This window comes from Ixodes scapularis, unplaced genomic scaffold (assembly GCF_016920785.2).
Source record: "Ixodes scapularis isolate PalLabHiFi unplaced genomic scaffold, ASM1692078v2 PGA_scaffold5__190_contigs__length_132052651, whole genome shotgun sequence".
NCBI lineage: Eukaryota > Metazoa > Arthropoda > Arachnida > Ixodida > Ixodidae > Ixodes > Ixodes scapularis.
Window position 1 is genome coordinate 61,107,058 of NW_024609880.1, and position 72,089 is coordinate 61,179,146.

Sequence of the window (72,089 nt, forward strand, 5' to 3'; positions counted from 1 at the left end):
CGACTTCGTGGGATTGGGGGGGGGGGGGGGGGGGAGAGAAAGGTCTTGTCTTGTAATTAGAATATACCTAATTCATTCTTGCCGCCATCTCTTGGCGGCCACGGGTACTATCAGAGGCTCGGCGCCATCTTTGAGGCTTCACCTCCTACCCCGTCGCCCGCCCGCCCGCCGCAGTACGAACCCCTCTCCTCACGTTGCGTTCGTGAACGTTCCTGGCTTTTTTTTTTTCTTTTTTTTTTCTAAATTGGTGGTGTTAGCCGTTTGAGAATAAGTTACAAATATTAAGCTAAAGTTTTTTGTTTTTTTTAGTGGTTTCACTAAGCATTCCTTTTTATAAAAATTTGCTTCATTCAAGTACCAGAGCAGACCAACTCATGCACTTGTTTTAGAATCGTGCGTTCACCATGACCAGCTGATCATGCCTATTCGCACAAGGACAATTTGTATGATATATTTAGCAGGGCCGTCAGCTACTGTGTGACAGTTTATTTTTATTTGGCATTCGCGGCGGCAGGTCTGCAGAATGCGAGCAGTTCTTAACCTGCCTTGAGCCAGCGTGTGCAGACCCGAATGGCAGAGTCGTATGATGGCGGCGTTGAACGTTTAATCTTCGTCCCCGTTGTCTTAACCTTAGAAATATTGCAGATATGATTACAAAACCAGACACACACACACAAACACACAACATAAAATTAAATTTATTACATAAATTTTTATTTTGTTCCTTGGGGAGATTACCGAATGGTAGCTCAAAACATCATTATAGACCAACACGCGGCCCTGACGTCACGCAGCTGCGGTGGCGCTGTTGACGGTACTGCCCATTCGCAGACGCTTCAGTTCACGCGAACCTGGTTTCTGCGCATGCGCAGTGCCCACACCAGGTGTGGGCAAACGCCGGCTTGTTTGTAAACAGCGTGCCGGTATATAAGGAGTGCGTGTGATACAGCACGAATTTACGATAGTAGCATTTTTTATTGCAGGTAAAAAATAAAAACTACGCTGAAGACCTACATTAGCACACACACTACAGCGTATGCGAGGCACAAAACCGTAAAAGGAAATGACCGGCGTGTCGCCGCGGTGTAAGTACGCGTATAACATATTAAAAAAAAAAACTACTTTACGGAAAGCCGGAAAATTTTTTTTATAATCCTAATAATAATACTAACAAATAAATTCAGTACTTGCGCATATATACTCCTTGGCAACTTGAGAGAAAATTCATTAATAAATGTCAACGACATTTTTATGTGCTCCTCCTGGCTGTGCGGTCGCATTGAGTTAAATGTCATGCTTACTCGCAATAGAATATGACCAGTGTTCATAAAAGTGGTTGCTGGCAGTATTGGCTACAAATAAAAAAGATTCTCCCGCACCGCGAACGCGATCTGTTCGGAAGCGAGCAAGCGCGACTGTTAAACTCGCCAACAGGTCCAGGTAGAAGTCAAGAGCACTCTTTTGTGCTTTTGTCTATATCCCGAAAATGTTTCTCGAAATGTGAGAGTCGCGTGATAATAATGATACAGCGTAAAGTAAGCGAGCGTTCATCATTGCTTTTTAGCATCGCTGTCTTTATCATTCATGTGCGAAACGAAGTTGCTGCGTTGCCTAGTTCTTCTGCACTTTGCATCAGCCTTCAATCCGATGTAAAAAACTTACTTGAGCGAGAAAAAAAAATAAACAAGCGCTAAACAGTGTTTTTGGGTGATGTTGACTGAACCTCGCCGTTCCTCTCCGCGAGCGAAGCTACGATGCAAGCCGACATCGAGCTCCCAAAAAATCACATAAAATAATAGATGCTCTCGGTGTTACATGCCAATCTCATGAGCCCTTCATGCCATTGTGGAAAGTGTCGTATATTAAGATAGGTTTAAGAGGCCTGTAATGCACACAACACTAACACGCGAATGGGCGTACCAAACGGGGGGGGGGGAGGGGGGCGCTTGTTCCCCCCCCCCAGCTCTCAGAGGGGGGGGGGGGGGCAAGGGATGTGTTTGCCCCCCTTCCCTCCTAAAACAGCCGCCACTGGGCAGGGCAAACACAGGCCGGCGGCGCCCAAGGGATACCAAGGGCACCGCCCCCCCCAAGTCAAAAGCAAGTTGATACGCCACTGATTACGCGCCGGTGCTCTTTTTCGGAGCATGAATAGTACAGGAAAGCGCTACGGCTATTCAAACGTTGGCTATAATACCTTTAACTTGAGAAGAAACCAAAACGTTCCGAATTTTCGCATTCGTTGTTTTTCATTTTATTTCCTCGTTGAATACGATAGTGGAACAGAGCAGTCGTGCGGTCGCTGCGCGTCGCTTTCACAGGCCGCAAACGGACGCGGCGCTTCGCCAGTCCCGTCAAAGATGGCGTCGGAAGGAAGGTTGGCGCCACGTCCGATAGATGGCGGGCGAATCTGAATAAAGTCTATTAGAGACGCAGCAAAGTTGGAGGCGTCTGGCGAGGTGGCCGAGAGGTTAAGGCGATGGACTGCTAATCCATTGGGCTCTGCCCGCGTGGGTTCGAATCCCATCCTCGTCGATTTTATTTTTTTTTTTTTTTTTTCGTTTGCTGTAAATTTTACGCAAGAAATGTACATACGATGATTATACTTTCCTGTTTCATTTATTTGCCAGCAGACTATCTTCTGCCCTCTTATAACCTTCCCAGTAGTAGTTTCGTGGTCGGTTCTTGTTGTAGTTGTTGTTGTTGTTGTTTTTTGTTTGTTTTTACGGGTTTTGTTATTGCTCTGTTATTTCTCAAGCTCAGAGCCGTGCAGCTTTTGCTATATTTTTACCAGCTGCTTGGCAGTTACAACTAACCATTCGGTTCAAAGGGGTACAGAAATGAAAATCAAAATGCACGGAAACCTTTCCGAAATGGGTAGAATATGACCTATGATATCTGGAAATGACAATCGCTCGTTCTTATCTTCAGCGGATGGCTCTATATATTCCTCGTTTCAAGCATCCGATTCTAGCGAGCGCTTCGAAGTCGGCCATCGAGGCGTGCGATGCGTCATGTGAACTCCGTCGCCATCGTGACGTCAGCCTCCTCAGCACAGCCAAAGGCTGGCGTGATTGTGAGCGCCGCCACGCGGTGTATTTTGCGTGTTACAATCTCGCGTTTCGGAGTGACGGAGGACTGCAGAGCTGCATGACGACCGTCGTGACGTATTTATTTCGGCCCCTGTAATTCTCGGTGTGTTACGCCATGATCTATGAGCCCGAGAGCGACCAGGATTTCGCCCAAGGGGACTCGGAAGATATCAGCGAGGACGAATATAGTCACTCTCGCACATGGTGGCGGACAGGCGATTATGGCTAGAATTGTTCGAAACATCCTACAGACCGACCATCCTCCCGAAAAAATCTGAAGGGGGTCGGGGTCGCCAAGAGATGCCTCGCATTCAATAATGATCGACCGAATAGGAGGTGTGCGCTATTAGGTGTTTTAAAAGGAGCGTGCTCACTTACCAGTTGGCTTCCCTTTTCGTGCGGTTCGCTGAGCTCTTCTAATTTTTTTTTTTTTTTCTTGGAAAAAATACTCGGCACAACCCCTGGTAGAAACCGAATATTCTTGGAAGGAAGACCCAGACTCCTGAAGACAGTGGGTCACCTTTCATAGTCCTCGTCGCAAAAATGGGCGCCGTACAGGCGATCGGCTTTCACCGGCGCCCGAGAGACGACGGACGCGCGAGACGGATCAACACGTTTCGGAATTTCTCATTTTCGGGAAACCCGTGGGTGGGCGTTTCGCAGTTCAGCGCGCTGTTGCCGCAGCCCTCTACCGCGCAATAGCGCGGCATTCTGAAGGCAAACGTAACGTATAAACACAGTAACTACTTGGCGGTACCAAAACAAAACGCGCGCCGCGCGAAGTATCGCGATTGCGTCATTTCGTTCACGGCTAGGGTATCTATATGATTACGGTGTAATGTCGAGAGTGTCGGCACTGCGGGAGGAGCTACACGTTACGATGCACCATCAAAGCTTCGGCCCCCAATTACCAAGTGCAAGTGGGAAATCGCTTTTTTTTTATTTAATTTTTTTGCTTTTACAAACGAGAAATTGATGTTGTTCGGGTGCTGCTGCAACGTGGTATATACCCGAGCAACAAAATGAGTCCTAAAATTTCGTTTCCGTACACCTTTAATATTGCATAAGTAGATATCTGCTTCATGCTCCATACATAATCTCCAAAAAACGGTACCCCCAAAAAAAAAAATGTGGAGCTACTCCTAGATTGTGACCTTTTAAGTCAGCGTTTCTTGCTTCGTGATTGGATCTTCGGAGTTCTTATGGGCTAAAGCCACAACCTTACTGGCTACTGAGTGGTAAAATCAACCGTGCAAGCCAGCAAACTCTAGTATATGCATTTATATCTACGTGAACGCCAGAACCTCCCCCTGAGCGGTCGGACCTTTGAGCAGTCGGAAAGCAAAAATATCATTGGGTAAACAAGATTCGTTAGGTACGCTGCTTCACGAACCCTGTACTGCGATAAGCAATCTCAAGGACCTCCTTTTCTTTTTTTTTTCTTGTCCCGAAGAAAACAACCATAGAACGCAGACCTTATGTGATGGAGTTCTAAGACGCAAAAACGACGTTTTACTAACTAATTAATACCATAAATGTTATTAATGGAAGAAAAAGCACAAAAGAAGCACACCTCATTATTAGCTAATTTTTTACAATGGTGTGTGGTCAATGCCCATTTCCAGAAATAAATTTGAAATTATCTTAAGGAACACTTTTGAGCTACTGTGAATTCCAAGGATATTGCAGTTTAACGCAAAAAAACTACTTTGTTTATTTTTGTAATTTTAAAGAAAAAAAATGTTAAGCTACTGAAAGTCGATATAAAATGCATTTCCAAAGCCTTGATCTTTTTTACCTGAAATTTATAAGCTATGGATATGCCTGCCGGGAGATCAAATAGCTTAAGTAAAATATTTTGTTCTTCAACTAATGCACACTTTTTTTTTTCTTATTTGGACCTGGCAACACTTAGAATCCTTTAAAATATCAACACCAGCCCAACTCGTTTTTTTGCGTCTAATTAGTTGGATTATTAGAGAGATCGGCAACGCCAAGATGCCGGCGTCTACAGTTTTCTATCCTTATCTATTTGAGCTACCGCTTACGGCAAAGTATCGTCTAAGCCCCTTTCCTGAAATAGTACTTGCTCAGCTGCACAGATTTTTTACAGAAGGTTTACACAGTACATCTATAAAAAACATTAATGAGGTAGCCGAGAAATTAGCAGGGACCGACGTGTTGGGCGAGGAGTTATCACTCGGCCTTCGAACAGTATGGACGTTCGATGGCTCCTCCCGCCGAGAAACAATAACGGTCGCCACCGACCCTGGTGATTCAGCTTTTTGTATTCCTTCGGATTACCAGATCTGTTCCCGACGTTGCCGGCGGAAGACAAGGAGGTGTGCCAGGTCCGTCTTCACTGCGACGTTAATGCCAGGTCTCTGCGGATGAGTGACTTCAAGGACCCCTTGAAAAAGGTTGGCGTACTCAGGTATCTTGCAGGGCTGCGCGTGTGCCAGATGGGCCATGTGTGGGTCTGCAACTGGAAGAGCGCTGCTGCTTAAAAAAAAAAAATTGCTAAAATTAGGCCGGCTGACCATGAGGGGAAACTGTGCATTTCTCTGGACTCACCGCAGGCAGGAAGTGCGCGTCAAGTTTCATACGGTACCATTCGACGGTCCCCAAAGAAGCTCTTCGAAAAGCTTTAGAAGGTTTCGAGAGCTTCAGCGAAATTACCAGGAAAAAAATTGAAAGACGTTTACAAATCTCTGTAATGCCGAATCGGAGCGCAGCTCCAATTCGGCTTTACACCCGTTTGCATTATTCCCAAAATACAACGCGCGCAGTTACGCCGACGCCGACGGCGACGCCGCTCAAGCTGGAAACGGGCACCTAAGAGCTGCGCTCCAAAATGGCGTGTGGGAGGGTTCGAGAACGTCGAGTCCACAACGAAAGTTGCCCAGCTAGCTCTCAAAAAAGAAAAAGTGACGCCGGATTATCCACCTCATCAGATGCGGCGGAACAGGGCACGCTCCTGGTTTGTTTTACCCGGGCAGGCACCCCTTTGCCTGCGGTGTCATCGGCCAGGCCACATTAGGCAATAATGTCGTGTGCCCAAGTGTGGACAGTTTGGTGGTTTCCGTCACGTGGCACGGGAGCGTGCGCGCTCGTACGCTAATAGTGTGATCAGCCGAGTCAATGATGAGAGTCACGACTTCGTCATGGATGAGGCGGAAGCGAAGGCTGGGACTTTGACGCCGGAGCAGCCCAGGACAGTCACAAGTACGGAGGCGAACACGGATCTGCTGGCGCCAGCGTTGAGGCCGCGCCGGCCAAAGAACCGGAGCCTACCGGTGTGTCCCCCGAGTCCTCAACAAGAACAAGCAGGCGGTGGTGTCGACCACACCCTCGTTAGAGGCGACAACCTTGATGGCGGGCGACGTCGACACTGTAGCTGGGACAGAGAAAGCTAGCCAGGTTATGGGACAAGACTCCTCAAGCGCCAGAAGAACGCTAGCGGAGGTGAACTAGGCCTCAGAAGCACCGAAGCTACTGCGCGCAGAGATCGGGAAAATGTTAAAGGAAAAGGGCTTCTTCGCCAGCAGACCGCGGTCCTCCTCGTTGACACGCGACGGACAACCCTCGCAGTAAGCACTCGGCCCGTGCGGTGTGCTTAGGTGCCATAGTGCGACAAATAAGCACTTTGAGGCAGCACTGATAACACAATTGATGGTACTCCTTATGTCCGGCCTTCGAGTAGGAACTTTGATTGTTAAGGCCCGTTCACACTCTTGCGACCGAGTACGACTGAGAGAGACGAGATCTCTTACAACTTCTTAAATGTTTCTAGAATGAGGGAACACACTGACATTGTGGCGCCATCTATGCGGTGACCCTAGAACTGCATTTCACAAAAGCGAAAGTTTTGCGGGATTTCCGAGGTCAAATGTGCGTAATACCCATAGAAAGGCTCGTTTATAACATTGACAAAAGCTTTTCGAGCCAAAAAAGAAAGGATATTGCGCGAGAAATAAAAACAAAAATATGCCGGACCGCCGAGTTTACACTGCTTCCCAATAGATGGCGCCAGTGTGTTCTCTGGTCTAAGAAGTTTTAAGGAACCCAGGTTTAAGAGGTCGCAAGCAGTCGCAAGAGTGTGAACGGGCCTTTATGGGGATAGCTGCTCGCCGCAGGCAGTAACAACTCAGCCGGCTACTAACTGAAGACGGCCTGGACGCTTTAACGGTTCAGGAAACCAAACTAGAAAGTCCGACCGACCTCATGGTGCAACTTTTAAGTCGCGCTATATTGTGTGTTAGCCACACTCTTGGCAGGTCCTGGGGATACTGTTTATCTTTGAACAAATTGAACGGTATCACAGAGGAAAGGGTCATCTAGTGTGAATCAAAAAAGTTTGTTCTTTGTAATTTTATTTATTCAAATTTAAAGTGGAAGATAATTTTAGCATATATGTCAAATGTAAAACAAAAACGATATTTATTTTAGGAAGCTATTTTAGGCTATATTGTGGACGCTAGAGTTAGCAAGCTGCTAGGAGATTACAACTGCGCATGTACCCCTGAAGACTACTCCAGCATAAAACAAAATTAGGATAGGACCGGCGAACATTTAAATCAAATTATTAAAAACGGCAAACTTGAATATTTAGAGCAATGCTTGTCATCGGTAAACCACCCATTTTCACGTATCACCAAGGAAGTAGTCATCCAAGGCTCGATAGAGCCTATGTGTCGCTGTTGATCGTGCGTAAATGTAGCGACTATCATGTCCGCTACGTGTAGTTCAGTGACAATAGTTTAGCCAAGCTTTTGGTGAGTCTCGCGAAAACAGTGCGAAGTTGTCGTGGGAACTGTAGAAACTGAACGTTAAACTCATTTAGGATGAAGAACTATATGAAAGGGTGTGCACTGAACTAGAAAAGTTGCAACACGGGACGGAGTTAGAAAGGGTGTGTAGAGTGGGGAATATGCAAACAAAAAAAAAACGAGTTTAAAACAGACGTGTTTGAAAAGGCTTGTTAGTCAAAGCGCGATTTAAAGGAGAAGGAAACGAATTTCAGCAGTGTCTATACACAGGCTTCATGAAGAACAAACGATGCCTGGCGTTTTGAAACACGACCTAAGCAGCATTAGGGCAAAACTTAAAAAAAAAAAAAAAAACGGCGAACAACCTTATAGAGGCGCAATTGCACGAGCCCAGGCAGAGAAGTTAAATGTTCAAAAAATACCGACCAAGCGGACACGTGCTAGAAAAAAGAATACGCCAGTGTAAACCGAACCACAGAAGTAGAATACGGTGGCACAGTGACATACGAGACAATGCGATACGATACGATACTAATTTATTTTTCACCACAGATACATGCGGTGATTGGCAGACCGGAGAAAAAAGCTGCAGAAATGCAGCTTGACTAAGCTTTGGTCCCCCCATTCAGCAGCTACGACAGAGCACAGGAAAATCTATTTACAAAGTTTGCGAGTCTGACATAAAATGGACAACGTACAAGGCTAAATGAACAGTTTAGGATAATGCTTTTGGACAGATGTAAAACATCAATATTTCTATCAAAATAGCTATTCAATAAAACTGGCAAAGTGTAACTTATTCTCTGTTTACCATAATTGGTCCTACACTTCGGAATCTGCCAAGGCTGGTGATGTCTACATGAATAAAAGGCAGATTTTTCTTTTAAATCAGAAAGTTTAAGAACTACATCTGAGCGCCCAAATGCCGCATACTTATGCGCGATGGCTAATGGATAATCATAGACCTGTTGTACATTAAGAATTTCGAATGATTTAAACAATGACTATATTGGATGTATGTAGGGGACATTTGCAATTATTATAATAACCTTTTTCTGCAGTAAATGCAGTGTGTTTAAATTCGAGAAAGATGTATTTCCCCCCATTAGATTACAATACTACAGATGAGAATAAAATAAGGAAGTATATAGAACCCTCTTTTCACTTGTTGGAAGAATATGTCTGTGTTTATTCATAATTCCCACGATTTTTCCCCGTTTAGCCCAGAGATATTTAACATGAGTAGTCCCAAGCATGTTTTTCGAGAAAACAATTCCCAGCGTTTTAACACTCCTTACAATTGCAATACTTAAAAAACCAAAATTAAGAGGATCGACAAGTCCATTACTCTAACCTCGTGGGCGGAACATCACGGCTTTTCTTTTGGATACATTAATATGCAAACAGTTTATCGCTGCCCAAGTTCTCAACTTTAAAAGAAACGCATTAGCTTTATGCCTCAGACCCGCTTCGCATATGTCTAAAAATATATACTTGTATCATCTGCATAGACTATATATTTACATCCTGAGTCTATGTTCACTATGTCGTTAACACACAATAAAAAAAAAAAGTTGTCCCAGGATACTCTCTTGCGGTACTCCTGATAAAATGCTTAAAAGGGTTGAGCGTTGGTCATTGATTCGAACAGACTGAGAGCGATATTTCAGATATTATTCAATTAACGCAAGTGGGAGATCACGAATACCATAAACAAACAACTTTTCTGGTAAAATCGTGTGGTTAATACAGTAAAAAGCTTTACTAAAGTCTAAAATATTCCAAGCGTTAATTTTTTTTCATCAAAGTTTCTGAGTGTTTCTTCTTTTTGAAATAATACCGCTGTTTCTGTTGATCGTTTTCTCCTGAAGCCAAATTGACATTCTGTTATAAGGTAGTGTTTATCACAAAAATTTACTAAATTCGAGAGTGAACTATTTTTTAACACCTTTGAAAACACTCGTAGAATGGGGATAGGTCGGTAATTTCCTAATTCGTTTTTGTTTCCGCTTTTAAACAGCGCTAAAAGTTTCGCAATTTGCATCTTTTTTGGGGAATGTACCGGATGACACGGCGAAATTCTAAGTAATCGTTTGGCATAGGGCAATAATATCGATCAGATATTTTACAGGTAGAATTTGTAAATTACCCGCATCACGACAGCGACTGTTGCTAAGACTCATGGCAGAGGAATAGACCTCAGCGCCGTCAGTAGGGGAAAAAAGTGATTGTCGTGTTGATAGAACACTTTTTGACGCATTAGAGTTATAAGACCTACTACGTATGTTCACGAAGCAGATATTAAATTCGTTCGCCAGGTGCTGGCCACTAAAGACTTCTCCGTTCCGTTCTAGGCTACCAAGCTTATTTGAGGTATATGACGTATTAAAAGCACTCTTTAAACGTTTCCACAATTGATCGGCCTTTCTCAGGCACTCAGCACCGAACAAACTAAAGTAATACATCTTTTTTGCTTTTCATTCTGTGGGTAATTTATTTCTGTACTTTCTAAACTCTTCTAATACAATTTTATTTTGAGTTGTAAGAAATAAATGATAAAGCTAATATTTCTTGCGTGTTTTTTTTTTAGGAGTGTTGAAGTCCCATTTAAGGTTTTCTTCCCTTTCTTGCGAGCTTTACGGCATTGACCGGAACGTGGTCGGAATATGCCTCTTTAAACTTTTCAATAAACATGTTACACGCACAATCAACTTCAGCACTGCCGAGTATATCCTCCCAATCCGTGTTAACTAACCTCTGGCTAAACATATACAGTGTGGCTAGTGTGAGGTCCTGAAAGGTTATTGTAGTTGTTTCATGTTTGCGTGGTTCTCGTATTGTGTCAGCTAACATACATATGGGCAAATGGTTAATAATGTCTGAACTTATTACGCCAGCCTTGACCTTTTCCTTGTCATAAGGAGTAACAAATAAATCAATTAACGAAGATGTGGTCAGCGTAATGCAAGTGGAATGCGTAATATCATTGAAAAAGTTATTTACCGTTAATGATAACAACAGGTCAGTAACGCTTGTGGTATCTTCTACCAAATTTATATTGAAATCTCCGCCAAGAAAAAGAGAATATTTGCATTCGTTTGCATAACCCAGCAGTTTATCTAGAAACGTAAGGAATTGAGCTACATTGCCGCTTAGTGGGCGACATACAACTGAAAATATGTAAATGATTTGTTTTACGCATAATATTTCATAATCTTCTGTAACCGTTGTATACTATCCGGCAAGTTCAAAGTCATCAATCGCCACTAGCATGGCGACACCACCCCACACCCAGATAAACAATTTTTATGTAAATGTTAACATTGAGGTAAGATTTAAAAAAAAAAATCAGTTTCATCTCGTAACCAAGTTTCGGTAAGCATTATCACGTCGAATGAGCACTTAAATGATTGAAACCGACGCATAACATCGTCCGACTTAGATCTAGCTGATTTAACATTTAGGTGAAACAGTTTCAAAAGCTACCACATAGTTATACCTGCGTCCTTACAGACATCTTGTGGTAGAAACAAATCGGTTACTGCCATGCTTGAGTACCCCCTAATGTATAAACCAAATCAAATCTCAATCGTGCTGTTTCTACCTAGCAGATCTTAAGAAGATCGTCGCTTTGTTCGCTTGATATTAAATGCGCGTTTTCTGCTTTACGGGCTAAAAGTTTGCCATTTCGTACCCACACGAATTTCCAGCCGACATCCCGTTTCTTAGCGATAGCCTGACCAAGCAATTTCTTCAGGGTCGGGCACAGATCACAAAGACAGGCGTGTTATGGGAAAGGCCCAAATCATCATTCGTTAATCGTTTTACTTGGGCGCTTGCAAGTACCCTGTCACGCTTTTCCCTATACGAATGAACTACACAATAATGCTTTGTTTGCCGCGTTCTCAAGTGCGGACTCGATGGCAGATTTCAACGTCCGGTTTATCAACCGGTTCGCCGATTGCCTCCCCTAGCTTACACATTGTTTCAATACGATTCTCGTTTTCGCGAGGCACTTTTCTCGCAATCCTTCGTTTTCTTCCTATAGTTCCTTGTTGACTGTTATTCCGGTTTCAATCTTTTCCTTAATATCCTCGTATTGAGCATTGATGAAGTTCATGCTGGACTTAATTTCTCGTATATCAGTACGAAGCTCACGCATTTCACTGCGGAAGTCTCTCTCTAGTGCTTCTCCTATTAATTTCCATTCAGTCTTCATTTCATCCCGTAGCTCAGTAAAAAGATGCGTGAGTTCTTTTGACAGCGTGGTAAACCACACCTTATCACACACAAAAAATGCAAGTGCAATTGCAATTGGCAGCAGCGACGGCAATTTAGCAAAAAGGCTCAAATAGTTTATATAACGATAAGAAACCAACCTGCAAAGAAGCACAGTCTTAGAAAGACGAGCCCAGTGCCGTCGCGGCTGCCAAGTGATGGGTGCTGCTACAGTTCCTCTTCTTATAATGCAGAAGCCAGGAGCGGTGCCGTGAAACAGCCAATCGTAGGTGATGCGAACATCCGAGCCGAGATCAGCAGCGGTGGAGCAGCGAAGTGAATCTTGGACAGAGGCCAGTAGACGCTGATGAGTTGCAAATGGCCGTTCACCAAGCAGTCGACGATGGCAGAAGTAGGGCCTTTAGCTCGGAACTGGTGATCGAAGCGCTCTGCAAAAGAACACAGTCTTAGAAAGACGAGCCGAGTGCCGTCGCGAGGACCTCCAAAAACAGGGTTTGACGGCTTTTTTTTTTTTTTTGCCAAATTTATTTAAATCAAGCAACGATACAACTCAAGTTTAAGAATGATCATTTTACTGTAACAGGTATATAGCATGCGATAGACGAGCTTTGCCACGGCAAATCGCCGGGACCGGACGGACTAATAGCGTTTTTTTTTTTCTTTTTTTCTTTTTTTTTTACAATAAATTTAGGCCTGAACTTATGCGGGGAGCACGTCGCCTGCTTCTTGGGCCGGAGTTGCCGCGTCGTTAGAACGACGCGGAGTTCTGATTGGCCTTGATCGAAAGAATAGTGAGCAGACCTCAATGCTAAATGCCTTAAGGTAAACCCAACTTTTTTTTTTTTTCCTTTCAATCAGCCAATAAGAGCTCGGCGTTCTGACATAATCGCTACCCCTGTGCAAGAAGCGCGACGAACTTCCGCTCCGCTTACCGTTGTTTCACTGTTTTTTTTATCAATGCTTATCAGGGTCACGCATAACCCACTTCTTTTTTTGTCTGCTTGTATTGTCCTGATACCGAAGAAATATGGCGCGGCTAATCTACGCAGCACTAGCAAGCAATTATAGACACCATCACCCTAGCAAACTTAAATGATAAAATCCTTATAAAGCAACAGCCGGGCCGCGCCAGCAGAGTGAGAGCCCACGGCTAGACCCTGTCTCGTCGTAACTTGGCCAAGGGAGAACGATAAGCCCCACATTGGGTGCAGGCGGCTTCGATATGCGCTGCGTGTACGAGCGCAACGCACATATATTGGACCATGACTCAGTGAAAAGCCTGATATCTCTTCGCAGTAAAGGCATACTCAGGTAATACGTAGTCACGTTCCGATTGGCATGCCGGGGCCGTAGCTTCCAGCGTACTGGAATGTTATACGATCACGGCTTCCTGGCCTATACAGTATTTCTTGCTTCATACACTAGGCTAAGCGGCGCCACCAAAGTAATAGCTCACGTTTAAACCAACGTTACTAGATCACGTTTCAGTTGTCAAACTCCGGCGTGGCGTGTGTACCGTTCCGTGGCTCTCCGCGAGGGGCGCGCGCGACGGAGTTTGCCCAGTTTGCTCCTGTCCGCCTGATCGTCCAGCCCGACTCATCGCCCGCTGTTTGCAGGTTTCGGTCAATCTTAACTTACCCGATCTTTCATTGCGTCGTAAACTATCTCGTCTTTGTCTCTTTCAAAAGGTTTATCATTTGAATTCTCTACTCAGTGACACCCTCTTTCTGCCACCATCGTACATTTCTTCCCGCAGCGACCATCAGTTCAAGGTTGGCGTCCCAAGCAGCCGCACCAATTTGCACTTCCACTCGTTCATTCCCAAAACCTGCACAGACTGGAACCACCTCCCCGCCTCCATCGCTTCAATCACCGACAGCGACCGTTTCAAAAGCGCCATTTGCAACCATTTTTTGTAATCTCCCTGCTGTGTTTATGTTCATGTTGTATTATTATTATTTTTTTTTGCTTCACCACTCCTCTCTGTAATGCTTCGGCCTTGAGAGTAAATAAATGAAATGAAATGAAATGTGACCAAGTTCTCATCGAGAACTTCTGGAATAGGCTGATGTGCCATGTCAGTGATGTTATAAAAAAAAGGCTGCGTTGCTTTGTGCCAGGATGCAAAAGCGGTTACGATTCCGCGGGATCTGCTTCTGCGGTTGGAAAGAAGTCTTTCTTTAGACCACAGAACGACCCTGAAGGCCTTCGGAAGTGGCAGCGTGCTATTCCGACAAAAGACAAGGAGCTTTCAAGCACTTGCTTGGTTTGTGATCTGCATTTCCGTGAGGATGACATCACGAAGAACTTCGTGCACAGCATTCGTGGTTACGTGGTAGTGATTCCACGCGACATGTGAACTCTGGAAGACAGACACCGTGCCTCGTTTGTTTCCAAATTGCCCAAAGTCCTTATCAAAACCGACATGGAAACGTAAGCTACCTACTGAGCGACCTCCCCCACAAACAAAGCTCCGGAATGGACAAGGCAAACGTAACCGACCAGACACAGACCACGACCTCGACGATTTTGACGAAAGAAGCTGTTCCACGGACGGCAGCGTGTTACCCCACGGCGCCGCACCGCTAAACGGCGAGCTTTTTCTCATGGCTCAAGCGGGCCAACGTATGCAAGGTTGGTCTACGGAAGTTATGGATGCCACAATCGTCCTGCACAGACCCGAAATAAGAAATGCTGTTCCTCGAGTTAAGAAGGCTGTGACAGTCTCAAGCAGCCTTAGCTTGTCTATCGGTACTGAGGGCCGCGTTGCGCCGTCACGCGTGTACGCAAGGGACTTGCCTGTGGAGTTAAAGTAAACTAATAGCTTGAAATGTTTTCCTGTGCACATAGAAAAGCTGAAACTTTGCAAGGGTTGTCCCATGGTGCACCGAGCGGCGTGCACCGAGCGGCCGTGCCCACAGCAAGCGGCGATGAGCGTCAGATAAAACAAAGCGATAATGGGTAAACGGGCAAACCGCGACACGCGCTCTACATGGTGAGGGAAAACTGAAAGGGACCACGTCTAGCGGCGGTTCGTGGAGGAGTTTGACAACTGGAAACTGATCTAGTAATGTTGGTTGAAACAATGCAGTCGCCACTCTCAGGCTTACCCAATGTTTCTTGCTTCAGTCACTAGATAGCGCCAAATCAAAAAGCATTGCAGGTTGCCTAAAGTTGTTAGCTAAACGGCTGCAGCATAGTGTAGTATAGGGATACGTAAAGAGTGGTCACTAAAACCCTATCGCGGCTCAGCTGTTAGGAGTCCCAACACCCGTTAATTGGCACAGTGGGGCTTCAGCATATATAGATTGCTATATGTGTACCACTAATAAATAGTTTTACATCAATTTACGTATTTCTAAACCTATCAGCAGCTTCGAACGTTTTCGAAAATATTAAACGAATGCGACCGCTGCCAAGTCTTGTGCAAGACGCACGACTTGGCAGCAGTGTTGTAGGCGTTACCGATAAAAAGTAACGAAATACGGCACTCATTACTTGTAAATAAAAGGAACGCGTTACCGTTACCGATAAAAAGTAACGCGCGATACATTTCTGTCACTTTTTTAGTTGTGAAACAACACGGTTTACTTTTTGACGGCACGGGTATGAATACGCGCCATATTTCAAGAAACATTAGGTTCATGAAGAAACTGAACATAATTACTTCATATTTTTTACGGATTCACCTAAAACGGTTTTACGGTTTCACATAACTTTACGGTTTCATCTAACGCATAAATAAAATGCAAAGGAAAAACGCGAAAAACACAAATATTCACATAAATTTCACAAAACAGAATAAAAATCGAAGTTCAATTTTTTTAAGTTTTGAGAAGAAAAGGTAGCGAGTACCTGAACTATGTTACAGGTTACTCTAAGTAACTAACGTAAGTACATTACCCGTTTGTGCTTTGAGAAAGTAACAAGTACGTTTTTATGTTATCGAAAAAAGTAACGAGTACGTTTTTATGTGATCGAAAAAAGTAACGCTTTACCGGTAGCACCTCTACTTCGAACGCGTTACAGCCATCACCGCTTGGCAGCCGCTACAAAGATAGCCAAGGAGATGGGGGAGGGGGGGGGGGGGTGGAGGAGGCGTGCTGTTGCTGTCATCGTGCGGATTTCTCGGCGTTCCTTCTTCGTGACGAAAATGAGGCGTTTACAGCGCAATTACGTAGAGAGTGCTTCGAGCGTCTCTTGAGCGGCAGCTGCATTGCCGAAAAGCTCCTTTTTGTTTCCCATAAATTCAAGCGAGCTGACACTACAAACACGAACGTGTTGTCTCAAACGGCGCTTTCACTTCACGAGCGTGCGTCCCTTACAGGTTCGTTTGAACGTTTGAAGCGTCGAGCTCACTCTCGTTGCTCTTCCTTTTGTTCGCCTTTACGGCGAAATGGACTGCACATTTCTACGGACGCCTGCGGAACAGTTATTTCTGTCATGGTTGTCTTTGTGGTCACAATAAATAATTGTGCATTGCTTAATTTTCTTGTTCGGTTGTCCCCTTATTTTCTCTGGTGAGTGAAGGGGTTTTAATTTTATATTGTACATCGGGCACGATCTGCTCTGAAGTTTAGGATATTTGCGAGCATTTAAGCGATCCATTCCCACCTAGATTCTAAATTCGAGTTAGTCAAGGCAGACTAGGTGGTGCAAGCTACCGCCTGATACGAACGGAATCATTATTAGTTATCCGCCCATTCAGATAGCAACCATCCATGTCTCAAGCCATGTAATGAATGGAAGGGCCTAAACAGGAAGCCGAGACCAACTTCACAACTGCCGCTTGGTGCGCTCACAGACAAGTTAGCCTAAAGCACTACTGAGCCCACTCTTTCCTTTATGGATAGACCAGAAAACCGTGGGCGTATAACGTATAACATGCCAGTAGGCGGAAGCTATGGCCCCTGCGGGCTAATCGAAACAATGGAGTGAGGAACGTGACTACGTGTCGCCGGGGTGTCCTTTTACTGCGAAGATGTGTCAGGCTTTTTGATGCGTCATGCTCCAGTATGCCTGTGTTGCGCTAGTGTACGTAGCGCATATCGAAGCCGTCGGAACGCAATGCAGCGCGTAGCTTTCAGCCTTTGCCAAGCTACAATGAGACAGGCTATAACCCTGGACTCTTACTCTGCTGGCGCCGCTTGGCGGTTGCCGGCTGGCTATACACGAACTCATCTCTGTTACGTCACGCCGCGGTGGTGGCGCGTCGGACGCACTTCCGGTCCGGGGCTGTGGGCGGAAGTGCCCATGTGAGACGTGTATTCCTGCGTTGTTTTGAAAGGAACCAGAAAAAAAGCCTGCCTTCTCGTCAAAATGCTGCGACTGGGGCTGTACCAAAAGTGTCGAGAAAGATTTGAAGGTCCGTTTTCATGCGCTAGGTTCGTCTGAGAACGCGGATATGTGCCGGGAAAAGGGAAAACCAGACGCCGTCGGACCACAATTGCTTGGGCGGGAAGCATTTTGGGCTGAATTCACGGATACTTCTGGTCATCGAATTTCTTTGTTTTGTTCAAAACTGAGCGCCGGAAAATCGTCAAGTTGTACGGACCACCTGCGGACTACGTTCAGTGCGTCTTCAAGCTCAAACGGCTGCCTGGTCGTCCGAACTGTCGTCTGCTCTTTTAAACGTTTCTGCTTGTCGTCTGCTCTTTTAGAGGACACCGGCCCGTAGCCCAAACGTGGGCCTGGTACTTGCGATAAGAAATTAGCGCAGGCCTCAAAAGACTTAAGTTTGAAGGTTGGTAAGCAGGCTGGACGTAAACAGTAGATACAACGAGATGTTGATCATTGTTACCAGTGGCCATCACCGACTTGGTATGCCTGATTCACTTGGTTAGATTCTGCTTGCGATTTTCAGTATCGACGTCGACATCTCAGCTACGGTTCACGCTTTTGCAGTCCGAGTGACGTCGCTACTGAAAATTGCGAGCGAAATCTCATCATGTGAATCAGGCTTTAGCGTACATTGTGCGGCGTCCACGCGGAATGAATCGCCGCATGTCAGATGATTCACGCGAAGTTTTGCGGTGTGACGAGCCTCGGTAATTTCGCTGACGCCGCTCAAGTAGTCAGACATCGTTAGGAGGACGTAGAATCAACAATTTCAACGCCAAAAAGAGCGCGGGGACTCACACCGACGCCGACAACATCGCATTTCAATGGTTTGTTTATGGGCAACGGCGAGCTTCTTGCCCACACCCGCATCGCGCATGCGCGGGGCCGGTGGCGTCAGCTAGGGGCGCTCCGGGCGCTCCGGTTTGTTTGTAAACATGAGTTGGTGTATAGGCCTTTTCACCCTCCGTCGCATGGGCGCTGCCATCTTGGAATCACGTGGCGCGGCCGCCATAAGGGGGCTTCAAATTGTCGCTGGCGTTTTGTTGCTTTAAATGTTTTGGTTCGTTATTGAGTGTACAACGAAATTTCAATGCCATGTGGTTGAAGTTTTTTGTATAGTATGTTGCGGTCTGGCAACAAATAAAAGAAGTAAGACGAGGTCGCCGAGAGGTTAAGGCGATGGACTGCTAATCCATTGGGCTCTGCCCGCGTGGGTTCGAATCCCATCCTTGTCGTATATTTTCCTTCTTTTTAGTTGTAGCGCTTCCACCGCACTTTAGGCCTAAGTGTTAACGGAGTATAGACTGTGCACCGACTTTCACTCCGAATTGCGACGTTATAATATTTTATGAAAGGTTGTTGAGTAAAATGCCAGCATTGCCCGAGGCATTCAAAACGGTTTATGTGTGCACAAGCATACAACAATAAAAATTACTCATTGCCTGGCAAGCCGACAACTTTTCTTGGCAATGCAGTGGAAGGTACGTCCCGCGTCCCCTCTCCCCTTTCGAGTGTACGCAGGCTCTCCTCCTCCCACATTTCCGGGGAGAGGAGGAGAGCCTTCGTACACTCAAAATGGGAGAGGGGACGCGGGACGTACCTTCCACTCCATTGCCAAGAAAAGTTGACGCGGAGTATAGTCAGTTGGTTTTGTGAAAGGACTCCAATCATTAAAATCCTGTCAACGCACGTCTTGAAATGTTGGAACTGTAGTCGCATAGTAGCACGAAAACATAGACATCTCCTCCTGCAGCCGTTTGTTACGTCTGCATGGTCACTTTGAACCGGCGATGCAGGCGTCACCGCGAGGGGATTTAAGAGCAGTATTTGGATTCTGTTTTGCGAGGAACGCTGGATAAATTGCGGGAACTGTATAAATTCATCGTCAGCCGGTCGTGCAGTCCGTAGTGCCAGCCTTCCACCGTGTTGGTAGTGCGTGGTTCATTGTTCTCAAACTGGCCCTGTATGTCTTTCATGACTGTGTTTGAAAGTTGCCAAAATACATGGCAAATTGCTCCAGCCGAGCAGCGTCCAGTGGCGAGCAGCGAACAGGTCCCTGGCGAAACTCAATTGCATCCTTCCAGGAACCGTCATCGAAAGGTACAAGCGTTAGCTTATAAGTTATTTATTTATTTTTTGGGGTCTTTGTGTCTCAAAACAACCAACGTCTTCGTATGAGGCACTTAAGTACAAAACAAAGTCATGCGCACAATTTATAACACCATGCATACATCCACGCGTACAACCCTATAGAGAAAGGTTAAAAACTATATGATAGCTATACGTACAAGAATGACTCAACTCAACAAGGATATTATATATATATCTCCCAACTTTTCAAGGTCCCTGGCTTTCAAGACTCCGAATGGATGCTCTGACTCGATGGACGTTTTGACTCTTTGGATGGTCTGACTCGATGAAGGTTATAACTTTATGAATGTTTCGACTCAGATTGATGTCTTGACGCATTAGATGTTTGACCTTTCTGTCACGTGACCTAATTAATTTTTTACTCATTGGATATTATGACCCGTTGAACGTATTGATCATAAGCGTCCGTTGAAATGAAAGCGGGGAAATGGGTAAGAAGATTTGTCAATTATCGCGCGTGCGGCAGGTTATAACTGTTTCTTATGTCGAAGATCTGGTCGCACTCCAAGTTTTAAGCTATTCCCGCATCAACATTCAACTGATTATCGAGTGTTTGCGATCTTTATTTGGCCATCTAAATGCCAGCGAACCAGTAGGACAAATTTATTCGTGCGTCCCAAAGCAGGTGCCGTTGGGCTGAATCATTTATTCATTCGCCACTTGCTTTGCGATTTATGTTTCTGAGGGATGCATCAGACCAATTTTTTTGCATGGTGATACAGTCGAGGTTGTTATATGTTTTACCAGGAATGGTGGTGTCATCTTGCCGGATAAAATAAACCAAAGTCGTTTTTTTTTGCTTTTTTGTTTTTTGTTTTTCTTTTTTACCGAAGTGGTTTTTGCATGACGTTTTCTTATTGTGCGATTTAGCATGGAAGGCTTGGTACTGTACCATGCAAAAGGTTGACACGGGATGGACGTGCTGGAGGTAGTGACACTCTTACCCATATATTGAACGATCACCCCGGGTACTCCAGAGCACGATGTCCTAAAACATGTTAGAAGAGCACTAGTCTCTCCCGGAGCAAAGATCTCCTTCTTTAAACTTTATAGGGAACCTTTACCAGTCAAGGTGTTGTTAGAAAGAAAGGATATGAAAATATATTTGACTGTAAACTGCATGCTGTGCAAACAACCGGAAAGTATCGAGCACATCTTACTGGACTGCTAAGAAGATTTATTTTACTAGGATGCACTCCAGTGTGCCATTAAGAAAGAGCTCCCATTTATTTATTTTTCTTCATAGAGACCTGCATCGCCGTTCGGCATTAGAGCAGGAATGAGTACATAAAACATATTACTTTTGAAACAAAAACATCAAAACACAAACTTGTATAAACGTCAAAAACATTCTTCGATAGCCAACCTATTCCATTCTTCTGATGTTTTCGGGAAAACAAAACGCAAAAAACATCGTTTGGCACCTTCTGGAATCCGTACTCAACAACTGACGGGGAACCGGTGGTGTAGGACATAATTAAGCGTATAGGATTCCACGGTGTATAGAAAAGTAGAATGGCGGTACGGCATGAGGATGTAAATGCTCGTAACTCAGGAAATGTTTTATTTAAATCATCAAAAGTTTGCGAGGAGACTACAAAATCATCAACAGCGATGCCGACTGGCAGCTAATTTTTGAAGAATTATTAATATTAAGGCCCTTTTAGTCATCCTCACCACCCCTTCCCTTTTTTTTTCAGCTATCAGCCAAAATACTGGCGGGTTTTTGCTTTAACTGTTGTGGTTTGTTATTGGCTGTACAACGAAATTCCAACGCCATGTGGTTGAAGCAGTCTTGGGTAAGTTACTTTTAAAAAGTAATTCGTTACAGTTACAGTAACTTTCAGAAAAAGCAGCGAAGTTACCGTTACAGTTACCGCAACAAAAGACCAACTCGTTACAGTTACAGTTACTTTTAAAAAGTAACGACGTTACTTTTAAGTTACTTTTCTATAACACAACAAAAAATTAGAAAAAAACTGGAAAACGCCCCTCACAACGTTTTATTGCATAAAATTAAAAAATACGCTTTTTACTTCATATGGCAATTTAGCAGCAGTTGCTTCTCAAAGTTAGTGTTTGAAAGTTTCCACGTCAGAGTAGAAGCGCAAATCAAAATACAAAACATGCGCAGTGCGGAGTAGTGGCGCTAATCAAAATACGAGACATGCGCGGTGCCCCCCACGTGTATTGTTGTTTCACGGTTGATTCACCGGATTAAAAAGCGTTTACACGGAAAAAAGAGAAACCACAACATAGATAGTGCTTCAAGACACTAAGATGTAAGTGTTCAGTCACAAAGTACAAGCGCGTGCGTAAAGATAAGTAGGTATTTTTTTCATTAAATCTATACGTGGCTATATTCGGGTCGTGACTCGCGAGAAAGAACGTATTCACAAGTTTGTGCAAGGCCAACTTGAGACTCGAAATGTCAGAATAGACGATTTGGAAAGTGCAAGGAATGGCTAAATTTTCACTCGATCAGTGATATATCAATCATAAAACACTGGAAAGTAACGACCAAAGTGACGTCGTTACTTTCATCGTTACCTCAGAAAAAAGTAATAAAACTACAGTTACAAGTTACATTTTTAAAAAGTAATTCGTTACAGTTACAAGTTACCAAAAAATTAACAAAGTTACAGTAACGCGTTACTAGTAACGCGTTACTACCTAAGACTGGGTTGAAGTTCTTTGTGTTTTATGTTACGGTCTGGCAATAGCCGAAAAAAGGAAGACGAGGTGGGCGAGAGGTTAAGGCGTTGGACTGCTAATCCATTGGGCTCTGCCCGCGTGGGTTCGAATCCTATCCTCGTCGTATATTTTTCCTCCTTTTTAGTTGCAGCAATTTCGTTGTGTTGTGACACATTCCGCCGTAATCTAGTGGTAAATTGGCTCGTTGCCACTTCCTTGCAAAACGCCCGCTTATACGGCATTTTTTTTTTATTATATATACATGATTCTAAGTTGAAAGAATAAGGTGATTGTAATCAGATGATTACGCGGTCTGAGGATCAAATGTGAACTGATTCAATGAACCAGCGCCAAGTATGATCAAGATGATGATGGTGGAGGAAGACGATGTTAATCTTCAGCGCAACAGTAATTATTAAGCTATTTCTCTGATGTGAGGATCAACTTGATGTAGCTCTTGTAATGTAGCTTTAATGCTGTGAAAAATGAACAAATTATGTATGATCTTTCATTATTAATTGGTTATTTCCACATCTTTTAGTAGAAGCCTGTTGATAGGACAACGCACTGTCAAACACACCAAGAACGATGCGCTGCCACTGCGTAGATTCTTATACATGTATAAATATCGAAATAGTATACTTAAAATCGAAGTAGTTTTTTTTATATATCTTCCTAAGGTGATCTTTAATAATGTTATTCTTAACGTCTTCCCGATGTATGCATACAGGGTTCTGTGGCTTTATGCCGATGAATGTTGTTGTAAGCAGTGAGAGAGTGCAGGCGAGCTGGTAATCAATCGTCATCTTGTAAACCCTGAGATGGGGAACGATAAAAAAAGATTTTGTTGTGTTCGTCCGTTTTTTATCGTTCCCCATCTCAGGGTTTACAAGATGACGAATGTTGTTGTTTTTTGTAAGTATTGTGTATAAGCAACCGGAAGGGGCGGTATTATTCCGGTTACCAAGAAATGCAGTATATGGATGTCCATACATTGTTTATTATTCTAGTGACATATCTGCGAGAAGTTTTCTTGATTATTTCCTAATTAATTCTACTTCAACACAAGATACAATTCTGCTAGGTTTCACCGAGATAACATTCAGGGCTTTTTTGAGCCCTCGCGCAATACCGCAAAGACAGTAGAATATTATTGGTGCATAGGAACCACTTCATATCACACAAACTCTGTTTTATGGGTCTCTTCGAAGTTGTGGCATATAGAGTGAACACAGCCAATTAACTGACCGTTTTTATATATAAGGGTTGTGGTACTACCATCAAAAACAAAATATTAGGATAATTAGTATCCCTATTCAACCCATCCTAAACTAAACTTTTAAAATATTTATGCACTATAATTTTATGTAGAAATTGACACTGCAACATATGCTTTCTAAGGTGACAATATGAAACGCCAGGAGACCTTATCTATATTCGGAGACCACTTTATGCGGTATTTCTGGGGACAGGAAAAGAAAGCGGGCACTCCTTTTATAAGCACTCAAAGTGGGCGGGGGCACGTGCTCCCCGTACCTGTGACTGCAATGCAACAAAAAAACTGTCCTTCGGGCAGGGGCGGATCCAGACCTCCATTTTAGGGACGGGGGGGGGGGGGGGGGCAGTTTTTTGGTGTAAAACGGCGGGGGGGGGGGGGGAGTGTTTATATTTTTTGTGGAGTTATCGTTTTTACTAAACTCTGATAACATAATATAGATCTTGAGAGCTTTTGTATCGGTTTACGTGTCGGGGATGAACTCTTTGAATTAAAACTTTTCGGGTGACCACGCTAGAGGTAAGTATCTAGTAAATTGTGGTGGCACCATCCTTTCTTAACGCCATAACGCAAGGAATTTTGTAGTTCATAAGAAACGGGATTACTCCATTCGCATGGCAGTACGCTAGAAATAGAAAAAGAAGTTTAACTACTGGGGATGAATGTTTGGTGCTATAGCGGCTGTGACAATTGCAGACAGTGTAACTTGATGGCTCATATCCCCGGCGGGCTACAACTTTTGGGCTCTTTTTGCTTGAATATTTATATATTCTCGTTACACCCGCAGACCATGTAAGGAGAACCAACCTTTGCCAACTATACGGAGGAAGTTCATGCAGCTAATGACAATGCGAAAAAGTTTTAATCTAAAACTCGGCTTTTCTTTGAGATTAAGCTTGGCATAGTAGTTAGAACTTTATATTCAGTGTCAAAATGCAGAACGTCGTTTTAAAACATACTTTCCATTGTCGCCGGTCGCTTCAATGGAGCGAGTACGTTGCAAACAAGCGACAAAAATGGCCCGGCGGCTTCGACGCTGCTCGCGGCATCAGAACACTGTTGACGCAGCGAGCGAAGCAAACGCTGCCAGGCAAGTTCGTCGGTTGTTCGCCGTATATTTGGAATGTCCAGCGCGCAGCACTTGCGGCATTGCCAACCCTAACTGGTGTTTTCACGTGTTCTGGATGCAACTCGAGAGAACGAAAGCGAATAATTGTTGAATATTCTTAAAAGCATGTTGCAGTTCGGCAACTATAACTTTTAAACTTAGACAAGACCTTAAACCAGCAATGGATCCTTCCAAATTATATTCAACTGCACTTCGTTTGTATATTTTCTGTATGAAAGGAACACTTACTTGTTTCTGGGTAGTTAGCTCATTCGTCACGGTCAAGAGGACAGGTGCAGAGATATGATAGGGCAGAGCGGTTGTAAGGTCGGCGAATCACAACTGGGCTAAAGGCCGATCACGACTGCAGCATGGATGTTTGGGAGTCGGTGTTCACTCGAACGGGCACAGGCGCTGTCTATTTAATTTATGTATAGTCGCATCTTTGAATGGGCTCGTTTTTCCAAGTCCCTAGGTAAGGAATTCGAAGCCGCAGTTGCAAACCAGCAAGCCGCACCTCTGTTCCGTTCGACGCACACATATTCGCTCCTGCAACGCCGCGCGAAAGCTCTGCCGTCAATCCACAGAAGCCGCGTTTAACTCGAAAAGTAAAGAAATCGCCAAGGGGAGACAAGGGATAGCTGTCACCTTTCCTAAAATATGTCCCGCCACCCTAAGTTGAAACGGCATTGTATACAAATAAATGCCTACGGCGTCGGCTTGGGGACCGCGTGTAAGAAGCCTCCAGCCTTAAGAGTGCTCGTACCGTTTATCTTTCTTTTATTAGCTTCCCGCCACGAGAAATCGTACCGCAGGCAGTATGAAGCCCATTAGAGGAAACATTTCCCCCTCCTGGCGCTAGTCGGCTTCTTTCTGTATTCCGCGCTGCGGCGCTGATCCTCAGTGAGGGATGGAGGCGAGGACGAAAGCGGGCTTATGTTTACGCCAAGGTCGTGGGGAAGTCCGGGGCGTCCTCAGAAGAAGCTTAGACCCAGACTACACTGTACCCAGAGCATTTGCTTCCTCTCTCAGTTGAGGAGAAAAGCAATTGGTCACCTGGTTGTACAAGCTGCATCCCCCCCCCCTGGAACGTCTCCTCCTGGTACGTCCCCTCCGCAGTTCCCTAGGCAATGAGCACACCGTGCCAATAAGATACCTTTAGTGAGCCCGTGGGCGACAGCCTCTCAAAGCAAGCCAAAAAAGACATGCCAAAAGACAAGCTCAGAACCACGAAGAAACCATCAAACGAAAAGTGATGAAAAGGCGGCCGCTAGAGAGGAAGGATAATCCGCTGTGTATAGGATCGTACCCTTGAGGAAGGCTGCTTGGCGTCTGCGTTTGGGAGATTTCAGGGCACAAATTTTCGGCAGACAACCTCCAAAGAGAGAGAGGAAGACACAGAGATAGAGATAGAGAGAAAGGGGGCTAGATACGTTGAAGGTATTTCCCCCCCCCCCCCCTGCTCGACGTGCTGGCTTTGTTTGGAAGTGTGCCTGCAGTCGAGGACCCTGATATTTGGTGCGCCTCCCCACTGTCTCTCTACTTCGAAACTTCTGGCGCCGTCCCTATCGGGAAGACGTACCGTGACCTTGACGGAGATAAACCTCACTTTAGAAGCACCCAGGAGTCGCGTCCACCCACCGCTGTTTTAATCTTTTGTCCCTCGCGTCGATTGCTTATGTTTTTTCTTCGATCTGACGAAGAACCCCGGGGGGGAGGGTTGCCTCGCGAGGCGTTTGGGGGGGGGGGGGGCGATCGTCCCCACCGTTCCCCCCCCCCCCCCTTGGATCTGCCACTGCCTTCGGGGCTATAATATTTAAATCTACAAGGTTCGGTCGACAAGCCCTGTTTTTCGGTCTGCAAAAATAAACTACGTATCGCAGAAAGTTGAAACTCGTTGGGAATATGACACTCGCGGTGGTGATAAAATTTGACACCAAGAAAGCAACAAGGTCTTTTTTGGTGTCTTTTCTCTCTGAAATATTTGTCACAGGCGCTCGAAATAGCATGTCTTGATCAGACGAATATTACGTAGTGGATGCCGTTTCAGATATATATATATATAACAAAAGTTGAAGAGTTTTACGAAAGGCCTTTAGCTCACCAAAGTTTCAAGCGGGGACCGCTTTTCTTCAGGGTGGGATAGTGTGTCAAACGTCCTCTTCTTCTTGTTGACGTTCGTGTGGAAGAGGAAGGGTGACTATGAAGGGTATTAACAATATTCGGAACAGTTGCAACAAAAATATCGTAAATCTTTTAAATTAGTAATTATAAACATTATTAATCCAAATAATTAAAACTAAATAAATGTATTGGTAGTATTTGCCACAGTCTTTGTAACAGTCCTTAAGCACAATCACCCCCGAGCAACCGGAGCGCACACAAAAGTAGCAATGAGGATGTGTGCGGGATTAACACCGCTTCGAGAACGGAGATCTAGACAGCGCAAGAGTGCCGTGGCAGTTTTTTATGAAGTGTTTATGTCATATTTTAATTATGCTTACGTGCCCAGGAATTTAACGCAGCGGAAGGATTGCCACGGGACGCACGCTCACGAGGATGTTCACGAGAGGCGTGGAACGAGCTCACGATAGCAGGCGCCTTTGGCGCAACAATGTGATCGTCGCGCTCGGCTAGCAGAGTCCGTGCAGAACCAAAATAATTGTGTGGCCTCGGCCCTACACAGAGCGTGGCAGCGAAGTGAGTACGCCTGGACTTGCATTAATACCACAAGCAACCCAATTGAATTTCTGATTGAAGAAAGACTCCTTTAACTCTCTGTCGTGATCAGAGCTAAATCCAGAATCAAGATAAATGATACGTTTTTTTTTTAATGTTATGCTCTTTAAGATCTTAAAGAGCATAGCATTGAAAAAATACGTATCATCCTTCTTGAATCTGGATTTAGCTCTGATCACGACAGAGAGTTGAAGTAGGGCCGAGGCCACACAATTATTTTAGTTCTGCACGGACTGTGCTATACTCCGTTTCACCTTATGTTGTACCGCAGCAAACGCTAGAAACGCGAGCTCATAGCGTTGGCAGCTGCCCTTAATGCACGAGAGCTTGTGCCGGCGAGATGCGCCCTGGAGCAAGGAGTTCGCGCTCGTAGCCTTCCCTGCGGTACATCATAAGGTGAAATAGAGTATAGCCGAGCGCGTCGATCACATTGTTGCGCCAAAGGCGCCTGCTATCGTGAGCTCGTTCCACGCCTCTCGTGAACATCCTCGTGAGCGTGCGTCCCGTGGCAATCCTTCCGCTGCGTTAAATTCCTGGGCGCGAAAGCATAATTAACATATGACATAAACACTTCATAAAAAACTGCCACGGCACTCTTGCGCTCTCTAGATCTCCGCTCTCGAAACGGTGCTAATCCCGAACACATCCTCATTGCTACCTTTGTGTGCGCTCCGGTTGCTCGGGGGTGAATGTGCTTAAGAAGTGTAACAAAGACTGTGGCAAATACTACCAATCAATTCATTTAGTATTAATTATTTGGATTAATAATGTTTATAATTACTAATTTCAAAGATTTAGGATCTTTTTGTTGCAACTGTTCCAAATATTTTTAATACCCTTCATAGTCACCCTTCCTCTTCCCAGGCACGTGGCCAAGAGAGGGGGGGGGGGCCATGGGGCCCTCCCCCCCCCCCCCCCCGAAATCTTCCGTTTTGCTGGGACCCTCCTCTCCCGCCTCTCCCTCAGAGAGCATTTTGCCTTGGGCGGCCCCCCCCCCCCCCCCCCCCCTCCCGCCCGAAACAAAATCCTGGCTACGTGCCCGCCTCTTCCACACGAACGTCAACAAGAAGAAGACATTTGACACACCATCCCACCTTAAAGAAAAGCGGTCCCCGCTTCAAACGTTGGTGAACTAAAGGCCTTTCCTGGGACTTCTCAACTTTTGTCTTACGTCCAAGCGCCCCGTTGAACCTTCTCACCGTATATATATATATATATATATATATATAGAGAGAGAGAGAGAGAAAAGAGAGAGAGAGACAGACAGACAGACATTCGCTTAGGCCGAGGTTGTTTTAACGTTGATTGGGAATAATTCTTGCCTAAGCACTTTTCACTTGGTGAAACATTCCTTGAATTTTAATTTATTATGCAATACACCAAATATTGCCGAGAGCAAAGCAACACAGGTGTAATTAACGAGAAAAGAGTCAAAGTACAGGCTAGCTGGTGGAAGTCAACCATTTCGTCGTTTACCCTGAGACTGGGGTTTTTTTTGAAGAGCAGAAGTGCATAAGATTACAGGTGTAATCTTATGTTGCTTTACCTTCGGTGTTAGCCCTGAGGAAAGCTAACTTACTCCCTTGATGTGCTGGATTTTTAAATTATCAATTTCATGATTTTATACACTGAATCATACCCATAATCGTATTCGATCATCGGCTATTAAAGCCTTATTTTCTTTCTAAATCTTTTTCCTGCAAAAGTACTAATATTTGGCACCCTATGGCGCAAAATGCCTTTGAGCCAATGAAATCCAATCAGATATAAAATTTTAAAATTTTTTATAATCGTGTTGGTTGATTTACTGCGCTTTATTGGCGCAGAGGCATGTTAGGACATAGAGCGCCAAATATCAGTACTGTTGGAGGGAAAGGGATCAGAAGTGTACAATGCCACTAATCACTGATTTGTGGCACGGTATTAGAGCAGCTCGCTCGTAATTCTGGTTTTTCTGTCGGGAGAAAGTGAACTAAATTACTATAAGTACTGTCGCTATCTGAGAAAGCAACTTCAGTTATTGCTACATGTGCAAAAAAGTACAAGTAAAAGATTCCCAGAAAAAGTAATTGGCTATGAGAATATTGATACCCGTCCGAAAGTTCACTCGCTGCGTCAATTATAAGATGCTGACGATTAAAAAAAGAAGAACACGCACAGATAAGGCGGCATTACATCCAGGCTTTACAAGGAGCTTCGACGGGCGACTTTATGGGAGTGCAAAGATTTATTGCCATTTAGCGAACCAAGACAGCTTGATCTGAAAAAATGTCAACCAACGTTTTTTTTTTTTTTTTTTCTACATTTTCGTGGCCGGACTTTAAGGACTGCTATTGACGAAATAAGACGTATGTACCTAGCTGTCCGAGAGCGCAAAAAAAGATGTGGCAGTTTTGTACTCTCCGACTAAAACCAAAGGACCACACTAGTCGAGGTTATTGGCAGCGTCACTGCGTTTTGTTCATGAAATGCAATTCTGTTATCGTCAAAAAATATTATATATATATATATATATATGGAGAGTGAGGTAAGTTGACAAGTGCAGCCGTAGTCATATTGTGGACGAAGAGGGGAGAGAGTGATTGTTGAATTAATTTTATCAAAATCAGGATAAGAGAAAGGGAAAGAGATTGGCGAAAAATTGGACCATCCATCATTGCGCCAAGGCTGTGGGTGGTCTAGACAAACGAGAGGCAAGCGCCTGCGAGAAACTGGAAGTGACGTCGAAATAACTTTGCCTTAAACAACATCCATCGGACTTTCCCATTCAACCTTGAAAAGAATCATCAAAACATTTTACGACCAGTCGTCCGGACAGCATCAAATTACGGGGTCGCATTACCCGCGAAAGAAAGGACAACCCGCGTGGAGGTCAAGAACCCAAGACCGCAGAGCACGCGGGTCTTCCAAGCCAACATCGGTTGTCCTCCATACACCCCTAAGCTGACAGTTCGGTGGAAGCTACGAGCTCGCAAACCAATTGACCGCCTCCATTTCGTCGCGTGACCTGACGACCGCTCTCTTCACGTAATTATGAGCGGGGGTACGTGGTCACCTGGCGAAAGATAGACGTGCGATTGGTTCAACGAGCACGTGGACTCCACCCCAAGGTCAGCTTGGAGTTGAACGGAGCATAGGCGCAGAGCCGGTTACGCTCCCAAGAGGGGGAGAAGGAAAAAACTTCCTGCTGAGAAACTAATACCACCCTCCATAGAGGAACGTTCCGCTTGCGCATGTTTGCAGCAATCTCGCGCAACGCACTCGCCACGCTTTCGGAAAGACGCGCCAAATCTTGAAGACTTGCGCTGTACCCTGTTAATCATCGTTTTAGCATTTTTTTTTTTTTTTATTTGGGAATTTTTTTTTATTTATAAAGCAACAGTCCGCACTCAGATTACAGCACCACTTCGCTAGTCGACCAAAGAGCTTGCGGGGCTCGACGCAGTCGTGTCGGGAGGTCCCAGGACGGTGGACGTGCGTGCCCTGAGCCTCGAGATGGTTGCAGCGCGGCTCTGGACGTCGGCCCTGGTCCTGCTGTTGGCCTGCTTTGTACGCGATGTGTCAGCCGTGGTAAAAGGTGAGGTGACGCGCAAACCTCGGCGCTTGTCAGTTTTACCCCAATATGCAAAAGCTATTTATCTACTCATTTTTCTTTTTAGGGCCATCACGTGAGTACACCGCCTAAAAAGGGGTTGTGTCTGAGTACGCTTTTTTTTTTTTATGAGCTATGGACAGAGCGGAATGACAAGGTCCAAAATACGAGAACCGACAACAAAAGCGGTTGTCCTTGTTATAATGGCATCGCTTGCCCTGTTGTTTTTTTTTTTTTTTTTTTTCTACGCACCGTGAGCCAGCCAGCCAGCCTAAGATGCACTTTTATTATGCATCCCCACAAAGGTGTTTTTAGATTTAGATGTGGCAGTACTGTACCAATATCGCAATTATTTCTTTAAATGTCAGTGTATGCGAGCAAACATTTAAAAAAAATTGTTAAAAGTATCACCAGGCGAATGCATGCGCTTTAGTCATTCACAACTAATTGAATAGTCCCGAATTCCATATGCATGAAGAGCCAGCCAGCCTAAGATGCACTTTTATTATGCGCCCCACAAAGGTGTTTCTAGACTTAGATGTGAGAGTACTACAACAATATTGCAAGTATTTCTTTAAATGTCAGTGTATGCGAGCAAACACTAAAAAAAATCGTTAAAAGTATCACCAGGCGAACTCATGCGTTTTGGTCATTCACAACTAATTCAATACTCCCGAATTCCATCAGAGTAGAAATTTGTATTACATTATCACGCTTAAATTGAGTCGACGTACATTTCCTAAACAAAATTAAAGAGAATAATGACATGCTTTGAATGAACAAGGGGAAAACAAAAAATGCAAGCAAACTCTTTGGTTGAAACTTACTCACAGACGGCGCACATATCTTCGGATCTGCTTTCGGCTGTTGATCTCGAAGAAGAAACTTTTTACCTATTTCGTAGCATATAAATATAATCATTGTGTTAAAAGTTGCGAATTTCTATGCAAAAATTATAATAAAAAAATGAGTGAAGGATGGTGCGACCAGCAGCATGTTGCTTATACATTCTTGTTGACAGCATAAATGCGATGTTGTTGATTTCAGTAAGGTGGAGAGTTGAGCTAGTTCTTCAGAGGTCGTAATATTAAAAACAGCAAACAAGCAGGGAGAAAGAGAGGAGATCGCAGAGCGCTTACTTACAGCTGATGTATTGTGAAATAAAAAGGAATCAGGAATGAAACACGCACCACAGAGAAAAGAGGAAAACCACTGATGCATGAATGAGCTGTACTATAAAGGGAAGATAAAGAAGAAAAAAATCACAAACGGGAAGCAAATTAAGTTTAGGAAAGAGATGAAAAAAAAAAGAAGAGAGAGAGGTAGAGAGAATACGCATTTGTTGAAAAGGAAATAGCGAGGTCAGCCAGCGCTTTGGGCTGGTTTGCTACGCTGTGAAAAATAAGAGAAAGAAAAATAAGTAGCGCTGACCCTACCGCCGTCCTAGCGCCACGCCAGCTGATACGAGTGTCAGCCGACACTTCACTCGTATGAGCCATCTTCGGGTGACGCGAACAATTCAACACCAGTCTTGAATAAGTTACTTTTTAAAAGTATTTAATTACAGTTACAGTTACTTTCCTAACAATGTATTTAAGGTACAGTTACAGTTACTTAAAGATAAAAGTAACGCGTTGCAGTTACAGTTACTTCGGCCGAGTAACTTAGCTACTTTCAAGGTACTCATGGATATGCAACTATGAAGACATGGATGACAGAACAAAATGAGCAACATTTACATTTATTTACGTCAACCACGGCACACCTGGGCAACTACCGGGGCCCCCGGGTGCACGGCCCCTGGGAGAGGGCAAGTCGGCCAATAAAAGCACGAACTCTGATCTCTGTCTCCAACAATTTGTTGGAGACAGAGTGCGATTAACAAAAGCTTGTTTATTTAATTTTTTTTTTTTTGAATATTCGTTTTTAAACAGATGGGTCATAAACAGCGACCGAACGTATAAACAATCCGTGCAAAAATTTTCGCAACGACGTGTAACAGCGTCAAACAATCCAGCCTCAAGACTCGCGATAATTCGTTCAACGAGTGTAGTAAGTGACAGTACGAATTAAACTGACCTACACACCATCCCATTATATTAGTATTTTTTTTTAAATCGCCACGTCAATATATTTACTCCGCTATCAAAAAATGGAATCAAAATTTTTAAAAAAATACCAAATTGCAAAACAAAACAGAATATAACTTTCCAGATCCGATTGATGCAACCATAATACCTCGCTATGCGGAAAGCAAGTCGTCTGCTTCTTGCGAAGGAGTCGCGGTGACGTCAGAATGACGCTGAGCTCCGATTGGCTGTAATTGAAAGGATACTGGGTAGAGTGTAATGCTAGATCCCTCGAGGTCTACCACTATATTTTTCAATCAGTCAATAAGAGCTCGTCGTTTTGACATTATCGCAACTTCTGCGCAAAACGCAGACAAACTTGCGCTCCGCATGCGCTTCCTTTCACTGTAAGGAACAATCACAAAGAACGCTATAAGCCAAGGGAGACAATCAAGCAATGCCAAAAGGGTGTTGTTGCGGCTCACGTTGTCTTTGTTCGTTTGCCACCACCCACTAAACTAAAACACGCGCAATGAATTTGCCGCGGTCCTGCGCTTTCTTTTTGCGCTTGATTCGTATAGCCTGCTATAGCAAACCCACAAAAAGAACGAGTGCCTTGACAATGCACTTTCGGCGCTGCCTGATTCACTGTGTCCGATCGTAGCACCAACTGCGGTCTCCTGTTTTTGCCAGGCTATAGACGCTTTGCAGCAGCTGTGCATGGGCGCCGCCATAACCGACCTTCAGTTCTTGTTTCCTCCTATTACATTTACTTCACTTCATCATTACCACAGCAGGGCAGGTTATTGCCATTTTAGGTTCTACTGTGCCCTTCTCCACAGCATTGGCCTTTCTGAAGGCTTGTCAAGGCACGCTTTAGTGGCTCGGCATCTGGGAAAGACAAGAGAAGGTCAGCAATGGCGGATGTAATTTGGCGCCTGTGTAAAGCGCCTATAGCAACGGGATATATAGCTTCATGAAATTTTTCTCCCAGAAAGTTTAGAAAACAAATCCACACTGCACAAGAAACAAGGACGCGATGGGGAGGAGAGCTATGGCAAGCCTTCACATTCTTCGTTGTGGTGACACTTCGGGGCCTAACATTCGGTGCTTTGAGCTTTTCGGTACCAAGAGGAAGCTTAGGTCATACTCACCTCCCTAAAAATGGTGTTAAGGTGGAGGCTGCGCAATTTCGCTGAGGAAGCGGTCCTCCAGTTTTTGTCAGACTATAGCAATAAAGAGGAGTCCACACTCTAAATGAAGGACTCTGCGTGCGATTTCTTGTCGAACATGAGGCAGCGAATTCGAGAAGGAGGATCCCAGCGAATGGAGGTTGAAATACGATTAGACCAAAAGAGTGAATCCACGAGGACAATGACATCAGATTTCACTCACTTATTGTCCCTACGCACGTCGAACTGTTCAGGTCTAATCATATAGGTCTAATCAGGTCTAATCAGGAATAAGTGCACCACTAAGGAGGCGTCAAGCTGTTGGTGGGTCACTGAAAATAAGAATAAACATAAACAATAAACATATTATGTATTCGTAATTCGTTATGATATATAAAGTGTTACCGTGATTGACTGTTTCCATGCTCCATAGAAAGTAAAAATGTTTGTCTTTATTTAGAGTGCAGTGTCTGAGTATGGTTTAGTACAGTAGGTTTAACATACGATATTGACCATACGTAGGCTCCGATGCCACCAAGGGAATCACGATTCCCAGGAACAAGTTCCAGGTCCCCGTCGTCTGCTACTACTACGGCTGGGCCATCAGTCGACCGGCACCGATGAACTACAAGGTGGAGGATGTTCCCCTGGACTACTGCACCTTCGTGGTCCTCGCGTTCGCTGGCATCGACGATCGCACTTGGGAACTCAAGAGCATGATTCCAGAGTATAAGCAAGATGAAAGTAAGTTCCGAGTCACGCTTGAAAAATCAGTTTTCAAGAGGGCCCAGAAATTCTCTATATACCGAGTGTTCGGAAGAACCTAGAACCGCGTTTTTGCCGCCAGAAATATACACTAAGCTTCGACAAACGCAAAGTCTCTGCCAAAAAGTAGCGCTAGCATTTGGGACCAGATGCCAAGGCTCGTGAAATTCCCGTTTCCTAAATAATACATTTTAGGCGATTTTTTAACATTTTGATTTAAAAATCGGGGCCCGTTCCCCGTAGTAGACACCATTCATCTCCATAATTGACGAGATGCGTTGCATACATTTATATGTTTAAAATATTAGCAAATGGGTTTCATCTTTTGAATTCAAATCAAGAACCTCTGAATCTTTGGCATCTGGTACCCATTACAAGTACTACATTTGGGTGAAAACTCAGCGTTTAGTGACTCGTTGCTGATTTGGTTGTTACTGTTTTTTTGCTTTTTTTTACGCAATGTTTGTTTGTTTCTGTGTTGTTTTTTTTTACCGTACAATTGGTATTTCTAAGGGTATGCAATGGCGATGAAAACAAGCTTATACATGCTTGTCCCATCACAAATATCTAGAAACCGATTGGAAAGTCAGATTACATCAGATAAAACCACGCACGAGTCTGTGGAGACGCTTTACAACTGCCACAGAATTACCTCGTCCTTTCTGTTTCCCTCTACACAAACCTGAAGGTCTGCCGTGAATTGATTTCAGCATTGTACAGGAACTTCACCGATCTGAAGACTCAGCACTTGTTCCTGAAAACAATGCTCGCCGTTGGTGGCTGGGATCTAGGCGGCAAGGTGTTTTCTGATATGGCGAAAGAGCCCGAAAGAAGAACAAAGTTTGTCAACAGCGCACTGGACTGGATGCTTCGCTACGGTTTCGACGGCCTCGAGATCATCTGGAAGTACCCGGGCTACGAACCTCGGGGTGGAACATCGGACGACAAGGAAAACTTCGTACAACTGATTAAGGTACACCGCATTTTTATGTTATCCGCAGGAACCATGTGCTGACTTTTCTTCGAGAATATTTTGCAGCTATTCTATTATAAAAGCGCCTAGTGCATGTACTGTACTTCTACAAATCCAGTCTACTTTGTTTTTTCTCTTCATAGCATTACGCGGTTGTTTCTTATTCGTGCATTTTCCCCCGTCATGATATAACGAAGAATTTATAAGAAATGATTACCATGCTGATAATGATAATAATTTTCGGAGAGGGGAGAGAATGGAGAGAAAGAACGAACGTAAATCTCCGAATACGGCCAGGTGAGTGATGCGCGACTGAAAAAAACGCACCTCGTTCTCGTATTGAACCACGACCTCTCAACTAGAAATCGAGAAGACCCTAATTCAAAAAAAAAAAACCAGGCGGAATTTTTTTTTTTTTTTTTGCGTCGCGCATTAGTTTAGTATTTGTGTTTGGAGATTAGTGTTTGTCATTTGTCTCCCTTGTTCCGCCTCTCCAGGAATTATTATCATTATTCTTTTCTAATTCGCTCGCACCTTCGCATTCACTGCATTATTCTCGAAACACGCTGCTTGTTTTTAGGTCAGTCCGGTCAGCGCTGAAACACCTGCTAAATATATTCACAGTCTTAACATCATGAAAGGTTTATAGAAAATACGAATGGACAAATTTTTACGTTTGAGGTACGGCGTACGTTGGCATGGCGCCGCTGCCTAGGACCGGGCGAGAGTGTGTTTCTCCTGTTCTTTGAATCTTCCGATCGCTCTGCGCAGTCTCCGAAGCATGTGACGCCATCCCGTGTCCCGGTGGCGAACAGTGGGTTCCAATAGCCAAACCAAAATATTGGTGACGAATACCCTTGAGCCGCCGCACCGGTTTGTCACGTACAATTTCACACTTGAGCAGTATCAGTAAATAGATAAAAAAAAGCTTGTCACCGGACGAAAGGGCACTTGGAGACTGAAATTTTCAGCTGTGTATGATCGTTTATAACTCATAATGCTTCAGGAAAACCAACGCTGGTTTTCTTGAGTTCTCCCCCTTCTGATGGTAAAGCATTAACTGCAAATGGAGCGACCCCGACGTCATCAGCTTTTGAAGCCACGCCAAACGGCACTTTCTCCTGTCCCAGTGGAGCGAAGCCTGTCGTCTGTAGCAGAAATCTGAATGATAGGCTCCTCTATTGCGCGCGTCATAGTTTCAAGGAACGAGGCTCCCACTGGCTCTCGCGCGGCGTAATTCTAAGGAACGCCACCAGAAAAGCCGTCTCCATGGCGTCGCAGCGCACGCAACGGGCCGGCCGCCGGTAAGAGGTGTGAGTCTAGCTGCAAAGCCCGTACGGGCAAACTCCGTAGAGATGGCACTGCCGAGCTCAGCGCAGCGCGACAAGTTCACGAGAGCAAGCGCTCCGCCGTCGGCCGCTACCTCGGCAGTAGCGGAACGTGGCCGTCCACGCCAGTACGCCGCAGATGAACTAAGGGAGCGGAACAACGACCCCCATCTTTCGCATTCACAACCTATAAGAAGTAATTTATTGTCCACAGACTTTTTTTTTTTGAGTTTTGAAAATATCGGAACGGCACATAACTTATACCTTTTCTCGGCTCCGATTTTCAGGAATTGAAGGCAGCTTTCGATCCCCATCCCTTGTTCCTGACGGCGGCAGTCCCCGTTGAGGAGAACTACCTGGAGGACGGCTACGACATTCCACGACTGACACGGTGAATCTCAGGGCCCTAGAAGGCAACCTTGGGTGAAAGCGTGCATTGAAAGCGACAACCACTAAGAAAATGAATCGTCTGCAGGGAGGCAACTCTGGCGAATGACGAGGGTCTTATGTACATAGTGCGTCTCCTCCTCCGTTTCACGTAAAATCCAAATCGCAGCCGACGCCTACGATCCGATGGGAGCCGATCAAGCAGCTGAGTCAACAGTGCATCGTTACAGCGTTCGTCTTTGTCGCTTTTGCTATCAGCGGCTACCTGAATCTCGCGCCTGCGGAGAAAAGCGCCGTATAGCGCGGCCGAGTCATTGCGAGTGATTTGTGTAGTTGCTGATGGAAAACGATTAAAGGCAATGAGCGCCGCGACGACGCACTTTTTGGTGCATCGACAGCGGTCGCACTTGACTTCAAACGCAGTGCAAACCTGAACACAGTTTGCGCAGTATGTTGCAATACGTTGAAGTACGTTTATTTATTTATTTATTTATTTATTTATTTATTCATTCATTCATTCATTCATTCATTCATTCATTTATTTATATATGGATACCCGCAGCGACTTCGACGCACTATTGCAGGGAGAGGCTATCAAAAAACCTGGCGGTCGAAAATACGGGTGGGAACACATTCTGTTTGATCACATTCAATTCAAATGCTATACGAACAAAACAAAAAAAAGGATTCACAACAAGACTTAACGATTGCTATTTCTGACACGTAAAATGGACTTCGAATAGAATTGTCTCTAGCAATACGGGTTGCATCACTGTAAAAAGAGTAAACAAATTTTAGTTTGAGGTCCTTTCTTCTACAGGACAACAGTTTCCATTTCAATGGCGATTTCATATTTGTGACGCTCGCTTTGAACGTATAATTATTTAGGGCAAATCTTTTACAGTGACTTTGCACTCGTTCTAGTTTATCAAAAAGACATTTTGTTCTTGGGTGCAAAACTATGCACACATATTCGAGCATTGAAATGACAAAATAAAAACAAAGTTTCTTTAGCTCTGAAGGGCAACACTGGAAATTACAACAAAAGAATCCCAACATACTGTTTGCATCCTCTGTAATTTTATTGATATGACTGTTCCATGACAAGTCACTTGAAGATGTAACGCCGAGATAACGAACTGAGTAAGTTATTTTGCTGTGTCCGTTGTTAATATTATAGCGCATGTCCTCCGTTAGTTTTCTTTTTCTCGAAAGCCTTACCATTTTAGATTTACTTGCAATAAGTTTCATGAGCCAGTCACTGCGCCAGTTTGATACTCGATTTATGTCTAATTGAAGTTTAAAGTAATCATCATCATCCTTAATTGTTCTGTAAAGAACAACGTCATCGGGGAATAGTTTAAGACGCGAAGAAACATTTAAGCAAATATCATTTATGTTAGTCAAAAAAAGAAGAGGACACAAGACCGAGTCGAGCCCTCTCGGACTCCAGATGTACCATGACCACTCAAATTCACAGGCTGTTTTCGATCATAAAAGTAGTTGCCAATCCAGAAAAGAAAAAAACATCTGAATCAATATTCAAAACATGCAACTTTTCCAGTAACAAACAGTGATATCCACCTTATCGAAAGGCAGCTTCGGTGGCTCCGGGGCAATACGCCGGCCTACGGAGCCCCAGGTAGCGAGTTCGAAACACGGGCGAGGTTTCCGCAATGTGGCGGTGGCTTATTCTGGAGATGGCGCCGTGTAACCGAGCTTTCGGTTGCACGTCAAAGGATCCGTAGATGGTCGAAATGAATCCTCAGTCCTCCGCCGGGCGTCCGCTAGCAGAATCCCACCCGGGTGTTAGGTTTTTGGTCGAATGAGACTGCCTTACGACTGCAGCTTTAATATTCACCATCCTCGCTGGATAAGCTAAACTAAAATAGTGGAGTGATTGAACTTTCGAATGGATTCCGGGTGTTTCGGTGAGTTCATCTCATTTTTTCTAAAAACATTTATTTTTAAAGACGTCTGCTCCCGTCTTCATTTACGGCAAAGTATGGTGGTTCGGAAGGATATCGAGTTAAATCCTATCTGCACGACTGAATTTCAGATTCCGTAGTAATATTCCCAAAACAAAAAGACAAGTACTTATGTTTTTGTTCTTGACACTTACCAATTAGTCTCAAATAGGGCGTGCAAGTTCGTCTGCTCCATACGCACCTCGCACGTTTCTTTAGCACCCAAACGCGCCCACATGCTTTTGTTTCCCCTTGGCCTCAATCAATGACGGCACTCGCTTGGTTGCCTCGTCATCGCACATTCCCTGTGCGCTATGTTTCCTTCTGATTGGCATGGTCCTCTTTGCGCTGCAACGCGTCAAAGACGCATTTTGGAACACTTGCTCGTCGTATGCAGCTCGTGCTTTCAAACGAAAACCACACATCAGCCGAATGTTACATCACATAGCAGCGCTCATCTTTCCGATAATGGCAACGTGACCTTAACCGAGGCCCTTACTAAGCAGGGCGGTTGGCATCCAGGACTTCCGGGTAGCGCTATCGGCAAAAGTGGCTGAGCTCTTCTTCCCCTAGGGAATGCCTTTTAAAAGCTTCCTTATCTTTCTCTTAGATGTTGCTGCTTTGCGTTTGGGTAGAATAGCGAGCTGGGGTAATATTTAACGCCGCCCTGTCAGAACTGCGGGGATGGTAAACAGCCGTTTTCCTGGTACGTGCAGAAACGTCGATTGGTTCAATGTCCTCGCCTACGACCTCCGTGGGCCCTGGAACCGGTTCACGGATATGCACAGCATCCTCTACAAGAGGGCTTCTGATTCGAGGTTCTTCCAGGGACTGACCATTGTGCGTATGAGTGTACCACACTCTCTTTTTCTTGTTGAGTTATTCAGTTACTTATCCATACATTTCAGATACTGATCTCGCAACATTTGTTTTGTCAAAACAGTTATGCCCGAGTCTCACTAGAGCGACAAACAGAAACAAACGACAGCGGCAAGCCTAAAACACATGCAGCATGCTCGCGATGATACCTTTGGCAGGCGTTCAGTCGTTCGGTGCTCATGAAGTAAGCACGAACGATTGCGAGCCTGCCAAAGATACCCTCGCGTACATGATGCTCGTGTTTGAGAATAGCCTCCTTTATTCTACAATGCCTGTGAAATTGCGAAAGACTTTGGTTTGAGGTTTGTCACTGACGTTTGTTTCTGTTTGTCGCTCTTGTGGGACTCGGGCATTGCAACAACATCTAGAAAGAAACACGCCAAATAACAAAGATAGGCAAAGTATATTTATTGCAAATTACGTATAGGTATACCACACACTTTTCTTTCCTAAATTTTTCACTGACTTCATGCCAGCGGCGTACGCAACTGTTCTTTCTTTTTTAAGGGGGAGTAATATGGGTCGAGGCCCCCCCCCCCCCCTCCCCAACCCGTCCCTGCCGAAAAATAATATTCCAGTGTAGCCCTTCCGCGCCCATTCCCGCATATAGTGGCATCAGCGTTCGCGCCGGTGTCGGTGTCGACGGCGCGCGTTGCATTATGGGACGTCACAGATCTGTACACCAATTCAGTTTCCCGTTAAATTTAGCGGGAAATTGAATTGGTGTTGAGGTCATTTGACTAAACTTTCTCGATAAATTTAGTGAGGAAACTGAATTTGTGTATATGCCACGTGACATGAAGTAATATGACATCATTATTGCCTCTAAATTCAGCAGGGAAAATTAATTGCTCTTGAGATCCAGTGACGTCAAGTTTCCCGCTATTTGGCGAGAAAACTGTGACGTGAAGAGATGTGTCATCATTTTCCCCGCTAAATTTAGCGGAGAAACTGAATTGGTGTTGAGATCACGTGATGTCAATTTTCCCGCTAAATCAAGCAGGGAAACTGAATTTGGGCAAAAGTTTGGTGGCACGAAATCATGTGACGTCGTTTTTCCCGTTAAATTTGGGGGGGGGGGGGGGGGGGGGGGGAACTGAATTGGTGTTGAGGTCACGTGACGTCAATTTTTCCGCTAAATTTAGCGGGGAAACTGGGACGTCATCTGACGTCACAGGCCACTGCTTCACGAAATACGGCTTCACTAAATCCGGAGCAACTTGCCAAAGAACGTTTCACGTCAAACCAAACACCGCGCGCGTTGCATTGTAGGGTGTTAGACCGTACCCTCCTCGTGTGTGTATATATATATATATATGTATATATATATTTCAAATTCTGTACCACGGAATATCGCAAAATCGAAATACCTGGAGCGCTGCGCCCTACTTTCGCATTACAGAAAAACAAATACATAAGTAATTTTTAATTTTTTTTTTTTTTTTTTTTTTTTTTTACTTTTTGGATTATTAAGCAATTTTGATCACACTGGCTTCCCAGTGATGAATTCAAAAAAGATGCAGCCGGGTATTTATAACAGGGCAGTCATTTTTATTTGTATTTATTCCTTCTGCACCACACTTGACCAAAAACTTCAGGGCGGCACTTTTAATCAATTATAACAGGGCGGCACGGAGCTAAGCAGGGGTTAAACGTCAGTAGAGCAAACAGATTTTATCGGCTGCCACCAGTCTAACACCCAACAAGGGTGAAAGGCTTGCCTTTTCTGTTTGCTCTACTGACGTCTAACCCCTGGTTAGCTCAGTTGGTAGAGCGCTCCACTGGAAATGGAGAGGTCCCGGGTTTGATTCCCGGAGCAGGCGGATTTTTTTCGGCCACGCACCAGTCACCTAGCTGTGTTTGGAGATTTGTGAATGCCCTTTCTCCCTCTTGTTCCCCTTCTCCAGGGATTATCTTCGTCAATCTGTCCAGCTTGCTTGCACGTTTGCATTGAATTGCATCCTAATCTTATATCTAATAGATTGCTATTTGTATCAACAATAGTCACAGGAAATATTCTAAGTATTTTGGAGGCACGTACCGTACTAAATATCTTATAATTAGTGGAACGAAATTCATTCGACGTTTGACGAATGTAACAATCCATTCGACAAAAATCTCTTAATGAAATACAACAGACAAACGCACCTTGCCTCGAATAATTAAACTTCAAACTACCTTTGTCATATTAAGTCTTCAAAAATAATTACAAGTACTAAAACGGTAGTTATTTATTGGCAGTATATATTCGAGAGGAACTTCAATGACGTTATGAAAAATGCTGCTTCTACAGAACTAACGTCTGCCAGCTACTTCTAAGGATAATCCTTCCTGTGTGTTTGACTGTAACCACGAAGATATACCAATAAATATCATTGTGACTTGACTCGAGCTCGGCATTCTTCCTCTGATAAAGACACATATGTGATGGACAATTTAAGTGTATTTAAAATAATTCTACTTGGGTAAACGCGAGATAGGGCGGCAAAGATAAATTATACTGCGGCAAAATTGTAACGACTAAATTGCTTTGATCAGATGTTTGAATCACGTTCTTTAGCTAAAATGTTTTAGTTTTTTTTTTGTTTTTTTTTTTGTCTGGCATTTAAGTGCTATAAAAATCCCGAGGAAGCCAGGGTACAGCCAAATTTATCCTTCTCTGGCCAGAGTCTGTGTATATTGGTCCTAATCACCAAACAAGTGGCCAAGTATGGCTTCACTTCTCTGTAGTTTGGCTGTCATCTGGTATCTTTGGGCCTAAATTGCCAAACAAGTGCAAGAGTTTTAGTTGTCACTTCTGGTTGTTTGGTTTTCATGCGGCAACCTTAGGCCTAAAAAGCAAAACAAGTGCCAGATTTATGCTTTATGTCTTCGGCTCAAGTGCTGCACCTCGGCAATTATCTGGCGAGCCAGAGATGAGCCATGAAAACGCCAAATGCAAGTAAAATGGCACTAACTAAGGCCTTGGACCTAAACTCTATTGGGAGAAAGTAGTTGGGCTTCTAGGGTTGCCAAGCTTGTGCTATGTGAGGCGTTTTTGTGCGTGCAACCCGGGAGACGTCTTCCAGAAACTAAAATTGTCGAATCAATTACGAATCACTCATTATAAATTATAGTCAAATACAATAATGCCACAATTGTATCAAAACTCGCTTAATTGCTTTGTAATGATTCGCTGAGCATGTATTTGCGAAATAAGAGTGCAGTAACAGATAAAAACAATTCGTAGGCTTTAACACTATATTTTCTTTGTTTTTGCATTGCCTAGCGCCAACCACACCTCACCTTTTGCCTGTGCAATTTTTAAATGGCTATAGCGACTGAAAAACTCCTAATATTAAAGCTTAAAGAGGCACTCAAGTGGGGACTGAGATCGTCTATTTATGATGATAGCTCAATCTACGGGCTCTAAGCATCCTAAAAATAACAAATCTACAGTCATGGGTGGAGGATTTCGTTATTAAAAATAAAATCAAAAATCGTGGCACGCCCCTCTTTATGCGTCGTGGAGCTGACACGAGGGGCACTGGCAGACGGCGTTTTCAAACATTAATTGCTGTATTACTTCTCCTACACCCAAAGAACAAAGAACGTAATGCACAACGCGCCTAAAATAGCAATAATAGTAACGTTCAGAATCTCCACGCAATGAACTATTTTCATTGGTCAAGTTTCATGGACATGGTGGAAACCAGAGGATCAACCCCCCCCCCCCTCCCCTTCCCTCCTACCAAGAGAAAATGGCTCCCGTGTATTTCTATTGCTCTCACTGTACTACGACGTCTTGCCGTCTAGAAGTTGCCATTTTTATTGACAAAACCCCAAGAAGCAATATGCCATCAAAAACAATTTTCTATAGAATGCATGTCCCTTAAAGAGACGCGCGAAAAACCATGACGGTATAATTGGTTTCGTTTGAAATGTAAGTAAACGGTTTTTTGTGTTCGATGTTTTATCATATTTTTAATCTAGGAGAGGCAGTTTTGCAATATATAGCTCGCTAAACAGTAAGAACGAACCGCATTCATCAGTGCAGATAAACAGCTGCAATATGAACCGTGACTTAAACCAAACAAACATATCTAAATTATGACAACGGCAGGTAAGGTGAGCTGGTATCAAAATTGCTATACTCGTGAGAAGACATGACATTCTTATCCTTCGTTTCAACTCGTCATTTATATGTCTAATTAAAACGCAAACATTTTCATCTAACAAAGCCTGACCAAGCAATCAATCAAGTAACCTGTTCCATTAAACAGCGCCTCAAAACCCCAAGGTTTTTTTCTGTCATTAGATATTAGTTGTCAAAATGAAAAGCCCTAGGCTTCAGCTGTGTAACTCATACATTTTTTTATTGTCTGCGGCGTATAAGTAATAATAACAACGACACACTGAGAATTCCAACATAAATCTCCAAGCTTTGGAAAGTTTAGACGCTACGAGACAAAACAAACACACGAAAGGTAGAGCTGAAACAGCTGTAGCGAACTCTTCCTTTGTGATCACTGTTATGATCTGTAAAGGAGGAGGTGAGACAATCACACGAAAAGAGGACTTCAGCGATTGAGCCTACGGAGTGGGATGTTATCTGTAATTCGGTGACAGCACCACTCCTAATGAGCGGGCGAGACTCTGGAGTTGAGAGTGGAATGCCGACTGTAGCTTGCGGTTCCAGATTGCATTTCTGGCGCTGATGCTGACTTAAAAACCTCTCTGTAAAATCGACGAACCATTCTCTCCCGTCTGAAAAAGCGATCAACGGTTTCCCCTTCGTCTTTTAGCCCACCATTTACCATTGTATTGTCTGTGATGCATATTCTTTCAGAACATTTCCTTCGTCACCGCTAAAACATCTACAAACGTTTGCGTAGCGCCAATATAGTGCTAGTACCGTGTATGCCCAAAAATAAATCGACCTTTTCCTTTAAAAAAGTAAATAAAATTACCACGTATGTCCGATGCGGCGCGTTCAATCGCTGCACATCCATTGCAAAGCTAACATTTTACTCAAACCCGAAACCTATTCTGCAACACTCACGAAAGTGACGTTCAGGTAGCCAGAATCATATCGCTGATCGTTAACCTTTGTACTCTGTAGGAACGTTTACAAGCAGTATTGTTCTATAAAAAAAGGTCGAACTACTTTCGAGTGACTACGGTAATAGTATTTCATTTGATTGTACAAGCAGTATTTAATCTACAGATCTGCCTAGCCCGTTCAATCGATCCTTGTGCGCTTATCTTTTTCTTTTTTTTTTTCGATTTGATCCAAATGAGGGATCATGATGCTTTTCTTCATCATCCCAGTCGGAAGGAATGAGGCGCCTTGTCAACCTGGGCGCACCAAAGGACAAACTCATGCTGGGGATAGCATTCTACGGAAGAACTTACGTCCTGCGAGATCCCGCCAAGCACGGAGTCAAGGCACGTATCAAGGCCACCAGCCGGGCTGAAGCCGGACCCTACGTCAACTCACACGAGCTCATGGGATACTACGAGGTACTGTTGGCCTGCCTTAAATACCCTCAAGTCGTCCACACACTTCCAGTTTTTGTCGTATTATTCAGCAATCCTGCTCCACGGCTCCAGTGAGCTAGATGCTTTACAATGGGTTTGAGGTCGCTTTTGTCTGAAATTTGAATTCATGGCGTTATTTTCTACGCCTGATCACAAGCCGACATATGCATGATTATGACACATAGCCGTGTCATGATCACTGATCGGCTGGTAACATCATATCATTTTTAATAAGATACATGGAGCAGCAATGAAAATAATATACAATGAAGCAGCAGATAAACTCAATATTTAGATAGCTTTCGTCATTCATTCATTTGTGTTTGCCCTTTGTCCCCATTTTCCAGACAATATTATCGTTATTCTTGTTCAGCTCGCTTGCATCTTTGCATGATTTGCATTGCCATCCTTTTTTTTTCCTTTCTGTCGGCATCTATACTGTATATTTTCCCTTTTGGCAACAGTAAAATAATTTTCTTATCGCGCCTATTGACGATTCGCTCGTTTGAAGGTATCTTCATAGTGCGTAGTTAAGTTTTTACACATGCTAAGATAGTATATTTGTATTGAAAACCGTGTACGGGTACCTCCGAGCCTTTAGAAAAGAAAAAAATAACTTCGAACATCAAGTTATTTTGGGTACCACTCGTACTAAGGCCGGCTACACTTACCGTTTCCCACATCCTTCAGCTTGCTTTCGTGTCAAAAAAAAAAAGAAGAATATAGGAAAAACAGTGCACTGAGCAAGAAACACAAGAAAACGAGTACAGAAAAAAAAAACGAATTTGTGTTGGCTAAAGAAATGAAAACTGAGCAAGATAGTCCAAAGCATACATGGGCAAAACAAACGGGGACAGTAATAGTAGGCAGTGTAAACTCGACCGAGTTTCATACAGCTATGCTGATTCATAAGAGATTGTTCGGAGGGGGTTTTCCATGGCGGAGACATAATCGCCATTTCTCGTGGCCTTCCTTCTTAGATATGTCCAAATATCAAGTCCGGTGCATGGACCCGGGTGTTTGACCAAGAAGCCAAGTGCCCGTACGCCTACCATGGGGACCAGTGGATTGGATACGAGGACGAGGAAAGTGTATCCAACAAGGCAAGTGAAAATATTACTATCATATTTTTCCAACCAAAAAAATAAAAAGATTGCGTGCACACGCATTATTCTCAAGCCGAATTATCGCAGTTTCCTGCGATTATGGAGTTTATGGTATGGTGATTGGACGGTCGCGGAAAACACGATAAAGTCCAAGCGAGGGCCAGGCTTCCAAGGCTTCCAGCAGGGGGTTTTAGCTTCCAGTGCTATATGACGCACACGACCGGTGTGCTTCAGTGGCTGTTCAACTTTTGTCATCGCTACCCGCCGCTTACCTGACCAACTGGCTGTTGCTGAGTAAACCTTTCCGGCGCTGGTTGTACACCGAGCTTACGGCACTCCGCAATAAAAGGCGAGAGGAAGCAACGAGCGACAGGTTTAAAAGGGTTTTGGTGTTTCTTGTTCGGGTGAACTTTTGTTTTCTTTTTATATTCGAGCGTTACATGTTTCGTCAAACTAATTATGAAGTCATCTGAAATGCGCGTGAGCTTCTTCCGCCTTACCTGCCAAATGGTCATGTCATATACTCCGTTTCACGTCAAGTCGGACCGGAGTCCAAGTTAAGGTGCGATAGAGATAATTATGCAGCGCTAAAAGTGCATCGTAACGGCGATTCTTGTCTTTTTTGTGCTTTCTTTCAACGGCTAGACCAATCACACGCAGAATGAATGTGCGTGATTGATTCAGTCGGTGATAGAAAACGCACAAAAATAACGAGCGCACTTAAAATGAAACGGAACACAGTGCCAAAATCAGCGACGAATTAGACACAATGGACGGGCCAAGCAGAGGATGACTGCAAAACTTGGAGCAGGCTCAAGCTTCGCCTTTAAGAGTAGAACACGGTTGCGTTATCGGGCCCCGTTCACATCACTTTATCCTTCGCGTCTTATACTCTTCCCACCAGTGTGTTGAAAGTGCGGCGGACATGGCCTAGTCAGCCTAGCTCGCAACGGAGGGGTCGTTGGTTCGAATGAAGCCTAAAATTCTTCAATTTTTTTAAGGCCAATAAATTACTTTATAAAATGAAATCACTTGAGACACGCGGCGACCTTTAATTAGCGTTACATGTCATGTATTTGTATCAACTTTCATTCGACGCGTGACATCAAGTTTCACGTAAGCGTTGTGGGTTGTTTGAAATTCCCGCGCGAGGTCATGTGGCTGTGACGTCATTACCCCATCGACCAATTGGGATTTTCCCCTCACAACACCACCGACGCCAGCTTTTTTGCGATACAAGCTCCTTAACGCTGCCGCGTCAAAAAAAATACTGTTACTGAAATGTTACTCTGGCGCGCCTTATCAGCATAGCCTTGCCATAGCTTCATTTTCTTCTCTCAGATAGCGCTGAGCTCGGAAACCACGTCCTCGCTTAATCTTGGTCATATATTTCCCGAATCTAAATTATGATTTTTGCTTTCAGCGTGACGGGGCTAGCGTTTAGAAAACAAAACGCCTTTTAGCCACACTCTGACGGCTGTCAGGCCGAGGAACCTCTGTGGAGAGAGAACTAATTTAGAGCTTTAATGGATAGTTTTAGTAGTAGAATGAGCAGTGAAGCAGACGCAACAATCAGAAGTTTCAGCAAAACAACGCCGCAGGAGAGGGGGGGGGGGGGGGGGGGCAGGGGGAGGGACTCCCGGGATTGTCGCTTCGGTCGGTGCAAACGGTAGCTCGGTTAAGCTCCGCCACTGGCCATCCCACGGCAGGTCAGCTGCCAGTGGGATCGACAGTGTAGTCTATTCCTGGGGACTTTCTTGCGGTTCCGGAGCTTCATTTTAGTCTTTCGGTGTTCTGTTTCAAGATGTCCGGGAACAGTTCCATATTTAATCCCCTTCCATCTCCTAGATAAGAAGCTGCAATGACCCACGAGAGGAGTTAAATGCAATACAGCACGAGGAGAGAGTGTGGAACGAAAACAACTTAGACAGAAATCTGTCTAGTTGGGTGAAGAAATAGAGATAAAAAGACCAAATTCCTAACCAAGTTCACAAACAATTCTATAGATAAAATTTGAATCAAATCACTTACCTGGCCACTCATCGCTGGTGAAAAGCGTAAGCCCGCGTCAAAGATAGCTTCTGCGTTCCTAACGCAATATTGACCAACGTTTTGTTCATAAAGAAAACCCAAATCTCCCAAGACCTGCTTAGAATGGCCCTTACTTCTCTTTTCGCGCAGGGCGTGGAGGCCGTGCTTTTTCTTGTCTTGCTACAGCGCACCTGATAAACGAAAGCATTGCTGCGGGGCTATCCCCCAAACTCACGGGTTTGGGTTCACCACATTCTATGCCGATTCCTCGCGTCGAGTTCACCGTTTACAGATCCGCTCGGTGTAGTACATCTAACTCACCAAGCCAATTTGGGCTTCAAACTAAGAAGGGGATATTGTGCAAAGAAAGTGTGACATTTATCAGGCGTATTTGCTGAATTTATTCTACATGACTCTAAAAAGAATCTTTTGAGTTCAAATTTGTGCAGTGCACGGAGGCAGTCAATCACGGCAAAAAGAAAAAAACGGAAGAGTTTCAACGAATGGTGAAACTTAGAATACGATTAGATCCCTAAAGGACGATATGCACAGGAACAATGATGAAGGGAAACGTCATGCTTAATGTACCCAAGTATATGTCCTTTTTTATATAATCGTATGCTGAGCTTTATTTTTCTGGTCCGTTTATTGAACTCCAGCGTTGGCTCTCTCCGTCTTCTGCAAAAAAGTAAACTCACAAAAGTTTTTTTTTTTTTTAGAGTGATGGCTCTCATAAGGGCTATTTATGATATCTAATTGATCTACAGATGGATTTCATCATCGGGGAAGGGTACCGTGGGGTCATGGTCTTCAACAACGATCTTGACGACTTTCGAGGAATCTGCGGACCCAAAAACCCTCTCATGACCGCCATCTTCAACAAAGTGGGCGAAAAAGAGCTGCGGAAACTCAACATTACCCAAACTTGAAACCAAAGACGCACGAAATAAACAAAATAAACTTCAGAGGGAATGACGTCTTCCCTTGTCCTTCAGCAGTCTCCGTGCTCGTTTTGTTTTGAAAAATACTTCACAATCGAACGTCAAGCCACCGGTCGCGCAAATTGAAGAAAAGCTAGAAAATATAGTCTCGAAACGAAGCATGCACACGCTCAAATATATTTCGAAGTAAAGCCCAGCGAACTATTTAAGCAGGTTTCAGAATTTTAGATTCCGTAAATTCAAGGCCAAAGTCAATTTGGGCGTGATCAGAAAGCTTTACTGTGCACGTGAACGAGACGCCATCTCTTAATGCGTCTCAGCGGAACAAGACATACTTCATTTTTATTTAGAGGACACTACAGGCCATTGAAGGCCCAAGTAGAAGTGGGGTGCATCATATGCATTCGCACATACAACAGCAAACAAATAGCGCAACATTAAAAAGGTTTACAACAATGAAAAACAACAGTATGCTATGGTGTTAACCAAGCCTTAACCCATGACCGGGTCGAAGGAAAGACACATTGAACTAAAGAAGGGTGCGCGCGCTATCGACTTCACCGTTCCTTTTCGCTGTTTCTATTAGTAAAAACCGGGAACCCTCGAGTGTAAATGTCATTGTTTCTAGTTATTAGACTTTCGGTTTTCCCAAACAAAAATGAAGTTAAGAAAAGCGCGAATGTAGGGGGAGTTTAGCAAGATTACTTGCTGCGCAGTTAGAACGAAGCGTGACTCAAATATGAAATATGACGTGGGACCTCTATCCCAAGAGGTTCAACCAAGTCCCCCTGCTTCCAGGAGAGTCTTTGCGCCGATCAATCCGAGATCGACCTGACCATATACACTTCTTAAACATTTAACAGCGAGGCAAAAAAGTGTCGAGTCACTGAACTGCAGATTCATACGCGGAATATGATATTCAACAGATCAGAACTCCCTGCACATTCTCAGAACGCGGTCCGCAGTCCTGTAATAAAGATGTAACCGCGCAGAAGGAGATTATTAGAATGGCCTAGCTATAGAAAGCAGGAACCATCAAGTCATTTTTCACATATTGGAAAGTATAAATGACTATTAAGTAAAGTCCTCAAGCGTCGCCACAGGACTCTGAAGAGTCCCGTATGAATATATGGTGCCTGGAGCACATGTACAACTTGTGTGTTTAGTGTTTTATTCAATCAATTAATGTTTCTTTTATTAGAATCTATGCATGTTACAACTTACTGGAAGACGATTTGGGCCCATAGTCAATTTGGCTAGTTTGAGCCCATTTTAATAAAATATCGCGCTGACAGGCAATCATATTGAAAACACGGAAACTACATAAAAACTAACCAAATGTCGGTTTAAGCCAATATTTAGGTAATGTAAAGAGAAACCGGCCCACATAAAATAAATCAACGCAGTCATATTAAAACATTGGCTAAAAGAAATTATGTGGTAAGCAAATGAGTGAATGTCAAGATGATGGGAGACATATCCTATTTAGGAAAATATGGAAAAAAAAAAGTGAAAGCCGTTTACAACTTCCTGTAACGCCGAATTGGAGCGCAGCTCTTGAGGAGGAGGAGTGGCCACGTGACCCCCCGCTGAAGTCATGTGACCCCCTCCACCCGAGGTCACGTGACCCCCCCCGAACCATACTAGACAATGAGGGGAGGAGGAGGAGGGGGAGGAGGAGGAGGGCAGAGGTCCGGGGGGTCACGTGACCTCGAGGGGACGGGATCACATGACTTTGGGCGGGCCGTTACGTGACCGGCGGGGGGAGGGGAGTCACCCCCCGGGGTCACGTGACCTTGGCGGGAGAGGAGGGGGAGGAGGAGGAGGGGGAGGGGGAGGGGCGACGCCGACGCCAACGCCGACGCCGACGCCGCACAGGCTGGAAACGGGTCATGTGACCCCCTCCCCCCGAGGTCGCGCGACCCGCCCGGACCATACTACACAATGAGGGGAGGAGGAGAAGGATGGGGAGGAAGAGGAGGAGGAGGGGAGGAAGAGGGGGAGGAGGAGGAGGGAGGGGCGCGGTTGCGCCGACGCCGACGCCGACGCCGACGCCGACGGCGACGCCGACGGCGACGCCAACGGCGACGCCAACGGCGACGCCGACGCCGCTCAGGCTGGAAACGGGCCCCTAAGAGCTGCGCTCTAAAACCTCACATCGGCCATGACACTGATGCCAATAAATTTCACGACATTTGTTATTCCCATTTGTAAGGTGTGATAAGTTCATTTTTTTGTTGTTGTTTTGCTGTTTACCTTTTATTTTTGTGCATTGAATGTTGTATTCATTCTCCCCCCCCCCCTTCATGTAATGTATGCCAATTGGGATATCTTTGAGCAAATAAACTCTGATCTGATGTGGCCTACGCATGCATAAAAACAAGGTCAAAATTATGCAACCCGCCTTTAGATCTATGCTGGAAAGCTTGTTTCAAATCAAGCTTTAGTTAAATAACAATAATAAGGTTGAGAACTGAGACGCATCGCTCGGCATCTAAACTGCGGCTTCTACGGCAAGCAACAGTTTCTGGTGTGCGCGGCGGGTTGCAATCGCCGTTTTCATTGTAAGTTTTTGAAAATTGGCACCGCAGAGTACAATACCTTCATTCAAAGTGACACGAGTGATTTCAAGTGCTCCGGCTGTATCCAAAGAAGCAGCATGTCACTGGGTAATGACGCCGCTACTCGTAGTGGAGGGGAAGTTCCTGCTCCAGTGCCGTTCGCTGAACCGTCGAAGTCGCTCGCTGGCAGCTCCGTTCCACCCAACGTACTACGCCTTTTGGAAACCATGGCCTGCAAACTGGACATTGTGACGGCTGAGCTCAAGTGCCCTTGAGCGGATAACAACAGCCTTCACTTTGAGGGGCTTCATTTCCGTAAAAGTGTTTATGAACAAATGCAACTCCAGTCATCTTCATCAACCTTTAACGCGTCCATCCCCGCACTGTCAAATGTTGCATCAGCGTCCGTGTCAAATTCTCGACCGACTTCTACACTTCCCAACGCAGTTCCACAAGCGATTCAAGGTAGTCTGAGTGTGTAATCAAGTCCTTCGAATGATGCTGAAGCTGCAGGAACTTTCGACGATGATGTCACCATAAAAAAGCCCTGATGACGAGCAAAGCCGTCAACAGAAGCTGCTAAGCAAAGTAAGGTGATCGCTGTTCCTCGGGTAAATCACCAATTATCACTTTTTTCATCTATGCTTTATCCGGATACGAGTGTTGATTATGTTCAGGCGCTAATTGAGCCTTTGATAGAGGGAAACAAGTTATCGTTTTGAAAATCTTAACAAGATTTGGCACGTGTTCTTCGTCCACCTCGCAGGTGACGAGTCAGTATTCAATGCAACCAACAACCTCGAAGCTTGGCCGGAAGGTGGCTTATTGCATCAGTTCTTCGGACCACTCGACAGCTTTTGAGTTCATACTGTAGACGAGGTAAAAACCAAAAAGGGGCGCAAACTGTTAGTTTTTAAATTGTAGAAGCTTGCGATATAAGGCCGATGAGTTTATGAACAATTTATTACACTCAAATTATGACATCAATTGTATCTCTAAATTCTGGATTTGGGATGGTATATCAGTCACAAATTACTTCAACTCCGGTTGCACGGTATATCGACGAGATAGAGACTATTTTTGTACAGGGCAAAAGTTGGGAGGTGGCACTCTTGTTTCAACTAAGGTTTCTTTGCATCGCATACGCAGTTTGATATTGAATATTATTCGGAATGTGTACGGGTAAAAATTAAAGTTAAGGATTGTTTCAATTACCTAAGAGGAACGTATTATTTTCCACCTCTATTTGACGAAACCATGTTTATTAAACATTTTGAATCTCTGCGAAAGAATATCGTTTTGGACAAGTTTCGTGTTCCGATATACAGAGATTTTAATTTTTCTGGTGTAGAGTGGTCATTATAAACAGTAAAAATAGAAACATGACATAATTCAGGAAGGCCTCTTCTTTGTTGTAGTTTAATAATTTCAGCTGTCTTGAACAACTCAATTGGATAACAACTAGCGTAGGAAGCATATTAAATATGGTTCTTTCAAATGTGTCAATTCTAAGCTTATGTCTTGCGTCCAATTCTTTGGCACAAGTTGACGTGTACCATCCACTTTAATCGTCAAGTCTTGTTCTCCATAGAAACCATGGGTATCTTCGAGACCATACGCCTACAGTTTTTAAAACGGAGACTTTCTGAATTTGTATAGATCTATTGAAACTTCTAAGTGTTCCACTGTTCAAGCAATATCTGATGATGATTGTGCAACCGAGACTTTAACGACAATTTTTAAAAATGCCATCGACACGTTTATGCCGAAGCGTTCAACTAAACAATCCAAATATCCTGAACGGTTCTCCAAGGATTTACATTAGTATTCACTCAATAAATAATTTTTTCATCAACTTCATAAAAACGGCGGCTCTTCTCTTATCAATACCAAGTTTGGCCTATATTGTGCATTGGCGGAGATGACTGTTGAAGCACAATAAGTGCTTACATCTTGGCAGCGTAGAAAATAGCTAGTTTAGCCGTCCGAAAACTTTCTAAAAATTCTCAAAGAAACATACACCTGGCGCAATCCAAATTATATTTTAGTGACTGTTCAGATAGCACTCAGTAGTATGTCTCGGCGCTCTTGAAGTTGGTAGTGTTTTGGTGGATTATTTTAGAAAATGTTTTTTCTAGTCGTCAGCATTTTGTTCACGGGCGGTTTCGGCAGCTGACTTGTAACAATATTTTTTGCTATGAGAGTAAATTTTAGTGATATTGCAGAAGCGATAACAAAGTTAAAACCTCAGTTTTTATCTGGCATCGATGGTGTGCCAAGCTATGTTATCATAGGTTTGCTGAGCTCTTCATTCCTATTTTGGAACACATTTTTAACCTGACACTCCGCTCGAGTGTTTTCCTGTCACTCTGGAAAAAAGCGGTTATTGTTCCTATCTCAAAAGGTGGTGACGCTTCCCTATTCTCGAACTACCGTCCCGTCTTTCTGCTTTTAACCTGAAACTTTCTCTGGCTATGTGTTCGGCATTTCGTGAAGCCCAAATAAAAGCGTGGCCGCGAGGCTCGACACTGATTGGTTGGTGGGAGAGGAGGAGAAAGGTGCTCGACGCTATATGGTTACCGGGTAGGCGAGGAGGAGCTCGACCACCTGTGCGTACTGAGGGAGAGGAGGTCGCGAGTGTGCAAGACTCTGGAAGATAACCAGGTTTGTCAGCCCGATTTACTGTAGTGTCGCTTCGTTCTAGGGACTACAGTATCAATTGTGCGTATGGTACGCCTGATGAAGAGAGCCGTGAACGTAGGCCTCTGGCGTCAGGAAACTCAGAGTATCGCTAAACGTATGTGATGCCAGAACGTTTCAAGTATGCAACGTAGTTGCCTAAAAATTAGCCCTGATATTTTTTTTCTTGAAGTTTTTTGAGACTGCTGTGCGTAGCAGGATGCTTTGCTATTTTCTCAAATATTGTCGTCCTCGCATCATGGTTTCTTTAAATGGCTGGTCTGTAGATACCAATTTATGTGCTTTCTTAGAACACTGTGAGACGTTTGTTGTAAACAGAAAGCAAGTGCATTCAATGTATTTTGATTTGTCAAAATCCTTTGACAACATGAGTCACGTCTTGCTTTTGCACTAATAATCTCTTTGTAAGATTGACTCTTCATGATTTGTTAGTAAAATCATCTTTCAAGTTTCAACACACGCTAGGAGACAGTTTTCCTGCTTTCATATTTGTTCACCATGCAGTGCTTCACCACTTTCTTGATTACAGACACAATACAAAAATATTGTGCCACCCCTGGTTCACATGAATACATCCATTTCCACATATCACTGTCATTTGTACGGACTTTTGGCGACCTCATAACGTGTCAATATATTTGTCTGTGATTTTATGCAATATTATTTTTATTTTGAGTATAATTATTTGTTTAGTAGTTTTGAGTTTCTGATTACTTCTCCTTGGTGTTTTTTTACTGTTTCTACTCCGACTGATTTTACTCGGTGTCTTTGGTGTTATGTCTCTGTGTTTTGCTTTTCTTTTATTTTTTCGTACCAGTGAATGCATCTAACAGAAGGTTGTAAAGCCGTCTTATTGCACCCAAAAAAAAACATATTATATTACATCAATGTTTCAGGACCGGCTAAATTAATGTAGTGTTTTTCTGTTTATATTTTTTTGTTTCGCTGAAAACGCTTCAGTTATATAATTAATGTCTTAGAGCCAACACAAGTTTGATCCTAAACCCTTGAAACAAATTAATGGACCACAACGAATAGATCAATCCTGTGGTTTCTTACGAAACGAAGTTTTAATATACCACCTCTAAATGAACAGGTAAGTGACAATAAATGTGGCAATACCACTAGGCACCCTTCGCAATATTCAGTGCAATTGAGAGGGACAGGTTGTTTATGTATACCTAAAAAATAGGGTTTTTTTTCATCGTCGATATTGCAAGTTTTATTAAATTACGTTAATAAACGAGCGTTGACCCCATTTTGGTATTGTAAAAAGTACTTAAATATCACATTTCAGTTAACAGGCCTGATTCTAGTCTGCGCTTTAGCTGCGGATTACACCCGATAACAAAAGAGCACTACAAAACGACTTGAATAAAACTTTATTTTGCTGAAAGGTAACAATTATATAAAACTTTAGTGTGTTTTTTGTGCTTTCTTTTACGAAAGGCAGGCAGCAATAAAGCTTGAAAAAGGCGTATGCAACACGTATAGGAAAATATACTTCTATTTGTCGATACGTGTGAAAAGTGAACAGGCACTTCAAGAGTGGTATTTTATATCTTAACCGTCGACCGAGCTCCAGTTTATCTAAGGAAACTGACGAGGGAGAAGTGCAAGTCCTGCGATGACCACAATGACGCATGAAGAGATGTGAAGAGCTTAACGAAAACCAGTCGAACACGAGCCAAAGGCTCAACACGATGAGTAAGGTAAGTCCAGACTCAGCCAACGATACCAGCTATGGGTACCAATCAACCAACGCCGAAAGCCCTAGTCACCAGGCCGTTTCTGTTTATGATTGGTTAGCGATGGCGGTTTCTTGCGTCGCTGGCACTCTCGTAGCACGATCGAGTGTAGAGGTGAACGGTCTTCGCTAGCCTTGGCCAGAAGTACTTTTCTCGAATCCTGGCGAGCGTCCTGTTGTAGCCAAGGTGTCTAGCCGTTGGGTCGTCATGGCATCCTTGGAAAATTCCTTCTTGAAGACTGGAAGGAATAACCAAGAGCCATGTTGTGTTGTTGTTGACGAAATCCTCTTTGTACAGCACCCCTTGCCGTACGCAGAAGGTAGGCAGGCTTCGTAAGAAAGCCCGGGGAACTGCACTCGCTTGTCCCTCTAGGTGCTTGATGAGCACTCGCAGGTCAGGGTCGTCTCGTTGGAGTGCTGCCATGTCGCTGACATCCAGAGCTCCGAGGAAAGATTCATCGTCACCGTCTTCGATGCAGGCAGGGCAGGCCTCGACTAGGGCTCTTGACAGGCAGTCGGCGTCATTGTGCTTCCGGCCGGAATTGTACACAACGGTCATGTCGAACTCCTGCAGTCGTAGGCTCCACCAGGGAGGCGTCCGGAGAGGTCCTCCAGGTTGGCGAGCCAGCAGAGCGAGTGGAGGTCCGTAACGACGCGAAAAGGACTTCCATACAAATATGGGCGGAACTTTGTTATTGCCCAGACAACAGCAAGCCACTCCTTTTCAGTCGTTGAATAGTTGACTCCGCCTTGGACAGCGTCCGACTCGCGTATTCGATGACTCGCTCTGTCCCGTCTTTCATTCGGACCAGTACCGCGCCAAGTCTGGTGTTACTGGCGTCCGTGTGAATCTCTGTTTCAGCGAACTTTTCGAAATGGCCAAGAAATAGGGGCGTTTGGAGTCTTCGTTTGAACTCATCGAATGACCACTGATGTTCTTCTGTCCATTCAAACTTCACCGCGTCCTTCGTGAGGTTCGTCAGCGGTGCAGACAGCTTGGCGAAGTCCCGAACAAATCGTCTGTAGTAGGCACAAAGTCCAAGGATTCTTCTCATGGCCTTCTTGTCAGACGGCGGTGTAAATGCAGCTACGGCGCGGATCTTCTTGGGGTCAGGGAGAACACCTTTGTTGTTCACAACGTGGCCAAAGAACTTAAGTTCACCATAGGCGCATCGACACTTCGTTGGCTTGGGTGACAGGCCGGCGGTCTTAATGGCCTGAAGCACGGCTCGAAGTAGTCTCAGGTGTTCGTCTAAATCTTGTGAAAATACCACAACATCGTCCAGGTAGACGAAGTCGCTCTGCCATTTCAGACCTGCCGGCACGGTGTCCATAACACGCTGTAAGGTGGCTGGTGCTGTACAAAGTCCGAACGGCTTCACTTTGAATTCGAACAGTCCGTCAGGGATGACGAAGGCAGTTTTCTCCCGGTCGCGTTCGTCGACTTCAATCTGCCAGTAACTACTGTTCAGGTCCATCGACGAAAAATATGGAGAGTGGCGCAGTCGGTCTAACGTATCGTCGATGCGGGGGAGCGGATAGACGTCCTTCTTCGTCACAGCCTTCAGTCGACGATAGTCCACGCAGAACCGCAGGGTTCCGTCCTTCTTCTTTACAAGGACGACTGGGGACGCCCACGGACTTCTTGAGGGTTGAATGATGTCGTCGTCGAGCATATCCTGGACTTCATCTTGAATCACCTTCCTTTCCTTTAAGGAGACTCAATACGGCGACTGGTGGACACGAAGCGCGTCGTCGTCGGTAATAATGCGATGTTTCGCCATTGGTGTTTGGCGAACTGTCGGCGACGTGGCAAAACACTCACTGTATTCGGCGAGGAGATCAACCAGTTGCCGGCGCTGAGAAGCTGGGAGCTCGGGGTCGATGTCCAGCTGCGGCGGCGACGTGCTTTTTTGCTGTGAAGACGAGGTTTCCTCGGAGATTGCGGTGACCACGGCTGGTGCCTGAAACTCCTCGTCGTGGCCCACGGTGGTACACATCGTTAGGTGCTGCTGCTCCCCTCGAACGTTTGCCACAAGAGCAGTCGTACATCCCTCTTGGAGATCCGTTGCACCTCGTGCGACGCCAGTTCCTTTTTCAAGGGGCAGTTGGATGCTGCCTTCCAGAAGAGCTTCACCGTGCATGGCTGCGCCGGTTATGACGGTGACGAAAACACTCGACCGCAGCGATAGGTTCCCTCGTCGGCGATAACTCGGATCGCGGCTGACGTCGTGTTGGTCTTTACCGGCGGCAGGACAGGGTTTCGCAGCGTCAACTGGTTTGTCCCAAGGTCAATGACGGCACCATACTCGCAGAGAAAGTCCATTCCGAGGATAACGTCCCTCGCACAGTCTTGCAGAACGACAAACTTCAGAGGGCACGTCTCACCATGGATCTCGACGCGAGCAGTGACTCTCCCGACTGGTGTAATGAGGTGTCCTCCGGCGGTTCGTACTTGAGGTCCATCCCCGGCGTCGTGACTTTTCGAAGGCGGCGAGAGAGCCTCCCACTCAAGACTGAGTAGTCTGCTCCTGTGTCCACGAGTGCCGATGCGTCCTGGCCGTCGATAATCGCGTTTAGGTTGTTGGACACCGATGCAGGGGCGTTGTTGTGATGCGTAGCGTCGGGAGAGTGGGAGCGCTCCGTCGTTCTTGGAGGCTTTTTGCGTCGTCCTTCCACGGCAACTTCACCTCCGGGAGTCCCCGCGCTTAGTTTTCCCGGCGGGAAATGAAAGACAGGCTGTCACGGCGCGACCGACGGAAAGGCGATGCGGAACGCCGAGGGGATGGAGAACCGGAACCTCGTGGTGCTGTCGGTGCTGGTGACGGAGGGCAACGGAGGCATTCCTCGATGTCACGAGGGCGTTCGCCGTACCTTGGGCGAGGGTCGTTCGGCGTAAATCTTCGTAGGCCCATTTGGCGGTATGGGTGCACCCCCGGTAGACGTGGTCAGCTTCACCGCAGTGGTAGCACAGCGGTCGCCTGTCGGCCGTCCGCCACACGTCGGTTTTCCTTGTCGCAGCCCTTTCTGGGCGAACGTGCGTCCGATCTTCCTGGCGTCGGGGGTACTGCGGCGCTGGAGGTTCACGTCGGGGAGGAGCCATGTACGGACGCGGTGCTGGTGGTGCTCGTCGGGCCACTGCGGCGTAGCTTACAGCGGGCTCCTCCTGTGCTGCTACAATGACATGAGTCTCGGGCTGGAAGGCTCGGTGAACCTCCTCTCAGACGACCTCGCCGAGTGAGAATGAAAATGGGCGATGTGCAGCAGGTAGGAGCTTGCGGAGCTCTTTCAAAACGATATCCCGACGATCTCCCGAAGGCTGTCGACACCACTGGTATTCAAGTCCAGTAGGGAAGCTGCGACGGTGGGAGCAGTAGGCACGCCGGCAAATCGGTGGTAGTGGCATGCTCGGGCTGTCAGTGCGCGCTCGATGGTGGTGGCTTCACTCACAAAAGCGTCGACGGTCGTTGGGGGATTGCGAACCAGACCTTCGAAAATTTCTGCTTTGACGCCACGCATGAGGACTCGAAATTTTCTTTCTTCAGCGGCTTCCGGATCGGCTCGGGCACTTAGACGAAAGACATCCTCAAGAAAGCTGATCACGCTTTCGTTGGAACCCTGCACCCTTGTCTGAAGAAGGTCCTCTGCTCGATGGCGACGGTGGTGGTTAATGCACGTCCGCTTCAGTTCGACGACGCAGGACTCCCATGTAGTGAAGGAGGCCTCATGGTTTTCAAACCAGCGCCTCGCAGTGCCTTCAGGCGAGAAGTAGAAGTTGTGGAGGCACTGCTCAGTCGTCTATCCGTTGTGGCGGGCTTCACGTTCGTAGTGTCGCAGCCAGTCTTCAATGTCCTCATGGACGTCTCCATGGAAAGGAGGAGTCCGGGGTGCGACGGGCAGGACGACAACGGGCGGGGTGGTCATGGTCGGGATCTTCTTTTTCCTGTTCTCGGGCAAGAAGCCTAATTAGGGAGACTGACCACTGGTTCGATGGCTTCTCCGGACTTCGGCGTGTTCGGCGAAGGGTAGCCTTCCGGGGCTGAGCACGTCACTTGGCCGGGATGTCTTCGGAGGGGTACACTGGAGGGACATGCGTTACACCGCGCCTCTACCAAACTGTCACGGATGGTGACCAAAAAAAAAAACCAATAAACAGGAAGAAATAAACGTTTAATGCGGCGAACTTGTGTCCAAAACAAAAAGGGAATAGATGGTAACAAAAGAGCGTTGCGAGCGTCGAAGTCGGCGTAGCAGCAGGATCGAACGCTGGGGCGAGACTGACTGCGGCTTGCCAAGCGGAGCCAATTTTGTACACGCGTGGGCTTCTGGAACATTCGGCGTAGAAGGTTCGGTGTGTAGAACATTCTAGCCTCAAATCAGCCCCCCCCCCCCCCCCCCAAGACGGTTCTCGAATTTACCAAAATATCACATTACAAGAGTCAACAAAAATACGCAGCCGCGTCCAGGAATCGAACTCTGGCCTGCCGCGTAGAAGGGAAGCGCGATGACCGTTCAACCACGCGCGCGCTGCCTACATGGCCAGCTGCGCGCGCGGCAATATTTGCAAAGAGGGGGAAGCATGTGGCGTAGAAAAGTGGGAAGGAGAAAATAATTTGGAGATTTCGAAACCCCCCAAAATTTACACAGGCTCCCCTCCCCTCCCCCTTCCTCCCCCCCCTCCCCTCCCCTCCCCCCCCCCCCCCCCCCCTGCAGCAACAGTGTTACGAGGCGCGGGAAGCGAACAGACACGAGGCAAGGGAGGCCGAGTAACTGCGGGATTCGCGCCGAAGAATGGCGTTTATCTGTGTCCCGAAGCTCAAGGAGACTTGACCCATTTGCAGAAAGGATTGCTCCCCGCTTTTCCCCAACGTAGAAACTCTCGCCCACTACAGGAGGTGCACACACTGCATCCTCACTGAAAGGAGGCAACAAAATGCAGCACTTGCTCTGAAACTCCTCTGATGCTCCCGTAGTTTGTGCTGTACCCGAAGAATCGCGTGCTAAAGGGCAACGCAAAGATTATCTCTTTGCGTTGCCTTTTCCCAAAACTCAAAATATGCAGATTTTCAAAAAATGAAAGATCGTTGGACAGACTTGAAGCAATTCCCCCGACGTTTTTATATCAAAATAATAAACAAGGTGTGTTTGGAAGTACTTTATGTACATGGTACTTAAAGTGCTATTGTTTAGAAAAACTGTACTTTACTTGAAGTAAATCTCTGAACATGTACTTGTATTTTCTGAGGAAAGTAAAACTCCCGACTTAATGTACATTCGCCGAATTTGAAAACAAAAAGTGGCGATATCGTCATGAGAAAACGCACTCTTTCGAGACGTCATCTCATCATTTCTCTGAGTGAAGTAATGGCGGCTGTAAGACCTATGTAAATAAGTGCCTTATAATTTGGTTGTGTCAATAAGCTTGTCAGCGAGAGTAAAGCAACTAGTCTGCGGCGACTTGACTTTATACAATATTTGCTGCCACTTCCGTAAAAAACGGATGCACCTCCGATTACCCCTGAAGTAATGCGAAAGGGCATCATGAAAGATTGTGTTAAAGGTACTTGTACTTTACCTTGAAATATATTCTATTTATATGCGTTATTTCAAGTACATTGCACCCGGTGTACTTACTACTTTACTTGAAGTACATAACCTCTCATTTACTTTGTACTTTACTTTAAGCACTTTTTACGGGGTGATTCAAGGAGACGGCAGGCTTTTTAGATCGACTGGAAAATTCGGTTGCTTAATCGATCGCGCTACGACTTTGTGCAGCGTTGCCCACAAATGGTGCATTTTTTTGTAAAATTTGCAAAGAGCGAACTCACCTGAGGAAAAAGTAAAGAAAGAAAAAGGCTTAGCCCCTATGGAAACGCAGCGACGCCACCGGTCTTCAAACAACACGGCGCCGTTTCGCGCGGGAGACAAGAGATGGCGCAAGCGGTCGCGACGCCAACTGCCGCCAACGAACGAGCAGACGACGCCGAGAGCCGGCGTATTTAGCAGACAAGGAACTGCAGTTAATTGTTGTTACCGCGCCTGTTTTTGTTTCTGCGACTGTCGCCGCCTGCCGAACGCGCGCCGCTTTTGAGTCGAAAAGATTGTCTGCTAAAGACGCTGGCTCTCGGCGCCGTATGCTCGTTCGTTGGTGGCGTTCGTTGCGCCATCTCTCGTCTCCCGCGCGAAACGGCACCGTGTTGTTTGAAGACCGGTGGTGTCGCTGCGTTTCCATAGGAGCTAAGCCTTTTTCTTTTTTTACTTTTTCCTCAGGTAAGTTCGCTCTTTGCAAATTTAACAACAAAAAAATGCACCATCTGTGGGCAACGCTGCACAAAATCGTGGCGCGATAGGTTAGGAAACTAAATTTTCCGGTCGATTTAAAGAGCCTGAAGTCTCCTTGATTTACCCGGTATATGTCCTTTACGCAACACTGTAAACAACCAAACGCTGTCTAAAAGATCAAGCTCAGACAGGGCTAAACCTGAAAGTAGAAATGACACATTCGCAGTGCATCATTGACTCACACAAACAAAAAAGTACAAAACAATTAGGCACGCGCAGCAGAATCAGCTATTAAAGCATTTCTGTGAAATAAACAAACCGATTCATATTTGTCTAGCACAATTTTGCTAACGGATCAAAACCTCTGTAGAATTATTTTTACCATAAAAACATATAAAAGTAACTTCAAAAGTAACTCCAAAAGCAATTCGCTACTTTCTTGTGGTAATTAGTAATTTTCTCAAATACTTTCTATTTGAGTAATTTCTAATCTACTCGAATTACTTTTGACGTCAATACTCAGTAACTTAACCTAATTACTTTTTTGAGTAACTTGTACATGTAGAACTGCGCTCTAAAAGAAATACAAATAAAAGAGCACGACTTAGACAACGACAAATACGTCCGACACAACACACACTGTTCTTGTTTTACAGCAGCTTGACTCGCTTGACTCGCTTGCCCTTGCCTTATTTGCACCACTGGGTACACGAAAGACAAGCTATATCAACACTAAAGCCCATCAGTCATGGCAAAATGGTGCTAAACATTTCTATAACCCATGACGGAGTCCACAAAGAGGGGACAAACACAAGACGTCTTGTGTTTGACCTTTCTTTGTAGCCTCTGTCTTGGGTTTGTGAAATGTTTAACCTTAACCAACTCGCCTGCTTTATTACGTTATCTTCAGTCATCATTCCTGATGTAGGCACTGTCCCATGTTCGTCGTTATATTTGTCATCTCTCTTGGTGTCTTCTGTTTGAGGCGTTTTGCGCTTGTCCCCTTTCTGCAGCCTCCGTCTTGGGTTTTAGGATTTTTTTTAACTTTAACCAACTCACCTGCCTTAATACTTTATCTTCAAAATGGTGTGCCTATTTGTAAGGTTGAGACAGAAAGGCGCAACCTACCACCAGTTACTTCCGCCAGGTTAAGCGGTTATGGAGGTTTGAATCCGTGCACAACTTACAAAACTAGTCCGATTTTTGCAGGAAAAGTAATTAACACTAACCCCAAACCTTTGGTGGGTCATCCTACAGCACGACAGCGCACCACCCTATTTAGCGTCAGTGGCAAAAAAATAAAGATGGTGGAGTTTGGCAAGGATACTTTGTCGTATACGACATACTTCTCGGACATCGGTCGTTCGAATTACCACCTATTTCATTCAATGCAACACGACATGTCTGGTCAGAAATATTCGCAGCGACGTTAAAATATGTTTACCGTGGCTAACTCGCACCAAAACCAGCGTTCATGGTAACCGTTTGCTGTCGGAGCGTCAACAGAAAATTGCCGAATGTGGTAGAGTGTGTTGGTGAAACTTATTTTTGTACAAGATTAAATTTGTTCACAAACTCTTAAGAACATATGCAGGGCAATAAATACCAAATAGCGGAAGTATTTTAAAGCAAAGCGTACCGTGAAAGAATATAGCAATCGGATGTAATCGCATATGTATTATTTGTAAATAGCGTGAACACGTAAAACGTTAGTACAGTTAGTTTTACTTTAAATTTTGCGTAAAATATATTGACTGTGTGTCACAATTCAAACTCTTTACAGGGTTGCCGGGCACAAAAATTAGTAGCCTATCCCACAATGCCACAATAGTCTTATCATTTCAAATGCATTATTTCGCTTCAAATCCAAATTTGGGTAATTGGTAAATTGCTAAAATTACAACAAAAAAAAAGGCTTCGCGCATGTTTTGTTTTAAAGCAACGAACGACGTTTGGCGTGCGTACAGTCCACATATCGTGCTGGTTTTTAAACCAAAATACTGCATTTTTGTGTGGATTGCACGTGTATTCTAAACACTGTGAACCAACTAAACCTGATCTTACGGCGTCGTCTTCAGATGGTTCGTAGATATTCTAATATCGAACTTCCTATCTTAAGTACATATGCGGTGTTGAGGGATCGTGAGAGGCCTCCAGGCCGTCCCACTGCTTCGTTACTACCAAGGCGGATTGGATATTTGTTAATGTATGCAGCTGAACAGTTTTGACGAAATACCACGGCAAGGAATGAACGAAAACACTACGCATGAAACGGCGATATCTTCGTTTATTCGTTCATTACTTTCGTGCTTTTGTCAAAGACTTGATCAGAGGACCAAATTGACAAACATGAACTAACTAGCCGTAACGGATTTGTCAGTCGCGAAATGTCTCTCTCCGTAACGTTGCACGGGCCCAGTGGTCCTGGGTGTTGTTTTTTAAGCCTTCCATCAGAAGTTCCACAACGTTAAATGCAGGAACCTATTCCGACCTATTATTAAGAGCGAAAAGCGAGGAAAAAACCCAGCGAGAATATCACATAATACCCGTAGGGTTACTTGTTTTCCCTTAAGTTGCCCGGCGCCTGGTAAACCGAATTTCCTTTCCTCAAGAACACTCGAAAGTATCCGACGGCAATATCTGAGTTTGCCGATCCACGCCAATGCATCGAGGTATGTAAGCATTCTAATTAAACCTATTAAAAGTATTGATCCGCTGGGGAGAGACAGAAAGGCCCAAAATCACTGAATGTTTCCAGAGTACCGCATTGTCCGTTTCAACTTAGAAAGCGAACCAATAAAGATCTCTGATTGACTTGTTTGCCATCTCGAAGCTCATGAAAAGAAATAAAGCAGAATAACGTATCTGTAACCTCTTCACGGTGACCTCAAATAGTTGGAAAATTACAACCAGTCAGAAGGTGATAAGCGTATTGGTTTTCGGGTAGTAAGACAAAACAGTACATAAAAACCGCACACACCAAAACCGCATGGTCAAAACAGTACGATGACAAAACAGAAGACTTTAAAACAGCACAGCGACAAAAGGCCTCGTGCCAAAAAATCACAATATCAAAACAACACATAGACAACACAGAACGCATGTATGTGACGAGTGGCGTTAGTAACCGCGTAGCTCTATGTAAATGTTTCAAGTTATGTTAATGGCGTGTTAAAAAATATGTGATTATTTTAGGCGGTTTATGTAGTCACTACGAGCAGCCTGCTACATGAAAATGATCTTACACCTTTTGAATTTATTTATTCATAGTGACAGACACAAAGCTAGAGAACCTGCAGTGATTTAACAATGCCCGTGAGCATACGTCTTAACCTTTCTTGAAACTATGACCTTGTAATACGGACATATTGTCGAAAGGGCGATGTTTAATTGAGGATTCGATTTTCTGTCTGAAACCCCCGGGTTGTTGAAATCCAATCCCCAGTGTCTTCGCTGCGATGCGCTAGATTCCCTGCGAAGATCTAACTCGTGAACTCCCAATATTTACTTTACTTTTCTTTGATTTTAGTTATTTGAAATTCCTAGCCCTATAGCCATAGTTTTTTCGCGTTTTTTTTCTTGTCCTTCAAACTTTTCTACAGGTATCTTAAATGTATGTTAACAGATTCATTGATCCAGTTCGCTTTCCCATATATATAAATATTTTTCGAAGCTTCGGATTTTTTAGCTCAAGGACCATTCAGTGTCTCGAGTCGGGTCAACTAAAGCCAACCGAATATTTCCGTAGATGCATTAAACTCAGCAGGAAACACTTTCAGGGACAAAAATAAAAAAAAAAAAAAAACAAGATATCGTAATCGTCGTTTAAATGCCTGAAAACCCAGACGACGTCATCGTTGCGCAAGTCGCATTGAGAGAAGGACGTGAAGGTCAGGAGCACGCAATCTCGCGCAGTCGCACTTTCCTCTTTATTCATTCATGCCACACACAGCAACATTATGGTTTTCTATGCCGAGAGCAGTGGGCTTTCGTTTGGTCTTTCCCGACTGGGATGACGAGACGGTCACTACCAATACGCATTACAAAAAAAATTGCTCATCTTACCAGCAGTAATTTATTCGGTGGTGCTTTTGTATCGACAGCCAGCGATCAGCTATACCGTCGGGGGTTCGGTATTGATTGGCGGTATACTGAAGGTCATTATTTTATCAGAGAAACTGCAGTGTTGTTGTCATGATATCGTATGCTTCTTTTCTTTGTTTGTTTTTCTATTCAAATATAGCACCTAGGGTTCACCGAACATCCTATTTATCTACATTGTCACTTTCCCCGCGCTACGCCTTGTGGATGGCGAATGCGGATGTCACCGCCTCGAGGTTCGTCGCTTCTTCGGTTCTTATCGAAGCCACAGTCTTCCAGCGGTTCCAGAAGCACCGTGTCCGGCCGTAGGCGCAAAAACGGCCACCGGAATTCCACGTCGGCACGTGTCTTTAATCATCTTGAGCGCGGAAACGCCACGCAACAACAACAATATCAGAAAATAAACACTATCCGGTTTGAGAAGTGGAGAGACTAGAAAACGGTGAGCCCGTCTGTCTTCTTTTTTTATTTCTGCGTTTGTGTTTTCTCCTTTTTTTGCTATGCCCGATGGCCCTGTGCTTGCGCAGCAAGGTGAAACACACATTTCCTCCTCTACCAACACGTCGCTGTGGCGCCTCCTCGTAGCGTAAAGGCACAGGCTTAGAGGATCATCAAGTGACCGCCGTTGGAAAACCGAGGAAACTCATCGGGTTCTGATTGACGCGTCTTTTCTTTTCACGTGAGTGCTACAACGTTTTCGACAGTTCTTGCGCCAATACTTTGCAGTAATGCTCAAGGTGTTTATAGACGCGACAAACATTTAGGGTTCTTGATTGTGAGAACCTTTATGCTGGCGTTTTGCTGCTATAAGCTAATTCAGAAACGCGAAGCGTGCGTAACTTAGTCTGCCTCTTTGTCACGGCAGATGCCCGGCTTCTGATTTCAAAAACTCCTCAATTAAAAAATAATAAAAATAATTGAAAAAAATTATTCTTTGAACGGAAGCAGTTTTACGTTCTAAAGAACGAACTCCATGGGTCGAGTGTACTGCGAATAACCAAGGAGCTTCGCTCTGTAGCACGTTCGCTCTGCGCGCAGGGTCAGAACAGTGGATGTTCCGTCGCGCGCCAAGTGAACCTACCGCCGGATGAAGTTAGTCAGTTATTCAGCACATACTCGCTATTAACAGCCAAAAACATATAAAACAGCATTTCTTTGGGCTAAATGGGCAATTGGGCGAGTTAGTAAGAGTTCATCACAACTTACAGCGCGACCGGGACAAGGACAAACAGAGGAGAAAACACAGGACAAGCGCTGTCTGTCCTTGTCCCAGTTGCGCTGCAATTTATGATTTATCGTGGTTATTACGTGATTTCAAATAAGCTAACTTCATTTCGTATTGATTTCTACGACCCGTAATTTCTTATCCGGCGAAGTGTTTTTTTTTTCATCACTTTATTTTATTGATATTGAAAAAAAAAAATTGCTCAATAGTTTCATCCTTGAAAACAACCTGTGCCAGCTTTTAACCGTTCAAGCAAATAAAAATATAGAACTACTTACTTTTCCTAGTAGCATGTATTAAAAATTAAAAATTATCGTTTCCTGAAAGTTGGACTGAAACCTGTAGTATAAGAATTCAAGGTCGCTTCGTTGGACACTTTGATTATAAAACTGACAACCAAACTTGTTGGAGTCAATTTGTGACGTAACAGGTGTTGGTTAACCAACTCCGCGACTGCCGGAAGAACGTCTTTTCACGTGGGATTGTCCGTACATGGGCTTGAATTTTGAAAGCGGGAGGCAAAGCAGGAGATTTTAGTGCGAATTGCGGATTCATATAAATGTACTTGACGTTAGCCTTCCTGAAATAGTTTAAAACTTTAGAAAGTTATAACTCTGCATATCCAAACTGAATGTCCTAGCAGCATAATTCAAAGAATGTGCCACATAATTTAAAAAATGTGCAATCCTTAAGCACCCTGTCTTGCAAGTCATTCGAATTGTCATTGAATTATTGCAAAATCACACGTGAAAAAGGTACCCTCGCGAAAGAATTTTAAAGTAACATTGATTCGATAGATCAAACAGTTGCAAAGCTTTATACTTAAATGGAAACATCAAACTTAAAATAATTTTGCAGACAAACAGGAAAATACAGATTACGTGCAAAAATATTTTCATTTTTGCCCATAAAGAAGTGATGTGAAACTGCAACCCGGATAAAATTTGTTATTGACAATCATAAATGAGCTTTTTTCATAAAAGGGCTAGTCAGCTTCTTACCTCCCTAAAAGAATGTAAAAAAAAATGAAAGACGTTTACGACTCCCTGTGATGTCGAATTAGAGCGCTGCTCTTGAGGAGGAGGAGGGAAAGGTACGGAGGGGAGGGGACGGTACCGAGGGGAATTCACCGTGAAATTGCGGGACAATTTCCCACTTAATTCCACCGCTAAATTTAGCGAAACATTTCCCCGCTAACTATGGCGGAAAACTATGCGACGCCGCTCAAGCCGGAAACGGGTGCCTAAAAGCTGCGCTCTAAAATTATGGTTGTCTTGTTAGTACGTACACCTTATCTCTGAGTTTTCTTTTTTTGCTTCGTTTGTAGTAAATTGTTTCTCTTTGGGTACGGCCGTACAGTGTGAAATTTGTAAAATATATATCTTAACGTCTCTCACAAATGTCATAAAAGCGATACTACTCGCCGTTAATAAATTTAAGATTTTCTTTTCGTTGCTTAATGACTAAAGTACGCTTGTATTGCATTACAGAATCAACATGTCCACAATTCTTCCCTTTTTCTCGTTCATACTGTGCATTATTTCATCTACCCAAAGCGGTAAGTGCAATTTTTGTTATAGAATAATTACAATAAAAACCACTCATAATGCCTGTTTCACATTCTCCGTAGCAATTCAAGTAAATTTTGTGCTATCAAATGGTCTCCTATCTTGAATTTTGTCTGCTTGTGCTCTTGAAATATTAGATGCGATATGTAGCATGTGGAAAATACCAAAGTGAGAGAGAGTTCTTCTCTTATATATAAAAATGAAAATCTCTAGAAGTTTTCAAGGAGACGATATGGAAATTTCGCAGAACAACCATCATTTATGTTTTTCTTGTTGCTTGAATGTCGTCGAGAGCTTTTTTTTTTTTTTTGTGGTTTCAATATCCCTTTTTTTTACTATCCAAGCGGCGCCGGTCTCTGAGCACTTCAGAAATTAACAATGAAAAAAAGCCACGCATGCATGGAAGGGCACACAATGAAGTAAGACAATTTGAGGCAGCATGATGTTCAACGGCGTTTTTCTCCCTATCCCTATCCCTCAGCGGACGACTTCATTAAGAATGGCGGCACACCAGTCGTGTGCTACTATCACGGCTGGGCGGCCACCCGGTCCAGCCCCATGAACTACAGGATCAAAGACATTCCAGGCGACCTGTGCACGCACGTCAACTTGAATTACGCCGGTATTGACATGGACAAGCTTACAGTCAAGGATCTCATTCCAGCGTATCAAATCAATTCGCGTAAGTATGCAAAGCCGAAACAAAAATGGCCGTCTTGTTTGCATTTCCCAAAGATGTTCTAAATCCACATCAAGTACCAGGATACCACGCCACCGTGTCACATGACGTCATTCTGTCACGCGACGTCATTATATCAAGTGATGTTATAATGGCACCTGGTGTCGCGACGTCATGTCTTTTTGTGGTGTCTTGTGACTTCACAAAAAAAAACTTTTAAATACAATGATTTTAGAGAGCCCTTGGGATAATGTCACAGTGTCATGGACACCGTGACGGGGCAATATCTGCGGCCACAGAATCACCATTGTGCAGTTGTGTTGGTAGGTTCGGAGCGATCCAAAAGCGCTCCCTGCTCGCGCCTTTAGTGCGGTATAGACGCGAGCGCGTCCTTGCACGCCCAAGAAGATACCATCAAAAAACCGCTCCGAAACCACTCCAAACCCACAAGGCGAATTCTTTATAAGTCTGGTTTTGTAAGCGAACATATTAAGCTTCACCCTGCGCTTCTTCAGCTGTTGGTGAATACAGATACGCCTCCACAGAGCTTCACTGATAAGGGTTCAATCACGCTGCGTTACCAGCCTCGATGCGGAAAACATTATGATGTGATCCACAATTGACTCGGTCTTTTTTATTTTAATGACTAAGGGTAACGTTTATTGTCGCGCTAGCATTAATTTCCCTCTTGGTCTTTTTATATCCGCAGGTGTCGAGTTGTAATTATTAGTTGTGAGCATCCCAACTCGTGCGAGACTGCACTTTAAAAGCGCCCGTGAGTTCACACTCCTGCAGAACAGGGTGAGTGCAAAGCACGGCGAACAATACGAGAATCCTTGCAAATGACAATGCTCGGAATACGATTATATCTAAAAAAAAATGTAATGTGTGCCGGATACTGAGCAAGTGAGAAGTCATGTTCATTTTCCCTGTGCACATCGCATTTTGTTTATCTAATCGTATTCCGAGCTTCTTCATTCGCTGGGATCCTTCTATTATTCGCCGTGAATGGGTGTCTCTATGTTTTGAGGGAAAGTGAACTCACAGGCTCCTTTTTTAGTGTGTAGAATTATCTTCTGAAAAATTAC

At 44.5% G+C, this 72,089-nt stretch overlaps 2 protein-coding genes and 4 non-coding genes across 6 annotated transcripts in view; all 6 read left to right on the top strand.

Annotated features, from left to right (window-relative positions):
• Positions 1–2,450: 2,450 nt before the first annotated feature.
• Positions 2,451–2,532, top strand: Trnas-gcu. The gene has a single exon. It is a non-coding gene; the product is annotated as a tRNA-Ser (tRNA).
• A 16,058-nt stretch (positions 2,533–18,590) lies between these two features.
• Trnas-gcu lies at positions 18,591–18,672 on the top strand. The gene has a single exon. It is a non-coding gene; the product is annotated as a tRNA-Ser (tRNA).
• A 3,652-nt stretch (positions 18,673–22,324) lies between these two features.
• Positions 22,325–22,406, top strand: Trnas-gcu. The gene has a single exon. It is a non-coding gene; the product is annotated as a tRNA-Ser (tRNA).
• Positions 22,407–30,546: 8,140 nt separating this feature from the next.
• LOC8025025 (endochitinase) lies at positions 30,547–50,196 on the top strand. Its single transcript, XM_040211769.2, has 8 exons — positions 30,547–30,982; positions 34,761–34,982; positions 35,714–35,976; positions 37,592–37,695; positions 40,375–40,498; positions 45,848–46,039; positions 47,038–47,160; positions 49,962–50,196. The coding sequence occupies exons 1-8, from the start codon at positions 30,901–30,903 to the stop codon at positions 50,121–50,123; spliced, it is 1,272 nt and encodes a 423-aa protein (XP_040067703.1). The 5' UTR covers positions 30,547–30,900; the 3' UTR covers positions 50,124–50,196.
• On the top strand, positions 42,288–42,360 carry Trnaf-gaa. Its single transcript has one exon. It is a non-coding gene; the product is annotated as a tRNA-Ser (tRNA).
• A 20,051-nt stretch (positions 50,197–70,247) lies between the features above and the next one.
• The window catches only part of LOC115328158 (endochitinase), a 9,450-nt gene continuing 7,608 nt past the window's right edge, over positions 70,248–72,089 (top strand). Inside the window, exons 1-2 of the mRNA XM_029989338.4 lie at positions 70,248–70,312; positions 70,804–71,004. Of these exons, the coding sequence (XP_029845198.1) occupies positions 70,252–70,312; positions 70,804–71,004 (262 nt within the window). The 5' untranslated portion in view covers positions 70,248–70,251. The remainder of the gene's footprint in view (positions 70,313–70,803; positions 71,005–72,089) is intronic.

Coding starts and splice junctions, on each gene's coding strand:
- LOC8025025 (XM_040211769.2), top strand. CDS start 30,901: ATGGTTGCAGCGCGGCTCTGGACGTCGGCCCTGGTCCTGCTGTTGGCC. Junction 30,983..34,760: donor TGTGTCAGCCGTGGTAAAAG/GTGAGGTGACGC, acceptor GACCATACGTAG/GCTCCGATGCCACCAAGGGA. Junction 46,040..47,037: donor AGCTCATGGGATACTACGAG/GTACTGTTGGCC, acceptor CTTCCTTCTTAG/ATATGTCCAAATATCAAGTC.